This window comes from Tachypleus tridentatus, chromosome 13 (assembly GCF_004210375.1).
Source record: "Tachypleus tridentatus isolate NWPU-2018 chromosome 13, ASM421037v1, whole genome shotgun sequence".
NCBI classification, from domain to species: Eukaryota; Metazoa; Arthropoda; class Merostomata; order Xiphosura; family Limulidae; genus Tachypleus; species Tachypleus tridentatus.
This window is the reverse complement of record NC_134837.1, coordinates 95,496,442-95,568,530: the sequence shown is the minus strand read 5'-3', so window position 1 is coordinate 95,568,530 and position 72,089 is coordinate 95,496,442. Positions and strand designations below refer to the sequence as shown.

The following is a 72,089-nucleotide window of genomic DNA, read 5'->3' as shown; positions in this document are numbered from 1 at the left end:
TGATCCTGTAGCTTTTTTTGATGGCTTATTGGTATTCTGTCTAGCATTTTTGATACCTCAATAATCAGCAGTATGATTCTCTGCCTCTCAGTTAAGTCATCCATTGTTGCTACAGAAATAGGACTTTTATCTTTTTCTGTACTTTCATTTACTATTCTAGTATTTGTATTTGACTCGTACTGTCTATGCAAGTTATCACTAGTATTTCTGTAATTCCTATTTTCGGAATTAATTGAAACACTACCATAAGAATAAAATGGATCGATGAACATCATTTCATCATTTCTGTTGATTTTTGTTTCAGTATCATAACTTTGAATGTGTTCTATATTTTCAAGTGAATAATTATTTTTTTCACATAACTCTTCCTTATCACACAACTTAAAATTCTCTTTATTCACCTTAAGGTCTGGTTTTTCTAAACTTTCCTGAAATTTACTTGCATGTTTATTGATTGGGTTTTCTGATGAAATGCTCTCTGAGGTTTTGAAAAAGTCCTGGTGGAAACCCTTCTGTTTTCCTCGATTGACATGATCACTGTACTTGCTTTGTGAATCTTCTCTCAAAAAACTTTTCATGTCATCTTGATAGGTAATGTCTAGTTGCTCTGTCTGAGGAATTTCTGAAAAAGAAAATTGTTTATTGTCCCACGATCTAGATTCCTGCTGTTTTCTGATAGAACCATTTAAAGAAAGTTCTCTATGACTACTGTCATATGGATGTTGTTCTCTAGAAACATCATATTGAAAGTGTGTTTTATCATTCTGAGTAACATATGATGGATGCTGGCTACCTATTACATCAGACCTGATACTTTCTTGATTATCCAAGATAGGCAAAGCTTTGTTACCCACTTCTGGGACCTTAATTGCAAAGTTTTTCTCACTAATATTGACTGGAGTATTGGGCTGTGTTCTGTTTTGAAAATTGGGTAAAAGACTTGCTTCATTACTTTGGTTAATGATTTCTTGATATTCCTTACTAAGGAACTTGTGTGAAAAATCTGCTTGTTCACTATCCTCATGGATTTCTGTCTTATACCCCCTAGGAACATTTGTTTGGAACTTATGCCAAGCTTCCTGATTTGTTTTTTTATGTTTGCTATTAAACAAATCTAGTAGTAAATAATCCATGTAAGTCTCATCTTGAATATCTATTCTGCCAGAAGTGTTGGATAGTAAACCCTGATGACTGCTTTGAACTGCTTTATCTACTTTACTATTCTCATCTAGATGCTTCTGATTTAGAATATTGGAAATGTATTGTGTGGGACTCTCTTTGTCTTGAGATCCTGGATCTTCTGTGCTCAAAGATTTAAGGCTAGAACTTTTTCGACTGCTGTCTGCCATAGTTTGTTGATGGCTGCTGCTTGGCATTTTAGTTGAAAGACTATGCCCCTCTAAGTTTGTAGGTGGATTACTTTCATTATTATGTATATTTATAAATAAATGGTCATGGTTTTGGATTTTACTTAGAAAGTGTCTATTACTTTTATTGTGCTGATTATGTGAATGTGTATTATTTGGAACCTCGTGCATAAAATCTTCTTCATAAGCCTTATTTATACTGATGTGATCCATCATTTTAAAAGAATCGTTGAGAAAACCATCCTGCCTGTTTTGCTCTATAACACCTAAGTTATCCATTCTTGTAACACCTTGGAAAAAGTCACTCGAATTTCTCTGTTTATGGGGTTTTGTTTGCTCATTGCTTGGAAAATAACTTTCCTGCCTTTGGTCAAGTAAAATATCTGAATGGTGTGGTAGAGATTTTCTTTGGCTGCTCTGAATTGTAGAATGTAAATACTGTCTTCTTCTTCTAACTTCAGGTATAAATATTTTTTGATTATTTTGTTCTAATGTCTGGTAGTGCCCCTGAGAAGAAATGCCAAAGAGATGGCTCTCTTCAGTTGTGTCAAAATAAGTTTCATTTAAAACCTTAGGCAAGAGTTGTTGTTCTGTGTGAATTTTAACATCATAATTTCTGAAATTATCTGGGATTCTATCCCCAAATGATAGTGTTGGTTTAGAATAACCTTGATTTTCTGATACCACTCCACCAGTGCCATAATTCTTTTGATTCCTACTTCTTGTTCTTTTGTTTTCATTTGTAAATGAGCTTCTTATTTCTTGAATTAACTTTCTCTTTCTTGCCACTCGACGTCGAGTATTACCATTTCCATGGTTACGACGTCTGAGCATTAAACGGTTATTACTAGCTACTTGTGCTACATTATTTTGAAAATACACTAAAGGTGTCTTTCTAAGACTATCTTGAGTGAAGTTGTTTCCTCTCTTGATATCGTCTGTATTCTTAAAATGATTGGGCAGTCTTGCTTTCCATAATTTGGTTGTGTTATCATTGTTTAGCATGGACAGTTGTTCAAGTGAAATTCTTTCTTTTGGTTCTCTGAACCTCTGGATTCTAGTGTGCAAAGGATTTTCTTTATTTTTGCTAAATCCTTCATTTCTATTGTACAAAACTTTTTCTTCACCTAGATTTCTTCTGCTGTATGTTTGACTTCCTTTGTGTAAATGTCTATTTTCACTCAGGCTGAGTTCTGGTTTCTCATCGTAAGATGGTCTATCTTCATTTGAGTTGGCTATGGTAGATGTTGGACTTATAGTATACAATGACCTGTCTTCTTCTTCAGTAAACATTTTACTTCTTGAGTTCATAGGTCTTTCTTCTGTGGACTCCTGGTTCTTGTTGTATGAAATACTTTCTGAGACTTCTTTGGGTCCTTGATTCTTTACATTAGAATTTCTTTGTTTATCTGTTATGAACTTGTGCCTTTTCTCTGTATCTGTTGCAAGCTCTTGATTAGTGTTGTTAAGGTTTCTTTTTTCATTTTCATTACTTGTTTGATCAGTGGTGTTTAAATTTGTTTCTCTACCATTTGTGGCCCTCTGGTTCTTGTTTATGTTTTTTTCTGCATCTATTATGATCTCATGGTTACTGGTTTTCAAATACCTTTCTGTTGTTACTGTCATATTTTGATTTCTGATGTTTACTCTGTTTTTAACATTTTCTGTTGCCCCCTGAATCGAGGTGTTTAACTTTTTATCTGTATCTTCTGCAAAATGCTTGGTTTTGATTTTTAAATTTCTTTCTTTACCTAATATTATCTCCTGATTCCTAGTTGTTAATTCTATTTCTGCATCTCTCACAGAATCCTGATTTCTGGTGTTTGACTTTATTTCTTCATCTGGTACAAACTCGTGATCTCTAGGAGTTAATTTTTTTATCTCAGTAGGTATTGTGAGTCCTCCTTGATTTCGATTAGTTAACTGTAGGCTTTCAGTCATGGCTAGACGTGCCTCACCTTGACCGAAATCCCACTTCTTAATGTTTATGGGATCTCTTTCTTTGATCTCGACTTATGACTGTTAACAACTACTGTGCTTTCTTTATTTTCTTTAGATGGCTGGTACCACTTATTAAATATACTTCCACTGTTATTATTTTGTTGCAATGTAGTAGCAACATTTGGTGGATGTGTTTCACTGTGGTGTTTATGTGAATGTTGATAAAAAGATTTGTGTGTTATTTCATGAGAACATTCTTTGCACATTGAAGTATGTTTTGTTGCCATTTCTCCCGTTTGTATGTCTAGGGGTGAATAGGTGTGATTTTGGGTGTTTTCTACAAATTTTTCTGTAGTTACGGTTGACTTACACTGAATGTTTTCAATAATATCATACTCGCAGTTTGCAGTTAAAGTGTTAAAAAGGTAACCGTCAGGGCAGTATACTGTTGTTCTTTTTCCATATCTACATATAAAATACCGTTTGCAGTTCATGTCTGTATCAGGATAATAACCATCCACTCTGAAAATGCAGGAAAAGTCAGTCTGGTGTGTGTTTCTGTTATCTGTTTTTTTACATATGAAAGTTGTAGGGTCCTCACAAGATTTAAGGACTGGGTTATATGCCATATTAGAGGGGCACATGAACGAAAATGTCCTATCATTTGAACAAATATGAAACAACCCACAGTCTCTTTCTCCGAGTGCAAAAACCCCATTACGTTTACCATTACAGTCGAACCCAGCTTCTGCTACAGGAATAGCATTTATAACTCTAGGCAAGTTATTGGGTGATTGATAACTTTGTGCTACAACATAACCACAAGTAGTTTCACCAGAAGAATCACAGGCTCGAGAAATGGAATTGAATGTTTCACCAGCGGGACAGCTGTATGTAGCTCCTTTCTCACCCCAGCATTCGTGCCACCTTTTACAATTACTTTTTACATCAACATAAATTCCGTCAGAACCATGGTTACACAAGAAAGTACCCAATAACTTAGGTGCATAACAGTCCACTTCATCATCTTCACATTGACCTGTGACCTGACTAAATTTTTGTTGTCTTGGACATTTGGAAATATAACGTTGTCCATACGCACAAATATAAAACCTTCTACATCCTGAAAGAAAATCTGCATATAAACCTAACCGCCCATCACATCCATAATGAGATATATCCCAATGAAAACTAATGGTAGTGGGTGCAATGCTAAGAACTGCACACTCTGCAACTTTTGATGGCAAACACAACTCACTTGTGCTATCAAAGAGAGTAGAGAATGGACAGGTAGACTGAAGTATTATTTTCTGGTTGATACAGACGTAGAATGCAGAACACCTACTACCTTTTAAAGGATATGCACCATCTAAGCGACCATCGCAATCCAGATCTTTGAAGGAATTACAAACCACCTGCGAAGGTAGCTGACATGTTTCAGTAACTTGGTCAAACAGTTTACCATGTGTACAAAATCCTGACTGAATTAGATATCCATCCTTACATATAATAAATTCACGGCAGTCACGGTCGAACCTAGGATATATTCCATTTCCATTTTGTTTGCATAACGTTGAAAGGGGAAGCTCACAAACAAGCTCTTGTTTTGGATAAGCACAAGACAATGATTCTGGGCTGAACATCATTGGAGGAGGACAGAAGTATTTTCGAAGAATCCCATTCTCACACACTTGAAATGCCTGACAGTTTTTTTCATAAACCGGATAATATCCATCAGGAAGTTCGTGACAGTTCAACTCTTGAGCTCTACCACATTCCGTCTCCTGAGCATCTATACAAATGCGAAGGTTTTCATCGAATGCTTTACCTGCTGGGCATGAAAATTCTTGTATTTCTCCTCTTACACACAAGAAGTACCTCCGGCAAGCCTCTGTAAAGTCTGCATACACTCCATCGACCATTCCGTGGCAGTCTAGGCGCTTACAAGATACTTTTTCTGATAATCCACAAGAACCTTTTTTCCAATCAAAACGTCTTCCAGGCGGACAGCTGAACTCAACCTTTCTACCATCTGCAAACATAATGCATTGTGAATTAACTGAACTAGAATCATTTTGGCCATTTCATAAACTTATCTGTAGACCAGTGTAAAGACTAAATTTTATAAATTTGTGATTTTGGTTTTACTTGTAAAACCTGTAGCTGCCAGTGATATGACCGTACCGAAAGTTTATACATGTTGTATCTATTCCATAGCCGTATAAAAAAAAAAACTGAACAAATAAATAGGGAAAAATTTTTTACCGGAAAGTATGGATTTTTGGTTATTCATGTATTTGCTATAATAAGTGTCCAAAACAAAATGAATACTGCAATAAAAGATGTGTGTATGTTTTCTTATAGAAAAGCCACGTCAGATTATCTGCTGAGTCCATAGAGAAGAATCGAACCCCCTCATTTGAGGGTTGTAAATCTAGACTTACCTCTTTACTAGCGGGTAATACAATAAACGATGTACAAACAGATAGCATGATACTATTTGCATCATATCACTTTTTCTTTACTATATTTGTGTACTTTTTAGTGCAGCATTCATTTTGCTTTGGACACTTTGTACAGCAATTCTGTCAGTAACGAATGATCCCTGTTTTCAGTTTTTATTTATTTATGGGTTGAATCCTTATACTAGAATTATTATTTTAACAGCTAAAACTGGAATCTGATAAATAAACTTTAAAACTAAATATTTTAAAAAATTCGTTTAAAAGCTCGAGATTCTATCTTGGCATTACAAACTCCAATACACAACCATCTTTTAAAACTTAAAGTCCTTTACATTACTGTTTAATATTCTAACGAAATAAGGAACTGGTAGCTAGCGATAAACTGTGAGACTTGTGATTTGATCAGCATTTTTAACGTTATAAATAACAAAAAAAAAGTCATTCAATAATTATAATCTACCAGTGTTGAAAATTATTAGTACTCAACTAAAGACGTTTTGAATAGAGTAAGTACTTTTCTAAACAATACAAATTCATAAAATGTATCGTACTTTTTTTTTCTCAGAAATGACAGAATTTAATTACACCAGTAGTCAAATGTCTCACCTCGACAAAAATAAAACTTCCTACAGTCTGCGCTGTAGCTGGTATACACACCATCCTCCTGTTGTGAACAGTCTTCCACCAAAAAGTGTGAAACATTTTGTTTTGGAGCCACACAACGAACATAGCTGGAAGAGTCACACCCAGAAGAGGAATTAAATAGTGTTCCATTAGCACACCAAAACTCGTTTTTCTTCCCTGATTTACAAATGAAAAAACCTCTGCAGCCTTTTTGGTAATCGACATAGGCACCATCTTCAAGGTTGGTACAACTATACCCTGATCCGCCAACCACTACATTCTGAAAAGGCAAAATTTTTGTAATTTGAAAGAAAAAAAAATAAGTTGACACTACTACTTTTAAGAGCAAACAAACCCAGAAAAGATGTTCTTAGTTAACTTTCCGAGAGATAATTTTACTTGTCCCCAAAAATTACTCTATCAGGGAAAATAAAGTTCCATAAAATGTATTTTATGATTTCAATTTCGCGGAAAGCTACACGAAGGCTATCTGCGCCAGCCATCTCTAATTTAGCAGTGTAAGACCAGAGGGAAGGCAGCTAGTCATCACTACCCACCGCCAACTCTTGGGCTACTCTTTTACCAACAAATAGTGAGATTGACCATAAACATTATAACGCCCCAATGACTCAAAGGGAGAGCATGTTTGGTGTGACGGGGATTCGAACCCGCGAACCTCAGATTACGAGTCGAGTGCCTTAACTACCTGGTCATGCCGGACTGTATGTTATTATTCGGTTATTATTATACATTTAATATATACAGGTAAAGTTATGAACAAAGCGAACATTAATTAAGTTAGTGACTATCTTTACGTGCCACATAAACATTTACTTGTTTCTGTCTACAGTAAACTTTGAAAGTGGTGTCAGTATTTTAAAACGTCGCGAAATCATTTACATGAAATCATATCCACCATACAATAATTTGTATTTTGATGATGTATTTAAATAGAGAACACAATTTTTTCATATGTCGATTATCAGAAACTATATATTGAAGATAAATGTACGAATTTATCATTAATATCAAATATTTAGAAAAATAAAAAGACATATATTGGTACTAATCCCTTATTTTAGGGTATGGGCCCGGCATTGCCAAGCGTGTTAAGGCGTTCGACTCGTAATGCGAGGGTCGCGGGTTCGAATCCCGGTCGCGCCAAACATGACCGCCTCTTTCAGCCATGGGGGCATGTGATGGTCAATCTCACTATTAGTTGGTAAAAGAGTAGTCCAAGAGGTGGCGGTGGGTGATGATGACTAGCTGCCTTTCCTCTAGTCTTACACTGCTAAATTAGGGACGGCTAGCGCAGATAGTCCTGGAGTAGCTTTGCGCGAAATTAAAAAAAAAAAAAAAAAAATTTTTATGGTATACCGTCCAACTTGCAAATATCAAATATTTAAAGATTAAACAGGTTTTATGTTAATCGCCTTCCTGTAACAAAGACGAAACATTTAATTTAACATCTGTTTTTACTATTCGCACGACTATGCAGTAATGTATTGTTGGTTAGTCAGCCAGTAGATAGTAAAATGACGAGGGCCTGGCATGGCCAGGTGGGTTAAGGCGTTCGACTCGTAAACTGAGGGTTGCGGTTTCGAATCCCCATCTCACCAAACATACTCGCCTTTTCAGCCGTGGGGGCGTTATAATGTGACGGTCAATCCCACTATTCGTTGGTAAAACAGCAGCCCAAGAGTTGGTTATGTGTGGTAATGACTAACTGCCTTTCCTCTAGTTTCACACTGCAAAATTAGGGAGAGCTAGCGCAGATAGCCCTCATGTATCTTTGCGCGAAATTCGAAAACAAACAAACTAAAATCACTTCACATAAGGGACGCTTAATTTTGTAATTTGTACTCTCGTGACGTTAGTAAAATGTGCACGTGTTATAAATCACGAGAATAATTATGAATTTGGCCTGGCATGGCCAGGTGGGTTAAGGCGTTCGACTCGTAATCTGAGGGTCACGGGCTCACATCCCCTTCGCGCCAAACATGCTTGCCCTCTCAGCCGTGGGGGCGTTATAATGTGACGGTCAATCCCACTATTCGTTGGTAAAAGAGTAGCCCAAGAGTTGGCGGTGGGTGGTGATAACTAGCTGCCTTCCCTTTAGTCTTACACTGCTAAATTAGGGACGGCTAGCACAGATAGCCTTCGAGTAGCTTTGTGCGAAATTCAAAAACACACAAACAAACAATTATGAATTCTCTAGGCTACAACACAACATGACTTAAAATATTTAAAAATCAAAAAATATATTTATTACTCTTTCTTACTTTATTTACTCTTGAAACAGAACACTTTCGAGAACCCTGTGGAAATACATCTAGTGTTATTGAGGCATTAAAATAATTGTATTGTTGAAAAGGAAGAACTCCATAAGCAAAATAAGATTAAGTCCCATTAAATGTGTAATTCATTGGTCTTTAGATGATGTATGCAATATAAAAAACATATCTGACCCCTGGTAGTCTCAAGTAATATAATAATTTTAATAAATAATTGTTTCGTTCAGTAATATTTTTGTTTAAAACATAAACTACCTTACAAAATAGGTCTTGCAGGAAACCCTTACTGCAATTTCCAAACAAGAATTTAGTTGTTTATAACAGGCTAGAGATATTTCATATGTTCATCATCTGTAGGCCTATCTCATGACTCACAAATATTTGAGCCAAATATTTAAAACAAAAACACATATATCATAATCAAATACCCAATGAATCAAAAATATTCTTAAACAGTGATCTTTCTCTATTACACGTTTTTTTTTTTTATGAGCCATAATTTCTGTTCATTAGTGTGGTTAATCCTGTTTTTTTTTGTCCTTGAGTATAGAAAATTTCTTTTATATGTTGTTAAAAGTTAGTTCGAAGGGAGGTTGAATAAGTTATCTTCAGTTTCCATGACGAAAGCCAAATCGTGTGTTTATGATGAGCTCATTCTTCCCTTAAATTGCTAAAAATTAAGTTTCGATACCCACCATGGATAAAGTACAGATAACCCTCTGTATGCTTTCTGGTTACAAACTAATAAATAGAAAGTCTCAACCTTAGGCTTAGGTTCCTGGTATGGAATTAAATATATTAAATCCCCAACAGGAAAACGGAAGATAATTGATGAGGGGAATTTTTCTACTTCATTTTGTATGAAAATATACCGAGTAAGGGAAAACACTTCAAAGAATGCCCTTAAGTTATCACCACATACAATATAGTTTCAAGCCTTATAAAGGGAAAATAATCCCTTTGAATTGAAAGTTGTGTTATATTATCTTTGTAAAAATGATAAACAAAAAATCATTATTTGTTGTTAACTTCCAGATATTGTTTGAGATTACCATTGTAAAGTATTTTGTTTTAACCACTCACCGTTACCTAATAACATAACTATACTCTCTAATGTGGGTATATTTTTATACAAAGTAAATAGCGCTAAAAGTATTCTTCCACACATATGTTTAATGACACCAATACACTATAACATATACAAAGTATGCCCTTACCTGTTCACCCTCCACAAGTACTGTTAACCGACTGATTATAAACGACAGCTGGAACAGTCCTGTTTGTAAACATTTTAGTCATCATTCACATTGCAATTTCTACGGCAACTATTAGAGTTTTCTTATAAGATCTTCGATTACTTTTGACTAATTTTCACTGCACCGCCTTCTTAAACCATAGCTTATGTTTTCGACAGATTTATCACAACAAACTTTTATTATTTAACAAATAACTTTGATATACGAAAATTACTTCAATTACTTCGTTACTTTCAAATGCAACTTTTAATGGTGATATAGTACAATTCAGTATATCTGTTCGTTAGTAAAAAAAAATAACTCCAATAAAATTAAAGATCCATTATTTTCTATCGTTGCTTGGAGTTCAGTAAGAAAAAATGTTTGCGAACTTACACTGCCAGAAACCGGGTTTCGATACCTGTGGTTGGTAGAATACTGATGTCTCAGTGTACAGTTTTGTGTTTAACTTCAAACAACAACAGTTAGAAAAATACAAATTAAGCTATTTGATAAATTTCATACAAATAACTGTTGTTGATACTTTGTTCATTTTCAGATTCAGAAAGTGCGCACGTTTATTATTTTCAGTGCAAGATTTACACTGAAAAATAATAATAATGACACTAAATAATTAGTTTACGGGATTTGATTTCGTTTATTCAATAATTTAATGTGTGGTTTAGTGTATAATTAAAATAGAGTTGCCAGCTGTAACATATTCAAAGCTAAGTCACTCTGACTTCAATCAAATTACAAAAATAAAAAATAAATGTAATAATTTAATTTAAATCCTCTTCATTCTGATTTATTAACAATCTGACATTTTTTAAACAAATTGCATAAACAAAAAAAGAAGTCAGCTGCGTAATATTTAGTCTGTAGGAAAGTGAGGATAAAGTATATCCTATATCAATAAATAAAGTAAAAAATAGAAGCTTTAAGGCAAAATCAGGGCTTTGTACCCCCAAACAAACTGTCCCTCACAGAGCATTATTCTTACCAACCCAAATTATTATACAGTATATGGGACGGGAGAGAAAGACAAAAAGAGGGAGTACGTAAGTCACAGAGAAGAGTTTATTGATTTTGAAGAACGAGCTATTTATTCTCAATTGTTCAACCCCATACATGTGACAAAATAGCTTATCCTAACAAAAGACTCGATTGTCGTCTATGGTCAAAATAGACCGTACTTATGAGTATTTTCATTTTATCCGATTATTGTCCATTTAAATATATGTTTATTCCCACAAAGAGATTCTGAAATCTGGTGATGACGAACTTTCTCATTTGTGGCTGTTTAGCACTTGTTCACTCATAACTGTCCTCTGAGATTGCCTTTTATGGAATCCTTTGTTTGTTTGGCATTAGTGGAGTTGTTGAAGATCTGGAAGATCTTATTTGTAAAAGATAGTGGCCTGATGATGGCAAGTATGGTCTTTAGACTTTCAAAGATGGTTATAGGGTATATTTATTTCCTTGTTGGCCAAAGTACACCCAACTCAACCCCATACACCCAACTCAACCCCATTCTATTATTAGTAACAGATTACCGGCTTTTCGTCACTCATCAGCCTTGTTAAAGCAAACAGGGAAAGCAGTACGAGTTAACCCTATTGCTTACAGACAACGACACATCACAAAACAATGCTCAGGCGGGTGTCTGCAGGATATTTTGACTTTTCAGTAAAAAATGGAGAATAAAACAGGGAAACCGAGGCATAAACATCAGTTGATAAATGTAAAAAATCTGTACATTACACTCCGCCAGTTTTACATTGTGATAAGTTACTGCAATGTTAGAGAAGCAAATACTGCTTTGAGAATCTCTCTGAATTTTATGACACATACTTTTTCAAAAGACTAAACTTTCAAGACCATAAGGAATGGAACTCAATCTCTTTGACTTTAACTTCATATCATTTGCTGACCCAAAGGCTCGCTCGTATCGTGTAAAATCAACTTCATGAAAATGTAAATGATACTTATTGTTATTAGGCTGTGTGGGCCCAGTTAACCTGGACTGTGAATTAAATGATTCATGGTTTATACTCCGTTGCCTCAAACATTAACTCCACACTTTGGATGTATGGTTGCACTATAACAGTAATAGTCAAATCCCAATATTTGGTCAGTTAAGTATAGTATCAAGGATGGATTACATCTTTTGAGGTTGATGCCAAAGAGATTTGTGAACCATTCATTGTGGCGTATTTATTTTCCTTTTCATTCAGATACGATGAACATAGCCCATTTAGCAATTTTTTGAATAAGTAAAATCTAACAACTGTGGGAAGTTGACGAGTCAGAAGACGAGGAGCTCCTACTAGTCAGAGTGACTGAAACAGTCATTGAAGCTAATTAGTACTTTTTTCCATTTTTCAAAGTACAACAGATGCAAAAGTAAAAAAATATATATATACAAAGCTACTAATTCAGTTCTACAGTATAAAGGTATAAAATAATGACAAAATAAATTAGTATATAATTATTCTTAGTTTGTTTGCAAAAACTAAGTGCATCAGCTTGTTGCTCTTCCAAAGCAGGAATATCATTTCACATAAGACTTTGGGAGGAGAGGGACTATAAAGGATACTCACCCCCCATTGACCCTTCCAGTTAGTTAGAGGTGAAGCAGTAAGGTGCATTTTGTACACATGCGGTAATCCAGCCTTACTAGAAATGTCTCACAGAAACACCAGTACTAAATATTATAGTGCTGTAACCTCACTAAAACTTGTAAGATCTTGTATTTAAACTCAATTTCCATTTTTGTGAGTCTATATTAAATAAAAAAGTATATGCAGCACAAAGTATATCTAACTGTTTACGTTAGTGACAAATGAAAAACGTGTGATATCAAGACAAAATGCATAACTTAAGAAGCAAGGAAAAAGCAACAACTATATCTCTTATCTTCTCAGTATAAATAACTATAGAAGTGATCTTCGTTGCATCGAATAATAAGCCTTTTTAAAATGTGTACGTTGTAGACATAGAGTATGATTGTAAAATTTATTTTACTAAGTATTTAATGCAATATTCACATGTCTTAACAACCCGTATTGCATGTCAAAAAATATTTCACCACGTTAATACTCTAACACCTCTTCATGAGCCAAAAAATTCACATGGTGCCTGACGTGAGCTCCTGGAGGAAAGTGACAGTCTGTGCTGAATGATTTGAGAGGGCTCTACCAGTGAATGGACACGAGAGATCATAAACATTAAGGCTGTTCTCTGACACTTTGAGAGTGAGTTTATGAAAGACATTTAATTTTGGGTGTAAACTGAATACCTTGTTTTTACACACATTTTGGTTTTGAAGTGTCGGAACTTATTCCAATTTCAAGTGCTGAAACAGTACTCCAGCACGTTTTGGCAGCACTACATCTTTGCCTAGTAGCAGAGGACAATGCTGTTGTTGACTTTCATGCACAGTGTGCAATGTTACAGCCTATACACACGAGGAAAGCGGGTATAACATTAAAGAACAACAAAGGAACAAAGAAAGCTAAAACTAATCAACTTAGAGGTTTTCTGGACCACATATTATTTAAAAAATTATACATTCAGAATAAACAAAAATTTCGAAAAACTACATTTAAATAAGAGGACAGAAAATTCGTGGTATATCTTCATATCACAATATCACTGAATAGTGGAAAACAGAAGTGAAAAATATTTAGAAATTTAAATAATTAATTACCATTTGAGTCGCTCCCTGGTGGCACAGCGGTATGTCTGCGAACTCACACTGCTACAAACTGGGTTTCGATACCCGTGGTAGACAGAGCACAGATAGCACATTGCGTAGCTTTGTGTTTTAATTCCAAACAAATAAACAATTTGAGTTTTTGTCAGAACATGTAGTAAGTATATTTACAACAGAACTTGAAACTATGCTTTTTATAAACGGAAAATTATCGTTGTTTTATTGAAGATGAATAAAGATACCGGGCAACGCTGAACTCAGGAGTGATGCTATAAAAGGTGATTTCGATGAAAAGGTGCCTTCGCTACGAGCTGCATTAAAGATTACTTTCGATTAACGTCGACGTCACGTATTTTGCTACAATTCGTATGTTCAGTTAAGCCTTGTTTCATAGCAGTGAGACGGTAAAATTGAAATATGTCTGTCACACTCGAACCGATTATTCTATCGCTTATATATTAAAACCCTATATATCAAATATAGGAGTTTTCCAGAATTCTTCTACCAGATCTCACCCAAATTAGTTCAGTAATTTCTAACAAAACTTTTTTGTGACATCACATACACAGTCGGGCAGGTCTGTTTTTCATATGAGTAGATGTTTTATACGCAGAGCGGTGGAATAAAGAAAGCTACCTTAAAACGAAGAAACAGCGGGTTTTCCAAATAACTAAATTTACTCAGCGATATTCAGCACTTTCTGATAGTAAAAATAACAATGTCAATACCCACGATAAGACGAGATATCGGTGTGTCATCTTAATAATGTAAATTGTATACGTTCATTGTGTATAAGTACTTTCAACTGTGACTCTTGTGTGTATTTCGTAAAATTCGTTCAAGTAAATCTATTTCAAACCATTATTACTCACCTGATGAAATTATCAGCAGATAGTATACGTTATTGGTGTTTGTAATTAAGTACAAAGCTACACAAAGGTTTATCTGTGATCTGCCCACCACAAGTATCGAAGCTCGGTTCGTAGCGATGTGAGTCCGCAGACGTACCGCTGTGCCACTGGGGGGCGCAGATAGTGTGAGCTTCTGCGCTTTCTTCTTCCTTCTTCGAACAGGTGGTTAGAACGCTCAACTCGCAATCTGATGATCGTGGGTTCGAATCCCCGTCACGCTGAGCATGCACGCCCTTTCAGTCGTGTGGGGCGTTATAATGTGACTGTCAATCCCACTATCCATTAGTAAAAGAGTAGCCCAAGAGTTTGGGGTGGGTGGTGATGACTAGCTCGCTGCCTACCCTCTAGTCTTTCACTGTTCAATTATGGACAGCTAGTGCAGGTAGCCCTCCTGTAGCTTTACACGAAATTAAAAATAAACAAATTCTTCCTTCTATACAGTGTTCTATACAGACCAAGTGTTTTACGGCTTTAAAATCTACAGGATCGATCTAATTCAGAAACGATATATATTGTTTTAAATGTTAACAGTTAAGTACGGTTTTAGTGAATTAAGTTACAGATATTCTTTGGTCTGGTGAATTATTGAACCTTTGTTAGTTGCTCTACAATATTCGAATAAAATAAATACAGTTTTTACTTTTGTCAATTTTTGAAACAATAAACGCAGTAATATGTAACTTGTATAAAATCTTCACCAAGAGACTTAAATGTAACAAGAGATGGACAATTAGCCAAAAAGAAACAAGATAAATACACAGATATCACATAACTCTTTATTTACTGACGAGCCTTTATCATATAAAATGTATCCACATTCTCAAGGAGTGGTTGAAATTTCTGAAGAAAAAGGCTTAGTGCTATTTACTCGTGTTATCGTCTCTTATAAACATCGTCAGCTAACATAAAAGAAACGGTCAATTCAGTCGCAAAAAAAAATACAAAACACATAAAAAACAGTGTATGACATAATTCACTATAATTTATTACTTTAATTTCATAAGTTACTCATTTGATTTCTCTAAATCTAAATTCCAGAATTTATTTTGTCCATTATAACGTAACGTTAACAGTCTGTTTTAATTTAAGTACAAAGTTACACAATGAGCTATCTATGCTCTGCTCACTGCAGGTATTGAAACCCGGTTTTCGTATTTAAGTCTGGAAGCATACCACTGTGCCACTGTCGGACTAAAAGTTAATGTTTAGTATATTCTATGTATTTGGAGTTAAAAAAGTGACGAGAAAAAGACTAAAAATATAACCCGACGATAAAAAATCTATTCTCGAAACGAACCATTTCATTCTAAGACTAAGCCAACACGAAATTCTATCAAATTCCTCTTTTTATAACTTAGATTTGGAGCAATCGAGATGTTGTCGATTTTAATTGGATTCATGTGCTATCTAGCTTTAATCTTCAACTCTTCAGCCAAATTCTAAGTTCACAAAATAGTAAAAATACATCAAGGAAACTGGGGTTTAGCTCTTCATGCCAAACAGCGCAAGGATACTGATATTTTCGGCATTCAAAACACAAGAAATTAGTTAGCTAAAGCAAAATCACGAGTTCGAATCCTCCCCGATTTCAGTTTTCGTGTCTTCAAAAAAATTATTTTTTCAGAAGAATGTGCCACAATTTTTATAGTCAATAACACAGTATTGTTTCCTGAACATATGCAACTGGAGACAATGGTAAATAAATGCTAATCTATTAGGGAAAGCAAAAGAACAAACCAATGACGTGACAGAAATTGATTACACGTGACTATAAGGTAAATATGTACCTTTCCACACGTTGCACTTACATGTTGAGAGTGATAAATTGAACTATTGAGACAAATAAGTGAAAAGTTTAAACACCACATTTTAACCATGAATATTACCAGAATATGAACAATTTTAAATTAATAATTGTATCATTGGTAAATTTTATTTTTATCCATCTGTCTAATTATCCTATTTCATGCAACATGATATCCTTGCTATTTCACCCATTCCGTTCCTTAGCTAAGTCCACAATTATTCAACATTCATTCTTGAAATTTTAAATTCGCTCTCTCTTCTAAAAGACCCGGCATGGCCAGGTGGTTAAGGCACTCAACTCGCAAGCTGAGGGTTGCGGGTTCGAATCCCCGTCACATCAAAGCAGGCTCACCTTTACAGCTGTAGGGGCGTTAAAATGTACGATCAATCCCACTATTCGTTGGTAAAAGAGTTGGCGGTGGGTAGTGATGACTAGCTGCCTTCCCTCTAGCCTTACTCTGCTAAATTAGGGGCACCTATAGTAGATAACCCTCGTGCAACTTGCACGAAATTCAAACCAAACCTCTCTTCTTGTAATAATCACGAGCTATGTATCACATTCCACTAAGTTGTCTCGTGACTACTTTTCCTGGTGCTAACATATGCTAAACCAGAAGGTGAATCAAGGTCGTACTTTCAGTCGGAAATTCTTCAGTACTTTGGTTACATTTTGTAAAGCATGTTTAGAAATATTAGCGCTATGTTTGTGGTCATATCACGTATGTCTTCACAATTATTTCAACGTCGAAAATATTTAAGTTTTTCTTTTCTTTTTCAAACACGACTGTCTGAAGGATAACCTATCTGCATGATTCAGTTTAAAATGTACTCCTCCTTCGAAAATCTTGTTGAAGCGGCGCTAGCTGCCTTCGGGCACTTTTCTGGAAAAACTGGGCCAACTATATTTTCACTATAAGTGACCTTGTCCGGAATAAATAATACATTCATATAACTAAATAACAATGAACAAAGTGCCTTGACTTTCTCATGAAATATAACATACCAGTTGCGAGATACTGAAATGAAGACTGCTTAGGTTAGTTAGGTGGAAATTCCCACCATCGTCTTTAGCATAGGTAGTCTCTCAGCAAGAACGTGCACGTTTTTTACATCATTATTGACATTAGTCGAAAACAAACTGTTCTTATTCAAAATAAGTCACATATACAAGGAAAAGTTATTGCAAATACCTTTATACCATAATAACATAGTAAAATAATAGATTTAGTTTCTTTTGAATTTCACGCAAAGCTACACGAGGGCTATTTGCGTTAGCCATCTCTAATTTAGCAGCGAAAGACTAGAGGGAAGGCAACTAGTCATCACCACTCACCGTCAACCCTTGGGTTACTCTTTCACCAACGAAGAGTGGGATTGACCGTCACATTATAACGCCCCACGGCTGAAAGGGCGAGCATGTTTGGCGCGATGGGGATGCGAGCCCGCGACCTTCGGATTACGAGCCGAGTGCCTTAACTACCTGGCCATGCAGGGTAAAAAACAAAACAAAACAGAATTTGAAGTGAAAACAAAGAATATTAACCATAATAAGTAGATTTTTTTCAACTTCTGGTTAAAGCAAGCTACGTACATAGGTCATAATTGATTATCAAGCTGGTAACGTGTATAGCTAATTAAATATATGCACTGTTCTCACATTATTACTTTTACAGATTAAAATATATTATTTCATCAGATGGATATCATTCATGTTAGCTGTCATAATCCCAGTAATATCTCCCGAGAATCGGCCAACTCGAGAGATTTAAATAAGTTCTTAAAGCATATACATCAAAGTAACAATGAAAAATAACATTTATGATAAACACATGATGATAAGATAACATAATAACAACAGATATATAAACATTTTAGCCAATGCTATCAACAAAGGCAACATTAAATATGTAACAGAGCATCAGATAATTGATTCTCCTATTAAAGGCACTGTTCACCTTAGTCCTGTCTTTGCTATGATACTTTGTTTGTTTGTTGTTGTTTTTTTAATTTCGCACAAAGCTACTCGAGGGCTATCTGCGCTAGCCGTCCCTAATTTAGCAGTGTAAAACTAGAGGGAAGGGAGCTAGTCATCACCACCCACCGCCAACTCTTGGACTACTCTTTTAACAACAAATAGTGGGATTGACCGTCACATTATAACGCCCCCACGGCTGGGAGGGCGAGCATGTTTGGCGCGACGGGGATGCGAACCCGCGACCCTCAGATTACGAGTCGTACGCCCTAACACGCTTGGCCATGCCGGGCCTATGATAGTTTGTAATGTTTCGTTAAGGGAGTATCGTTTGGTGATTGTATGACTTTTTTTTTTTTTTTCATATTAGAGTATAAACCTGAAGCTCACGGTTATTTTTAACAAGATTTATATTTTATCATTCATTTTTGATTAGAGTATTTCATCACATCTAAAGGGTGTGTCTTCGAAGTTCCACTGAAACCTAAAATAATTACTAATGGCTAGAAAAGTCAATGTGTAAAACCTAGAGTACGAACTTAGAATTAAGGAACGTAATTTGAAATGTTTCTTTTCACTTTGCAGTTCAGATCTTCCATAGCTGGATCACTGTACATTTTATTTCTTACAAATGTATCGTGTTCTCTAGTAATTTTAATGACGATAGTTGATAAACGATACACGAGTAGGAAACAATGTACACATCAATCATCTAAGTATGGAAGCCCTGTGAAAAGGAATATTTCAAATTACATTATTATTGTATATTTGGTGTTTATTTGCTTGTCTATAGAAGTGAAATTTTGTCGATATTCGTTTAAAGCTGTACTAGTACCAGGACTTAAAGCTGTACTAGTACCAGGACTTAAAGCTGTACTAGTACCAGGACTTAAAGCTATACTAGTACCAGGACTTAAAGCTGTACTAGTACCAAGACTTAAAGTTGTACTATTACCAGAACTTAAAGCTGTACTAGTACCAGGATTTAAAGCTGTACTAGTACCAGAACTAAAGCCAGAACTTAAAGCTGTACTAGTACCAGGACTTAAAGCTAGTACCAGGACTAAAACTGTACTAGTACCAGGACTTAAAGCTGTGCTAGTACCAGGACTTAAAACTGTACTAGTACCAGGACTTAAAGTTGTACTATTACCAGAACGTAAAGTTGTACTAGTACCAGGACTTAAAGCTGTACTAGTACCAGAACTTAAAGCTGTGCTAATACCAGGACTTAAAGCTATACTAGTACCAGGACTTAAAGCTGTACTAGTACCAAGACTTAAAGTTGTACTATTACCAGAACGTAAAGTTGTACTAGTACCAGGACTTAAAGCTGTACTAGTACCAGAACTTAAAGCTGTGCTAGTACCAGGACTTAAAGCTGTACTAGTACCAGGACTTAAAGGACTTAAAGCTAGTACCACTAGTACCAGGACTTAAAGCTGTACTAGTACCAAGACTTAAAGTTGTACTATTACCAGAACGTAAAGCTGTACTAGTACCAGGACTTAAAGCTGTACTAGTACCAGGACTTAAAGATGTACTAGTACCAGGACTTATTTGATCTGCTTTGTCGTTCTCTTGGCTTTTACACGAAGACGTTTTTCTTTCAGAAACAGATTAACTTCATCCAGCTGAGTATCTCTATTCTTTCTTGTTTTAGAGAATTTCATTCCTGCTTGTGTAGAATATTTTCCCAAAGTTATGTAAAACCTTTAATGTATACAGGCGTCCCTAATTTTAAAATAATGAGCTAAAGAGAAGATAGACAATTAACAGCACCAGTCGTTGACTTTTTGTCTGTTCTCTTTTCACCGAATAGTGGGATTTGTCAATCACTTTATAATGCGCCCCACGGCTCCTAAGTTCAGAATGGCCCGGTATGGCTAGGTGGTTAAGGCAGTCGACTCCTAATCCGAGGGGCGCAGGTTCGAATCCCTGTCGCCCCAAACATACTCGCCCTTTCAGCTTTGGAGCGTTATAATGTTTCGATCAATCCCACTATTCATTGGTAAAAGAATAGCCCAAGAGTTGGCGGTGGTTAGTGATAACTAGCTGCCTTCCCTCTTGTCTTACGCTGCTAAATTAGGGACGGCTAGAGCAGATAGCCCTCGTGTAGCTTTGTGCGAAATTCAAAAACAAAGAAACAAGTTCAGAGCATGTTCTTGCAGCAACGAGACGCAAACCATGAACTCTCATATTCACAGTCCTGTCTTCTTGTTCATTTAGAAACAAAGTAAGTTTATTTTTCACCGTATAATGAAATATTTACTCGAGATTTTGCTCGAGAAAAGTTTAAAAGAATATAAGAGAAGGAAGAGACCAATACATACCTGATACAAGTTTCAAAAGTGCGGAACTTATCATCCCCATAGTTTCTACGCTGCAACGTCATCAAATATTATTTGTTATTGCTACTGTCCTGTGTATCATATACACTATATAAAGTAAGTTTAGATGAGCGGCTACAATTTTCACAGTGATATCTACCAAAAGTTCTCAAATATTTAACATTTTGCTCAGTTACATCCAGTAGCTGACTAAGATAATGGTCAGTATAAAGTATGACGATCTTTGGAATTCTACGAATAAAACTAGGTCGTGCATATCAAAACCTTCTATCTTCGGCAATCTCGTCTAAAACCCGATCTACCAGCGAGGTGAGGGAAGAGCTTTAGAGCTTTCCATTTCAGAAGGGTGTGGTGAAAGAGAGCAGTGGCTAAACGGCCGATTTTTTTCCTTAAAGTTGTTTCTGGAGGATGACCTTGGAATCAATGTCGCGTCTCTCGACGTTGTATTTTTCAAAAAAAAAAAAATACTAGACATCATAGTAAGCATCGCTGGTAAGTGCATAGATGCTGAATTGTATAGTTTCTAAAACATCTTTTTATACTACTGATTTAAAAAGGTATAGAACTGAACGTACATATATATACAAAGCCATGTAATTAACTCATTTCCGCACATGAAAACCCCTGGTGTCTCACAAGCAGTTCTACTAAGTTACAATGCTAAACATCGAGTTTTGACATTCTTAACAGGCAGAGTACAGACAGTCCTTTGCGTCGCTTTGTATTCAAAACAACCACTTCAGAGATTAAAATATTCGTTTGAATGTTATTGTTAATGATGCTATTTTCTTTGAATAGGGTAAGACACTGAAAATAGTTGTAGAATAAAATTTTAACAAAGTGAATCTAATGTAGTTCTCGATGGATGTAAACAAATTGGATTGCGAATTATAATAATAATAATTATATATATATATAAGTATTGCAATTAAATTACAACCTATAAAACTTCGCCAAATAAACCCGAAACGAACACACTTTATTTAAAAACTGTATTGTTATGCTATGAACCTTGAATTGTAATGAGATTGGATTGACAGACGACTCATAACCTTATTGGGAAATAAGACTGTATTTGTTTTTTGAAGTAGAGCACAAAGTTACACAATGGGCTGTCTTAGCTCTGTTCATCAGGGTTATTGAAATTCGGTTTCTAGCGTTGTAAGTTCACCGCATCTATATCTCTGTGCCATTTAGGAGGCGGGAAAATAAAAACTTGATTACTTATTGTGTATTTATTTCGGATATTCGTTTAAAGCTGTGTCTTTATCTCGTTAAACAACATAATATTAACGGATGCTTATAACTGTTCCACGTGACATAACTTTGGTACCAAACCAATAGTTTGATTTGTTAAATTTCACGCAAAGCTAGCCGAGGGCTATCTGCTCGAACCGCCCCTAATTTGAACTGATAGACTAGAGAGAAAGTGACTAGTCAGCAGTACCTGTCATCAGCTCTTTAGCTATTCCAATTGAATTATAGGATTTGATTGTTATTCTTATAACGAACCCACAACACCAAAGAGCGCAGCGTTTTTTTGTTGTTGTTGTTTTACATTCTGGAACGCAAACGACAAGGCGACTCCCTGCTCTGTTATATTGGAGAAATGCAAATAATTAAATTATAACAATTTTATTTTAGTTAAAGTTAATATTTCAACAGAACAACTTTATTAAAATTTGACTTTTTCCCATGGCGCGGATTGACCCTCTGATGACCTGGTGATTAGAGCGCTCGAATAGAAATTTGTAAGAATGAGAATTCGAATCTCCTCACAGAACATGCTCGCCCTATCATCTATGGGGTCGTTATAATATGATGTTGGTAAGAGATAAGCCTAAGAGTTAGCGGTAGGTGGTATCAGAGCTGACCATCTGGGTTTGATTTCTTGCAACACCACAAAATTAGTAGTCGCACTCGAAACTGTAGGTGTTTTGAAAGAATGTCAGCCAACTCTTTGACGTAGGTAGTAGAGAGAGATCAAAAGCTCAAAATTAAAGACCATTGCAGATAGCCACAGTAACTTTACCTGACTAGTTTGTTTGTTTTGAATTTCGCGCTATTGGAGTTAGCCGTCCCTAATTTAGTTAGTGTAAGACTAGAGGGAAGACAGCTAGTTGGGGCCTGGCATGGCCTAGCGCGTTAAGGCGTGCTCTTCGTAATCTGAGGGTTGCGGGTTCGCGCCCGAGTCGCGCCAAACATGCTCGCCCTTTCAGCCGTGGCGGCGTTATAATGTTACGATCAATCCCACTATTCATTGGTAAAAGAGTAGCCCAAGAGTTGGCGGTGGGTGGTGATGACTAGCTGCCTTCCCTCTAGTCTTACACTGCTAAATTAGGGACGGCTAGCACAGATAGCCCTCGAGTTGCTTTGTGCGAAATTCCAAAACAAACAAACAAACAAGACAGCTAGTCTTGAAAAATGTTTGTTGTGACGGGGATTCGAAACCGCGCCCCTCGGATTACGACTCGAGTACCTTAACCACCTGACCATGCCGGGCCTTGCCTGCATAAAAATACTCTTTTTTATTAATGAATTTTTCTACGATTGATATTCAATTAGTTTTATATTTGTATTTAATGTAACATAATATTTTGGTGCAATATGGGACCTATTTGTCCATCTCGGTTGTCCCATTCTCAAAACTGAAATACAATTATTAATAAATCGCTTAAAAGAAACAACTCAAAGCCAGACCTTATCAAGCTTTTTCTTAAACTCATTCAGATTTACTCTGCAACATCTTAAGGTAACCCGTTCCAAAGGCCAACTGCTCTGTTTTCACCTATTTAAAGTTTGAGAACAGGTTAAAGTCGTTTAGCCTCTAGTAATTTGAGATTGGAAAAGCACCATTTTTTATTGATCAAAATGTCAATGCTTTTTAATTTTTAGAAACTTTCATGACATCTAATGAATTATTTTCGCATGAGATTATATTTGTTTGTTTATTTTTGTTATTACTGAGCACAACGTTCACAACAGGCAATCTGTGCTGTGCCCACCACAAGTATCGAAACCCAGCTTTTATCTATTTGAGTCTTCAGACTTAATGCTGAACCACAGGGACCATTATTAGAGCAACGAGCATTACACATGTGAGATATAGATTGGTTAAATTCACTAGATAGTTGCGTAATCAAACATATAAATGTACTAAATATCAGTTATTCTTACCTTTTATTGAAAAAAGTCATTCTAACTTTCCTAAAAATAAATTGATACTAATAAATAGTTAGTAATCTATAGTAATGAAATGAAACGCTTGCATGAAGGTAAAATCTAAGCATGTTGATCACATATTATTTTTTCAGCTTTTATGAATAATAAGTTAATTTTGTATCATTTAATAAAAAGTGAAACTTCTATAAATACTATGACACTTCATATGTTTTAATAGTCATCTTATTTAAAAAACTAGATTAATTTTAGCTTTCTCATTTATTTGCCCCCTTAAAATTTTTTGCCGCCGAGTGAAAACCTTGGCTACGCCACTGACTAAAACGTGAACTGTGCAGAAATATTAGCTTATTCTACCCATCTACGTGATCTCAAACCAAAAAAAAACAAACATTCATAAGTGTAAGCTCAAATGTGTCTTGAAATATGGGGTTAAAATCACATGTAAAGTTCAGTGGGTTAAATTGGCTGCTTGGTAAGTGCTGTTAAACCTGAAAGTTCCAGGTATATGTATATGACTTCGGGTAGAGAGTACGTTATCTGAGCGAAATAATACCTTTGATTGAGCCTAAAGTTCTATAAACCCATGTAAGAAGTTAAATTACACGTAATATAAATTTGCTAAAATCTCTTTCTTTCTTTCTTTAAGTACTATATCTGGGCGTATCGTTAGCGATCATGACATCCACAGATTCTTATCCTTTGTTCTTTTCAACACTTCTGCTTCACTAGCTTTCAGTCATATAATAAGACTTATGATATAAGTTACTCTCTACCGACATCTTTTTTCTTTCCCGTCAAGTTTTTCCTGTCATCGTTAAATTTTCCAGCTTGTTTTTTCTTATTATGTGTCACAGGAACTGGAGGTTTTTTCTGATTGTTGATATTATATCTCTGTGTGTTCTTGCTCTTCTCAATACCTTCTAATTCATCATATGATCCGTCCACTGTATCCTCAACATCTTTCTGTAAAACTATACTTCGACTTGTTGCAGCATCCTTTCCAAAGTTGGTAAGATTATCCAATACTCACTTCTTTCTATATCTAAGCAACAGATATACACAACAATATAGTGTTACACTTTTATCTTAGTTTCTATGGATACCTTCTAATTTTTCAACATATTACTCATTTTCTGGAATGTATCCTTTACCATTTCAATCCTTTTCGTAATCTCTACATCAGATTTACCATCGAACGTTATTAAGGTAAAGTTTTCCATTTGTTTTATGATTTCATTACTTATGTTTAATTCATTTTGTTGTTTTGCTGCTAAACTTTAGGTCCACTTTTTTGTTTTCTTTTAATACATTATCTAATAATTCTTATAAACATTGTGTCGTTTTTGTAACGTAAATTAATTGTGTTTACTCTCCCAGTTACGAGTCCCTAATTACCAGTTTCTCTGGTATTATTTTCATTATATTAGCTTCAAACAAAGTCTGATAAAAACATGTAATATTGTTGAACTCTTCTCTTGATCTCTGGTTACCTCGTTTATCAAGTCTCGTATCCTTGTTCCTGCTGTCTGTTTCCGATAGAGATTTCCCATAATTCTAACATCTTTTCCATCTAGATCTAACTCTTGAAACATCAGTAATAGTTTTTAATGCTTAATTTTGTAGAAAGTTTTTGTGTAATCTGTAAAACATAACCCTCAGATTACGAGTCGAACGCCCAAACCATCTAGCCATGCCAAGTCATCCAGAGGAAGGGCGTCCTCACAGAAAACTTTGTGAATATTATAACTTTTATTTCGCATTAGATATTTTTAGTGGTATACGTGTTTTACTTGTTTACTTTTCAATTACTTCGTGCGATTTTTTTCAGCTAACATGTAGAATTATACATGAACTTTCCTCCACGTTAAAATATTTTTATTCGCAAATTCTACATAATATAGTTCAGATAGTTAACCAAGAGAAAGAAAGCAGTGTGGATTAAGAAAAAAATTATTGTTACATTATATTATTAGATATATTTTAATAGGCGCTTTTTTCACTGTAAGTCAGAAACACAGATAAAACAACGATATACCCAAAAAAATGTTAAATTACCTTTTAATTTCTTTGCAGAAATACAGAACAGATACACTAGTTCTTACAAGAAAAACAAGTATTTATCCATCAGCTGTTACCAGTTCATTTTAACTGCACAAATACTGTAATTAACAGTTTGCAACGCCTCCGGGGCCATAAATATTAGACCGGTACATTTATAGTTATTACCAAGATGTAATGCACAAGAACATTTGCTGCAAATGTAGAGAATATTATGAATAGTATTGTAATTATTTTTGCACTTATTCGTAAAAATGAGTGCCGACATGGCCAGGTGGTTAAGGTGCTCGACTTGCAATCTGAGGATCGTGAGTTCGAATCCCTGTCTTACCAAACATACTCGCCCATTCAGCTGTAGGTCATTATGATGTGACGGTCAATCCTACTGTTTGTTGGTAAAAGAGTAAGTAGCCCAAGAGTTAGCGGTGGGTGGTGATGACTAGCTGTCTTCCCTCTGGTCTTACACTGCTAAATTAGAGACGGCTAGCGCAGATAGCCCTCGAGTAGCTTTGCGCGAAATTCAAAAACAAACACACATTAAAATTAATAATCATTAAACAGTAGTTTGTTTACAGAATCTATCAGTTCTACTTTGGTAATTTTGTAGCCTAATGTATTAACTACTGCGGATAAGGCTTGATGTTAGTAAAAGAAAAGCTGTTAATTATCATAGAAATAACACAATCTATTCTGTTGAGAAATCAAATATTTTTGCGATTTGTATAACAATGTATTAATAAATGAAAACATCTATTTAAATTACAAATGAGTTCGTTGACATAATAATAAAAAGCAAACTTCATTTTACACAAACATTTTTCATTACCATTGTAAGCACATAATAGTTTAGAATAATGATCTGTATAAATCGCCTTATGTACAGGTAATGAGACTCTCATTTAATACAGTTGCATGCAACTACCAAAAAATTTCTATCATATTGTTATCAAGTAAGCAGTAATCAGAGGTATCGCTAGGCACTGGCACAGGGGGCCCGAGCCCTGAATATCCAGTTGGTGTCTAGAAAAATCAGAATAGAAAACCGTGACAAATATCCTACTGAAATGCCGACAATTCATGATACTGTGGGCTTGAACTCCGAATCTTTAAGCACTTAACGACGCCAAGAGCAAGTGATCATGTTTAGTAAAGTAGATAAATTGGTCTTACGTTAAATATAGTCTATCACACACCAGCTTTGATGGTGTTTGCTTGTCACACGTGTGTTATTAACAAAATCTGTTCTGTGAACAATGAAATCAATAAATTTAATTCAAACCTAAAATATACATTTATAAGTGGAAAGTCTTGGTCAACATGTTGCTGCACCCAAAGGCCGAACAATAACGCGTCTTGATCAAATTTCTACAGAAGAATAGCCATATAATAAAACAGCAGGATGAGTTCAGTGTGGGTGGGGTTAGGTGGCCGTGAATAATCTTACTCTTAATTTATCCCCCTTTGCCATAACCTGATATTCGTGAGCGCTATCTATGTATACAAATCAGTGTTTATTATCCATGATACACCTAAGATATACCCCGCACTTTAATAAGTTATAAATGCGTTATAAACGTAGCAGTCAAATCCCTTACTAGCTATTTTTTCTTTGGTCAGTAATTAAAAATTAGGGATAACGTCAGATAGCCTTAAGTGCTTTACCACAAATGCAGATAACAAATAAAAATACTTAGAGCTATTATTTTCAGGCATGTTGCTTAACCATGATTTTACAGATTTAGTCACTTATGTCCTTAACTCATTAATACTTAAATAATGCATAAAACATAACGTGATTTTGAGTAAGTTTACTTTACTATTTAAATTACGCTTTAAAATTTAAGACAAAATAACATTTGAAAAAGCACGTTGTATTGAGACTAATCCCCTCAATCGTTATCGAATTTCGTATTTTTAAAGACGTTATTCAAAATTAAGCAACTGAACACTGTGTTATCAATGTTGCAAAGGTGACACCTCATCTCAACGGTTCTAATTAAATAAATGAAGTTCAACCACGCGGAAAATCGTACCACAGTATTATGTGTCCGTGGTTTTATTTCACAGTGCCACGAGTTTAGAAATAAATCTATCTCTCATTGTGAATCTGTGGCTATGGTTCATGAGTGACAGTCAAATCTCACAAATCTATTAGAGTAGCCGAAGGGATGGTGATGGATGTTTCATTAGCTGCCTCTCCTCTAATCTGTCACTTCAAAAAATTAGGGACAACTAGTGCAGATAGTTAATAGAAGTTTAACACTAACGCATTATGCATTTATTAAACGATATTATTATATCGATGCGTCATTAAACAATATCTTTCTAAAGATAATTAATACCTCAAGACTTCGCACTGTATTCGTCTTTAGCTGGGTTTTACTAAAACTGACCTTTCAAATAAGTATTATTTGCGTTCAACTTATTCCAAAGAAAGAAATTAAAAGAATCATCCGAACAACAACTTTGTGAGGTTGTTAATAAGTATGTTACGAAAGTTCCTTAGCCATTCTACCACAGTACCAAAGTTTAATTGCTTATTTTTAATTACACACATATCTACGCAATGGGGCTATTTATGTTGTGCCCACAACAAATATCGAAACCCATTTTCAAACTTTATAAGCCCCCACACTTACTGCTGTGTCGGTGGTGGTGGGGAGCAATATCAAAGTTTTATTTCTTCAGAAGTTGTTCAATTTAATTATTTATCCTCAAAAACACAACATTAAAATGCATGTCGTGTTTCCATTAACACTGTCACTACTAAAAAATAATAAAAAGCAGTAGACATTATTAGGGTGGCCTGTTTTTTGGTTTTTTTTTCTATCTTGAGCTTCTTGCTCGTCAAGGAAACAAACAACCAGACTGGTTGATTTAAAACCTTGACACCAGATATGTAGATGTGGTGAAATTCACTTGTAATACTAAGTAGGATTATTCGAATCAAATCATCGCGTAAAATTATTTCCCTTTGATAAATATATTTTGCATTCTACAATTGCACATCATGACCCAAAACATAGTTTGAGGAAAACGTTGCTACATTATTTATTTTTTAAATATGTTTAACTTAAGAAATTGTTTACATAGCTGAATTTCAAGATGGTTGTTTCTTACACCATTCGGCTCGGCATGGCCAGGTGGTTAAGGAGCTCGACTCGTAATCCGAGGGTCGCGGGTTTGAATCCCCGTCACACCAAACATGTTAGCCCTTTCAGCCGTGGTGGGTTATAATATGAAGGTCAATCCCACTCATCGTTGGTAAAAAGTAGTCCAAGAGTTGGCGATGGGTGGTGATGACTAGCTGCCTTCTCTCTAGTCTTATACTGCTAAACTAGGGATGGCTAGCGCAGATAGCCCTCGTGTAGCTTTGCGCAAAATACAAAAACTCTATAGTACACTAACTATAACTAACTAATAATAATCTTCTTCTATTACTGCCTCTCGGATAACTGGTTTTATATGAATCACGCGAGTTTCTTGAAGTTTTAACTTTGTGTCAAAAATGAGCTAATGTTTTTGTGAAACAAATATTATTGATTCTTACTCTCAAGCATCTTCTAGAAATTAAGAGTACACACGGAACTTGCGCAATACACCTGCAACGATATAGATCACATGAATAAAAGAAAACTATACTGAAATATAGGTATTAAAATAAATGTATAACTGTAAATCTGTTCCAACTGTACACAACATCTCTGGCGAAAAAGAATAACACACTTTTTAACTGGTGTATACATATGGGTTATTTTGATTTTGTATTTTATGTTGTACCTCACGTTTGTTATTTTTCTTTAACTACGACAACCTAAGTAAATAACTAAACTAACAATACAGGGCCTCAATTTTTAACGTGTTTAATGCGAAAATTCAAGTAATTATTTTAGAAGTTCTTTTAAAGTGTGTGCTCAATTAAAAGAAAATTGTAATTAAGAAGTAATACAATATAAATAAATCTGCAAATAGAAATCGCAAACAAGAGAGCAAATAACTTACACAATAATGTTGTTAAGATAATTAAAACTTTGAACTATATTCGTCTTTATCTGGATTTTACTAAAACTGACCCTTCAAACAAATTTATCTATTTCAGGTCATCTAATATATAGATGCTCTGTTACGATATCGAACCACCATGTTCTCACAAATTACAAATCAAGATCCTTAGACAGGCCTGTGTGGCCTAATTTATTCGTAAAACACTGGAAAGAAATCTTATTGTTTTTGTAATTTACGGACCTCGAATTAAATATTTTTAAGCGAGGTGCAAATTTAGTATGTTTTGCTCCTAAGTCTTTTTTTCAGAAGAGCTCTGAAGAAACTCAAACGTCCAAATTAGAAACCAATGCAAAAACTTAGGGGTGCGGGTTTTAGGCAATCCCCCCACAACCTGTTATTTAAAGCCCAGATAATCTATCACTTTCATCTCTTGCGATTCAGCCTACGTCAAATAGCATAACAAAAATGAAGCCTTTTTATCTACTTAGCTAAGAAGCTAACCTAACAGATAATGCAAGTAAGCAGGATTTTGTTACTCAAGTTACAAGTGGACACAATAATTCTCCTTTTTTTCCAATCAGGACTCAAACGAACTCATTAAAATTGCGTGGATATGATACAATTGATTAGAACGTGGAAACTTCAATTAATAACAATCCTTTACAAATAACTGGCCCAGAATGGCCAGCTGGTTAAGGCAATCGACTCGTAATGCAAGGGTCGCAGGTTCGAATCCTAGTCCCACCAAACATGCTCGCCCTTTCAGCCGTGAGAGCGTTATATTGTGATGGTCAATCCCACTATTCGTTGGTAAAATAGTAGTCTAAGCGTTGGAGGTGGATTGTAATGACAAGCTGCCTTCCCTCTAGTCTTACACTCCTAAATCAGGGACGGCTAGCGCAGATAGCCTTCGTGTAGCTTTGCGGGAAATTCAAAACAAACTGTTTTAAATAACTAAAGGGTTAACTTACTTATTACTGTTACATAACACGTTTTTAATTATTCAGGCAGATGTCATTTGCGATAAGAAGCAATTTTAGATAGTCAGGCCATTGCCTTTTCTAGGGATCTTAAGACATGCCGCACGAAAGAGTTTTGAAAATTTAATGCTAAGAGATTTAATCTTAAGCCATTTTGTCTGCAAATGCTACACACATACAACGTAATGCACTCAGTTAAAAGAAACAAGTTTAAATACATACGTTGTAGCTATGCCTACCATGTAAAAGCAGTCAGCTTAACTGGCCTTATCGCTTCCTACTGCCCTGGACGTATTTGCACATAAAAACAATATAAAAAACTTACGTTAGCCTTCAAATGTATGATTCACTCTCTGTTTGGTCCACAAATTACGTCTCATCATATTGAATAATCTTATGTTTTGTCCAAGACAGAAGTCAGTGTCAAAAAATTAACAAAACAAAAATTTAGTGCAAATGTATTTAATTAGCTTATGAAATCACTTCATGTTTTTCAGTTACAACATATCACCTTTACACTCAACAACAACAAAACAGCAGTTTGCTACAACAAAGTACTATGTTCGACAATGTTGCCAAATTATGACGAAATATCCGTTTGGGATATATCACAATATAAAAGTTTAAACACAGAATATTTTATACAAGCGAATGATTCATTCCAGAAGATACCATGACAAATGCATTTACCCAACTTAAAAACTGCCTAATCAAATTTAAATACACAATGTATTTAAAAATCACCAAGTAGCCCATTTTAACCTGTGTATTTTAATCTCCTTTTAAATTTAAAGATCAAATTTAAAATGAAAAATTACCTTTAGTTAATTGTAACAGTGCAAGTAAATAATGTAATATATTTCAATTTGAAATTTTATTGTAGTCGAGTGAGTGTGTGTTTGAATTTCGCACAAAGCTACTCGGAGGCTATCTGTGCTAGCCGTCCCTAATTTAGCAGTGTAAGACTAAAGGGAAGGCAGCTAGTCATCACCACCCACCGCCAACTCTTGGGCTACTCTTTTACCAACGAATAGTGGGATTGACCGTCAAATTATAACGCCCCCACGGCTGAAAGGGCGAGCATGTTTGGCGCGACGGGGATGCGAACCCGCGACCCTTAGATTACGAGTCGCACGCCTTAACACGCCTGGCCATGCCGGGCCCTATTGTAGTCGAAGCTAGCCATAAAATCCTTTATTTTTTTTAGTTACTGTCTATAAATTGATAAAATTACTGTAATATTCATATAGAATAAAACACCCAAAATGTTGTTATGCAGTAAAACAAAGTAAAATGATATAATAAAAAAGTTCATAGTCTGATAATGGGTCTCAAAAGTTTTCTTCGAAGAAATAAAAATCTCTAGATGAAGGAGTTAAACGTCTCACGTGAAAACTATTGGAGTAGGCCAACAAAAAAACAGTATATAAGTTAAAGTAACCACGAGGTCTGATTGACATGTAAAATACTGACGTTCTATTGTAGTATATGAAGCGTACTATTTCTTCCTATTTTAGTTTTAAAAAGTGAAAGATTCCTTGTTCACCAATTTCTTCAAAATGTTTGATAAGTAAATGTATTACTGTGCTGTTAAACATATAGAACAGAGATCAGAAAATCGACTTTGAACTCCATTAACCAGATTTCTATATTAGTTTCAGATATTGGATATTTATGCCTCACTTGGTATTTTTTAATTTTCCCATGGAAGGTGTGTGTGTGTTTTTCGTATAGCAAAGCCACAAAGGGCTATCTGCTCAGCCCACCGAGGGGAATCAAACTCCTGATTTTGGCTTTGTAAATCCGGAGACATACCGCTGTACTAGCGGGGGCCCCATGGAAGGAGTCACTGGAGTTGTAAAATAGACCAGAATATTATATCTTTCCTATTTGTCTCAATGATACGATCAGGTAACATTGGTAATGAAAAGATTTCAAAAGGCGTTTTTTTTCTTCAGTATTTACCTGGTTAGATTAGGCTATAACCTTGTATAAATCCCTCTCAACAGTTATAAAAGAAAGTGTGACCACCTCTTATACAATACATTCTTCTACTACTTTAAATGCATTATTTGTAATATGTAACGTTTAATAAATAAACTATTTATGTTATGTTGTGCAGCCTATGTCAGTTTTATTAAGACCAGTGTTCACTTTAAGTGTGTAATACATTTTCTGTCAAAATCCCTTTTAGACTAGTTATTATTCATACATGTACTTAAGATTACATAGTAAGGTACTGAGGATGAACTTTTGTTTTAGAACAATAACAGGAGTTTGTATTTCCAATGTTTCTGTATTTATTACGTGTGTACTTTTTTGTGATATTTTTGAACTTTTGTGAAACTAAAGTCTAAACTTTGGTAAAACTTTGACATGGTATTTTTTTCAAATTAAGGAGATATGCACGAGGGAAGGAGTTAGATGCTCAAAGAAGACTACAGTCTGAAAATGTAGTACAATCTAGTAAAATTTTTCTCCTGGAGCAAACATAGTTTTCACTGCTTATTTCAAAGGTTATATCACCAGTCTTTATCTAGTTGCAAGTACACATAGAAGAACCACAATCTCGAACTGTTTAAACTACAGTTTCTGTTCTATCTCTGAAGCAATTTTTCAATAGAAAAGAATTATGAAAGACCATAGGTCATAATGATGACTTGAGGTCTAAAAGTCCTGAAACTGAATAAAGAAGTCTCTATATGACAACCATATTGTCACCATTTAGTAGAGTAGAGCCCCATTATTGACTATTTTCACCTGTGGATGAGCCAAAAGGTGTTACTGTTACTGGAAGACAAAGGCTGCCAACCAGAACTGTATCGTCATCAGAAAGACAATGAACTTTAGTAGAAGGAGACTGGATCCCATGAAATAGAACTGAAAGGAGAGGTGTACTGCCAGAACCATTAGAAGTTAAGGAGGATCTTTGAATCATACATAGTTGAGTAATAACATGTTTATTATCGTGAAACATTGATCTGTTCACTGAAAAAAGGGGAAGAACCATGCATTCCTAGGCATGGAACAATGCTCATGGTGATTTGAATATCTTAACCACTTTTTAATCAAGATGCCTCTGGAAATTACCTACTGATTCTGCCATGTATTACTGGTGGGTTGGAGAAACAGATAACTTCCAGATGTTTAAGGATACTGCAAATAATATCTGGTTTAATTGTTATTCATTTTAGAGAACAGATAATTGCATGTATAAGAAAACTCAGGAAAGGTGCTATGATGCTTGACGTTGAGCTTAAATCAGTAAACTAACTGACTCAATCAAGCATTTGGACGTAGTCACAAGGAATAACTGAGAAAAATTAGTGAGTATAGTAACTGGTGACAAACTATTAAGATGACACTTATCCTTTTCGTATTGAATATATTGTTAAGTTCTTTGTAGTTAAATAATACAGCTCTGACTCAATTGCACCAATGTTTCAGTCAGAGAACCAAGCAATTTATTGGGCCAAATTAAAACTCAAAAGACACACGAGAAACTTTGACCACTTTTGCAAACTATCTGTATTGCCCAAATTAGCAGGCATATCTTACCATGACAGCTGTCGATCACAAAGATGTTCTCATTGGTAAATTCACTGAGGATCTATGAAGCAAAATAATTCGCACAGCATGGATAATATGTATGTCTATATATTAACAGAAGCTGTTTCTGAGGGAATTGAGTTTAAAATAATCACTTCAAGCCTGTTACAAAAGAAATGAAGCACATAGTTCCCTAAGCCAGAATGATCCTTTTAGGTGTACATATCTCATAAAGCCAACCAAAGATTCCCAGTAGATACCCTCTGATATGTAAACACAACCACCGTGGATACCAGTATGAGTAGTCAAAGCTTCTTAAGACCCCATGACTTTTGTGTTTTATCTGCAGATACTTCCTTTCAGATAGAACTCTATACAGAAGAGACTGAATGTGTTGTGGGCTGATAAGATATTTTGAATGAAAGTGCTTATACTTGTTCATTCCAGACAAGATTGGACGAACGTACAGTCTTATTAAACTCCACAATAGATACAAGAGAAATGTATGCAATCCTTTGATTCGGCTTTACTAAACTAACAGATCTCAAGCTGGGTTTAATCACTGATCCATAAATGTAGTAATCATGTTTTGTCCTAAGATATGGTGGTCAATACAGTTCATAAATGGTTCGGCTGGGATTACTATGTAACGGTGAAGGTTCACAAATGTAATATCAAGTTCCTGGTTAGTGCAGGAGCCATCCAACACTAGTGAACCTGACATTGTACCAAACTCTCTGAATTTAACTAACGCTCTTTACAGTGGATATTAATTTCATTCTGGCTGTTGGTGACAAGATTAATATGGTTGCAGAGATATGCCTCCAGCTTTATCTTGATCATGCAACTTACAGAACAAAGGAAGTTATTTCTCTAGTTTTTGTACGGTTTGTACTTTATCCTACAGAAATGTACTTCTTAGGCCATAAAAAAAATTACAGTTAAGAGAGGAAGCAACTGAAATGGAATTGAGAACATAATCTAAAAAAAATGGCAGAAACCTTAAGAAGCCTTTTCCTGGATCAAACTTCTTCAACAGTCTGATAAAAATCTATGTCTTAATCTGTCCTCATGACCAAAGGCATGAAGGAAATCTAGAGGAAGTTTTTGCAGTTTGATTCATATTAGTTAACTTCTACATTTAAAAGTATAAGGGTTAAGAATGTGTGAAAATGGTTATAACCACTTTAGGCACCATAAAACTAAGCAAGTTGGTGCCTTGGGATTTCTAAAGTTCCCCTGTATAATCCAGGCATTGACAAACACTGGTAAAAGTTTCATGTGGCCAAAGAGAAAGGTGATATACGTATGGTGTATGAAGTTTGCCAGAAAGATTGCACACTGTAAGGTGCACTTCCGTTACTTCACTAAAATTATTCAGATAATTATAAAAATCAAGAGCTTTGAAGCTGGAAAGACACATTGACAATTTTCCGAAACCATGTTTTATGCCCAGGTTGTTGCTGAATGCAATGATGACATATATCTCTATGTGACATTACTTCAAGACGCCATGATCTTAAGGATTTATATGCCTTTTGACTTGAGAAAAATGAGTTGGACCTCCTTTGAGATCACCATTTTTTCAGCTGCACAACATTGGTGTAATGAAGTAGACCGTCCCACCAATGTATAGAGTTATGGTGAAGGAGGATATCGAGAATTTCCCTAAACGTTTAAGACAGGTTATCTCTTGCGACGGTTGAACTCAGTGACAATCAATGTTGCCAAGCTATAAAACTTTCAGCCCTCAATTTTATAGAATAATTGGATTGAATTTTTTTTTATTTCTGGGTTAATTATATAAAGAATCAAACAATTCATAAGACCGAATTCAAAGCTGGAGAGTGTAACTTTCAGATGTTGAGTGCATACTTACATATCAAACTTCAAAAGAAAGAAATACAACTTTAATTCTGTTTCATTAAGCGTTTGCACAAAAATATTTTACAATTGAAATTATAACATTTATTTACTATATTTTCAAATAAAAGATGATCCAACTTTCATTTTTGTTACCTATAAATAAAGCTTTTATCGATTTTTTAAATAAATTTTCTGCTTATCCGAAAAGTCAGGTTTACTAAAATACTTTCTTCCTATGAAATATAATAATCCATTCTTTGTTCTTCACGTGACTTTCATCTTCTTTCAGAGGTTTTATCACTTAGTGGCCAATCATTTATTGTGTCACAGCGTGTGCTTTGACCAATTACTAAAGAAACTCAGCTTTGTAGTTACCTAGAGCTAATGATTGAAAACTAGTTTTATATAAAAAGTTCTAATGTGCCTGCGTCAACACAGCAAATTGTGGTTTGCTAATATATTGGCTATCTGGAGATTTTGTAGAGGTGAACTTAGGATTCTAGTACAAATTTAAAGCACTAAGAACTAAACCACATAACTGCGAATTTTTTATCATTTATTTTGATGCTATTTTAATTTTTGTTAATATTTTAATATTGAATTGCATTTGTTTAAAGATACAAAACTATTCTCTATGATAATAAGTCACATAAGTTTGACTAGGTTTAGCGTGTATGATAAGTAATGACAAACTGCTCAGATAACATAAATCCTTTTATTAAATACATTTTATTACTTTCACCACTCAACTAACGCATACAAAAACCGATTATTTAACAGTCCCCCTTGCAAGCAAGTGGAGAACATTTTTGTTGAAAAAACAACTTAATCCGGTTTTTTTTATTTGAACTGAATTTTTTAGATACGTATATTGGCTATAAAGAGGGAATTTCCTGCACTATTTTAGTGTTGGAGCTGTAAAAAGTGACTTGAAGTGGTTAGATGACTGAAAAACGTCAGTGCATCACGAGCTTAACGGCCAAGCACAAGAAGTATAGGAGTCTCCAAATAACACACAAAAGTATTCAGGTAATATTTAGAACCATCTCGATAGATATTGTGTAGCAAGTTGAGTGCAATATTTTGCTTGTAGCTACTTACAAAATGATTCTTTCTGCTCATCCCACTGTTGACTATTATGAAACTTCGACCTTCTATACAGAATCACAAGTGAAACAGTTCGTATCTTAGTTGAATGCGAAACTTAAAAAGAGTATAACAGAAGCATAGAAGATTGGCAATTATTTAACTAATGATGTTGAGAATGTATCTTCATTGATACTAGCCGATTACCTGAAGCGCCAGTGCATTAGATTTGCGTGTGACGTCATACTTGCACCTGAGAATGGAGACAAATAAAGTTCTCCGTGGCAGAAAACGAAAGCAAAACGGGAACATCGCGAAATAAAAAGTTGTTCCAGAATCATACATATAAGCAAGAGTTCCATTATAGTATGACGTGTGACGTATTCATAACGTCATATCTACACACTGAGAATAGAGACAAATAAAGTTCTCGATGACGGGAAACGAAAACGAAACAGGAAACTCGTGACCACTACTGCAAATCTACATGCACACAGTATAAACATTTCGTTAAATTGGGGGTTACACATCGCGTAATAAAAAAGTTTTTCTAGGCTCATATGAGCAGGAGATTCACTATAGTATGATGCACTGAATTTACTCCTTAGTGCTAGATAAGATAAGTGCTAGAGAATGCCGTATTTCACTTAAAAAGTTATCAATTACTAATCGAAAACTTGTCTTGGAGTTGTCTCGAAAAGATGCGTCCAAAAACATCTTTTTGAGAGTTTCCGGAGTAAACTTACTTTTAATATTCAATAAATTGTAGTATAAAGACACCCCTTACCTCCCGAGGAACGTTAATAAAGAAACATATTCTCAATATACAAACTGATTTCTAATACATGATACAACTAATACCATGAAAATATCAATGCCACAAAATAGTTCTAGTTTGTATATTAACTACTCTTCTATATAAAACTGTACATACACATATATAATTCACTGACCACAAATTTCGTAAACTTTTAGTTTTGAGACAATGCTATTAGTAGTGGTGATCTGTTGGTGTGATTTAGAGCGTCTAATGATTCACTCGTTACAAGTTAGATTTGTTGTTTTTTGTACTAGTACTCGACTGACTTTACGTTATTTCGTTTTATATCGAAAATAGAATTGTAGAAATTTTATCTTAAAAAGTTTCTTTGGGTTAGCAGTAACTTTTGAGAAATACTTTGAATCTTAATCATACCAAATTGTAAGGTATTTGTACTGTTAAACAAATCACATGCTTACGTTTGATTTCAGTATTGGTAGTAGTTCTAATGGCTTCGCATGCGGTTACAGAACAAGTAGCACCATGTGTTTAATCGTTATGTATTTTAGTATACAGTGGTACCTCGGTTCTCGAACGACTCCCTTCTCGAACAATTCCGTTTTCGAACATATTGTTTGAGAAAAAAATGTCTCGGTTGTCGAACATAAACTAAGTTCCCGAATCAAGCTATCGTGGCCCGAACCCCCGAAATAACCCGCCTGATAACCCGAACGACCCTTCGACAATTTTCGGCCTACGCCAAGCTTGCCCAAAACATTTTACCTGCACCTGTCACTCAGTCCACACCCCATTAAAATCTGCTGTGAACGTTCTCGTTTTTCTTTTTGTTTTGTTTTTTTCAAATATTCTTATTAAATGAGCCACCATTGGGTCAAAGAAGGATAATGAAAGCAGCAAACCAAAAAGAAAAGTTGTTAGAGCCACAATAGAAGTGAAAAAAGATCTCATAGCGATGTATGAGAGTGGTGTTCGCGTGTCTGACCTTGCTACACAATTTGGTATGGCAAAGTCTACAGTCTGCACCATACTGAAAAATAAAGAGGTTATCGAAGGAGCTGATGTTTCAAAAGGAGTGACAGTGCTTACGAAACAAAGTTTTTTATTTTATTTTTGAATTTCGCACAAAGCTACTCGAGGGCTATCTGTGCTAGCCGTCCCTAATTTAGCAGTGTAAGACTAGAGAGAAGGCAGCTAGTCATCACCACCCACCGCCAACTCTTGGGCTACTCTTTTACCAACGAATAGTGGGATTATAATAGTCACATTATAACGTCCCCACGGCTGAAAGGGCGAGCATGTTTGGCGCGATGGGGATGCGAGCCCGCGACCCTCAGATTACGAGTCGCACGCCTTAACACGCTTGGCCATGCCGGGCCAACGAAACAAAGATCACAAACATTGGAAGAGGTAGAAAAACTGTTGTTGATTTGGGTAAACGAAAAACGGTTAGCTGGTGATAGCATTTCTAAGACCATCATTTGTCAGAAAGCAAAGCAGTTGCATGCTGACCTCCTGAAAAATACCCCTGGAACGAGTGCTGATACAAGTGATGCCTTTAAGGCTAGTAGGGGGTGGTTTGAAAAATTTAGGAAGAGAAGTGGCATACATAGTGTGGTGAGACATGGGGAGGGTGCCAGTTCTAACTAAGACGCTGCTGATAAATTGGGTAGGGAATTTAAGGACTATGTAGAAGCTGAGGGTTTTACTCCCCAACAAGTGTTCAACTGTGATGAGACAGGCCTCTTTGGCATTTTCTTAAAAACCCTTGGGTTCTCAGAAAATAATGTCCTGAAAAGTAAACTAAATGTCATGTGGAGGTCTAATAGTAAAGCATGGGTAACCAGGCAATTTTTTATGGAGTTGGTCCATGAAGTGTTTTCCCCAAGTGTAAATAATTACCTCACGGAAAAACAGTTGCCACTCAAGGCCCTTCTTGTGATGGACAATGCACCTGCTCACCCACCAGGCTTGGAGGACGGGTTGGTGGAGGAGAACAGTTTCATTACAGTGAAGCTCTTGTCCTCTAACAAGACTCCTTTCATTCAGCCCATGGACCAGCAGGTCATATCGAACTTTAAGAAACACTACACAAAAGCAATGCTTCAAAGGTGCTTTGAAGTGACCTCTGGCACAGAGTTAATCCTCACAGAGTTCTGGAAAAATCACTTTAATATGCTCCATTGCTTCAGGATCATAGACAAAGCCTGGAGGGAAGTTTTTTGAGGACCATGAACTCAGCCTAGAAGAAATTGTGACCAGACTCAGTAATAGATAGAGACTTTGAAAGCTTTGAAGCTGAGCCTGTTGTCGAGGATATTGTCTCACTAGGCAAGTGTATGGGCTTGAATGTGAGTGGTGATGATATGGAGGAGTTAGTGGAAGACCACAACACTGAGCTCACCACGGAAGAACTCCAAGACTTTCAGAATTAGCTGCAACAGAAGGCGACTGAGGAAGTGTCTTCAGATGAGGAGGAGGGAAGGGAGGATGTTTCTAGTTCACTAATCAAGGAAATGTGTAGAAAATGGGGAGAGTTACAAAGTTTTTTGGAAAAATTTTATCCTGACAAAGCTGTAGCAAACCGCAGTATAAAACTTTTAAAGACAATGCCATGTCTTACTTCAGAAACATTTAAAAATGCAGGCTGAAACAAACCTCATTAGATAAGTTTTTAGAGAGAAATAGGTCCAGTGAGTCTCAAGCAGGTTGTAGTGGTGCAAAGGGCCAGAAAAGAGAAAGAACCCCAAAAGGAGAGTTACCTGACGTTTTTATTGAAGGTGACTCCCCTTCCAAACAATAATAACCCTCCTACTCTCTACGTTCCTCACCACCTTTTACTTACGCCATCAGCTCTCCTCAGCACAGGTAGAGTGCAATTAAATTTTCATTTATTGTTTTTTTTTTTATCGTGTTTATAGTTTTTGTGGTTGACTTTATGCATGTAAGTATTATTATAAAGGTATAAAAAAGCAATATTTTTACTTAAAATGCTTCATAATGCGTAATTTTTGGAGGGCTGAAACGGATTAATTTAATTTACAGCATTTCTTATGGGAAAATTTGATTCGGTTTTCGAACAGCCTTCTGGAACGGATTAAGTTCGAGAACCGAGGTATTACTGTAATTTCAAAAGTTACAATGTTTTGGAACATTATACAATATAATTTATATGACAATTTACAGTGTTAATGTTCAACGCTTATAATATTTTTATCTAGAAAAAAATACTAAAAACAAGTGTTTCACTGAACAAAAACTTATAACTTATCTAATCGTGATAAATTTAAGCATTATATAGAAATTTGTTCCATACAATACTCTCTAATATTGTATATGAATATGAAATACTAGTATTTACACGAACTGTTCGATTACTTTTCATAAATGTATTAACAGTGCTTCTCTTTTTCTGTTTTTCATTCGGTAGGGTTATTCGGGTACGTTGTTACGTCGGGATTTACTTGTATTTGAAGTGTGGTGTCGTGGTACAGTAAAAATAAAAAAAGTTGTATCGTTTAGTTATAAGCTAAAGTTAAATATGATAGGTTAAAGCATAGAATTCAAGAAAAACTTGCAGTTTTTAAAATAACAAAGCTTTGTTATTAAATGCTGCGCTATTACATATTGCAATGCAAGGTATTTCGACACAAGCCAAGGTTTTTCACATCTGTGCTAATTTGCTCAATCTTACTCATCTTAGGTTTTCCTGAATGTTATTGTTAATGTTGGTGTAAATTTCAGTAATAATTAATAAAACCACAGATGACATTAGGTAGTAATAGGCTTGCAAATTAAAATCCTAATAATTTTAATACGTTAAATTGAAACCCCGAGACAAAAGTTGATAACATTAACTCCGAAGCTGCCTTGTCACTGTGTGTCAGTGACAGTCAAGATTTGTAGTAACGAACTTCCCAGAAAGAAGACTGTAAAGAATCTACCACTATTCGGTCGTATTCTTCAAATACACTTGGGTATAGTTTATCGCCAGTGTATAATTTTACAGTAAGAGCGCTAAGTTAGTAATACTAATATCAATTGTAGTAGAAGTACTAGTACTAGAAAATAATTTAGGCTCTTAATTTTTATTAAAAATTACTGTTTGCTAGTTCCATTTACAATTTTCAGGTGATAATGGTATCAGATTACGCATGTGACTAATAATATTAACTATTTTAATAGCAATTACAGTAGTAGTAATAGTAATGTCCGATGTAGTGACTAGATAATAGTAAATTGGAAAACAATGACTTATAAGCATAGTAACACTTACGCAGTGAACATACTTCCTTAAGATTATGTTTCAGCGAACGTTAATGTCTTCTTCAAGTATGATATACTTGAAAAACATACTTGATATACCTAAATTATACCATTGTTCTATTCAAACAGTATTTTCTCTACATAAAGAGAAAAACTCTTCCATTATTGTGTATTGATTTGATATTGTATTAGCATAATGTGCTTCTTTACACACATAATGTTGGATTAACAAAACAGGGTGACTTGTTTATTACAAAAGATTTGAAGAACGTTTCTAATGACTACTGTTTAAGGGTTAATGGAAAATTTTAGTCTATACACTGTTTTCACGTGAACTATGTGGAAAAATTATTTCTTACGTTATTTATTAATAATAGAAAAATTATTATCAGAGTTTTAAAAATAATCATTTAATTTACTCTGTTTCATTGTTTAAATTTTGTTTCAGGTTGTAAAGGTAATATATTGTTTTTGTATTGTTATGCATGTCATCCATTCTTCAATTAGAATTATGTCAAATAAATAGTTAATTTTACATTCTTCAGTTTAAAATAAAGTGTAATGAGTATTATTTTATCCATATCCTTAGGTTTATTCAAAAAATTATATTTTTTATTATTTTTTGGTGTTTTCTAATAAGTCTGTATATTCTTGATAAGATTTATTTCATGGTGTTCTGTGTTAACCAATAAGCCTATTTAGAACTACATCCAATTGATTTAAAAAGGACTAACTTATAATGCCACTGACTTTTGTTAATGGTTTTTTTTTTTCAGTTTATGAGGTTTTATTAGAATCATGGTTTAATGTCATTATTGTAATAAAAAAATGTCAAGAAAACTTAAATTAATTTCTTTAATTTTCATACATTGTGCAAGTACATGTACTTATTAAACAGTTCATGATATTTACCTCAGTAAAATAGCATGTACTGTAGATTTTTATATGTGCAATACATTTACAGTAAATCTTTTAGGGTGCAATCCATACATATGTTGGTGCATAAAATAATACTGTAGGCTTAATATATTATAAAATCATTGAAAGCTCTTCTAAGTTCATTATATTCAAGTCTTTGAAGTAAGTGTGTTATATGTGTAACACTTCCAGTTTTAAGTTATATTGCTTACAGACGTATCTGTAGTACATAATTTGAGTGTTATTTTTATGACATTATTCTGTTGGTTACAGATTTTTAAGGCTTGCTACAAAAAGGTATGGCAGGTGGTCGTAGCCATTCTTTCAAAGTGGTACTGCTGGGAGAAGGATGTGTTGGCAAAACGTCATTAGTTTTGCAGTATGTGGAAAACAAGTTCAGTGATAAACATTTCAGTACACTTCAGGTACATCATTTTCTAAATTAATTGTAAGTTCTTATGTTACTGTGATCAACAAGTGATTTTAAGATTGAAGTAAGGAACTATTCATATATTATAAACAGTTTGAATTCTAAGTTTTTATTTTACTTACATTTAGAGAATTTGTTAATTGTAATATAACAAAATCAGTGTATTTCTTTAATACATCAAACATACAAATCCAGTGCGAGTAAGATTGTATTTTTGAATACACCTTTGTAATGATTAATTTCAAAAGTAAACATTTATAAAGTAACTGTAATAATTTATTTCTTATAGATAGTTTCTTTTATATTATGTAAAAAAGATTTATATAGAATGGTATGTATATGAGATATAAGTTAATGGAAGATAATGTATTTTTGAAGAAGGAAGAAAGAAAACCTAAATTTGATGAAATATTTTACTCTTTTTGGAAATTTTCTATACAATAGATATAATGATATATGTATATATATTGTCAGAATATTAAAATGTAATTAACCTTGGGTATTCTAATTGAACTGTATGAGACAACTAAATCTTCAGTTGAATTTAAAATGTACTTATTACGTGACTTTAAGGAAATACAAAAATCTGATAATTTTATATAATATAGCATTTGTCATTCACTTGTGACCATTAGAAATTAGTGTTATCTTAAAATAGTATTACAGTTGCATTTCAGCAAGGTCATGAGAAGCACTTAAAGTGCTGTATTACAGTGTAGCTGTAGTTTGAGTAAAGGTGTATTAAAATATTAATTCGCTAGCAAGGAATTTGAAGGTGTTCTAAACATTGAAGGTTCATAAGACCAAATGTTATCAGATTTTGTTTTTCTGTTCTTAATAAAACTGTTTGGCACCATTTGAATAGTAATCTAATGTTATATATCACTCGTGGAAAATTCTACGTCTTAGTATGAAAAATGCCCATTACCTAAATAAAAGATTTATTGTAAAACCACCTGCATATACTACCAAAACAGTATATGTAGTAGCACCTTTTATGTGTTGGAGCAGACCATTATAATAAAGCATTCAGGGGGTGGGGAACATTTAGCTGTATTTCTTCAATAAAATGTATTGAAGACCTTTGTTTATTTAATCAACAATGTAACAAAATGTAACATAATAATGCGAACTCTCGTTTTTTGTTTTTTTTTTTACAACTGAAAGTTTGTATTTTTCTAATCAAAATGTTTGTTTCTTTTTTACATGTTGCTGTGTGTTCATTAATTTTATCTGGTGAGCATAGTTTTATGGCTGTGTTTATTTGGTTTCTTAGTATGTTGAGTTTTTATTTTGTTTCATGTGCTGAGTTCCAAGGAATGTATAGTCCAGTATGGGTTATTTTTCGGTGGATTTCTGCTTTAAATTGTGTGTCGGTTCTTGTAATTAGACAAAATAAAACAATACTTCATCAACATTAATAAGTTTCCTCCACAAACTGTAGAAAACATTATACATACACACCTAGACAGAAAGCAAAATATATCTCACGAATCAAAAAAATCACGAAACCATATACTGCTGCATACCATATATTCCCGACATCAGCAGACAAATAACCAACATTTGACAAAAACTAGTAACAAAATATGACATTCCAGTTAATATCAAATGTATTCAAAAACCAGGCACAAAAATGAGGTCTATACTGTGTAAAAAACTACACTGACAAACACCACACCAACATTATTTATAAAATACAATGTGATAACTGCCATGACTTCTATATTGGAGAAACAAGTAGGAAAATGGAAACCAGATTCAAAGAACATAAAAAGTCACCTTCACACGTTTTCGAACACTGCAAGTCAAATAAACGCAACATAACCATAGAAAACACTCAAATACTAAATAAAGAAACAAACATATACAAACGCAAAATTAAAGAAGCCTTACTTATACAACTTAAACCCAAAATAAACCAATATAAAGGAACGCCTTTATACCTATATTAATATAATAAAATAAATAAAATTATATATTCAAACATCTAATACCGCCTTCTACATTTCGACACACAGTTACACAACCCCTTTCAAACATGTGGTCAGCTTCCGATCAGTTACCTCTTTCTTTCCTTGTGAACCTGATGATGACCAAAGAAGGTCGAAATGTTGTTCGCTCTTCTACGTAAAATATTTTCTCAACCCAAACGAGCCATTTTTGCATATATATTTCTCTACAAGTGGGTTTTCTTGACATCACTGATGATACACATTCACCACCACTGTCAGATCCTGTACCTTGATGTTTGATCTTTCATTCTTTATATGATAAATCCTTAAGGCAAATGTCTCCCTTTTTTTTATTCAGAAGAGATTAGAAGAGCTTGCTGGTTATCTCAAGTCCATCAAGAAGCTACATTCTGGGAACATCTATCCCAAACCACAATGAAATCCTGAATTCTAAGGCCATTGGGGAGATACTCATTGATGATACTTCCTATGCTACTCTGAAATCCTTGTAAGGAGTGTTTATCGAGAGAGATTTTAAGAACATTCCTGAATTGGAGATTCTTGCTGGTTTCTGCTGTGTGCTATATCTCCAGTCACAAGAATGGAATTATGCTCCCTGTCGAGATAGTTCATATGAATTGCAAGGTATGGCCATATATTCCTAACCCTCTCAGATGTTTTCATTGCCAACAGTTTGACATTTAAAGGCATCATTTTGTGGTCTTTGACATGTTCTCGTTATGGTGGCAAAGACAGTGATGCCTACAAGTGCAAACTGAAACTAAACTGCATTAATTGCAGTGGTTCCCAACCCTCTTACTTTCATTCTTTCCCTAAATGGATAGGTGAATTAACAAGTCAGCATTTACTCCTGTCTTTGTCTTGACCATTTCTTCCAGTGACTGCCTGGATCTGCCTTCTTTAGTTTGAGACATAGACAATTATTTGTTCATGTCCTCAATCACTGTAATCTCTGTCTACTGACAGAGACCTGCTCACTTGATCCAGGGCATAATCCATGAAGGTCAACAGACCTCCTTCTAATAAAGAAAAACTACATATTCATAAATTGAAGGGTCCTTCTCCACCTAAACAAAAATGGCCATTTTGATACTCAATGACATTAAGACCTTGATTGATTCCGATCATCCTATGTGTCTTTACTTATGGGATATAGTTACCTTTCAGTAGTTTTCTTTATACCAGAATGACAGGTTGTATGATGGTTGAGAGCATGGAGATGTGGCACTGTTGGTTGACCAGATTGTGCCTGTCCTGTCTTTGGAGTGTGGTACATCTTTGGAGGTTGTTGCAGTCCATGTTTTCTTTGTTTGTACCATTACTGTTTGTTCTTTCTACCTGTCTTCTGGAGAAACTTGTGATCAATCAGACTTTGATGCACTCATTTAACAATTTCTATTTTTCATTCTGGGAGATTTTTATGAGTACAATCACCTCTAGGGTGGTGCAATATTGATGGGAGAGGTCATTCCATAGAGCATGTGCTTTCAGATCACAACCTTTCTCTCTGCAGTACTGATTCTTATACTTACTTTCATGCACCTAGTCAGTCTCTTATTGCTATTGATCTTTCTGTTTGCTCTCCTTCACCTTTCTTTTTTTTTTTTTAGGGTTGACAATGACTTGTGGGGCAATGATCATTTTCTTAATGTTTTAAGAGAGATTTGTCATAGTTAGTGCCACCCAACTTGTGTGCCTCTGTAGAAATTGGATTGAGCCAATTGGCCTTCTTTCACCATTCTCTGAGAACTTGATCTTGCCATCAACAGGCTACATGATATTGATGACTTTCTGTATTGTACAGGCAGCTGCTCATTCTATTCATAAGACATCGAAACGTTTTCCATGGAATCCTGCCTGCCTCCAAATCATAAGCTTGTATCTCCTTGCTGTATTAACTATATATAATATAGCATAAAGAAACCAGAGACTTTAATCATAATTATTTGAAACACTACTTATTGTTACTCAACATGAGACTTGAATAATGAAGCATGGAAAAGAGAAGCTGAAATGGTTTAATATTTGACAAGAAATATCCTATCTTAAACATGCTATATAACATTAAGGAATAAAACCAAAACATGTATTCTAAAACAGTTGTAAGCATGGGTTTGGTCAATATCAACCCTCATTGGTTGAGATATGTCTTTAATGTATCACCTATAGAATCAGATAAACTCACCTAGTTATGACTTATTTTTACTCTGTGAAAGTGTTTTGAGGCATTCCAACATACATTTGGTTCAACTGATATTCGTTGCCACTATTCATTGCAGAGATTTATTGATTTTGAACAGATTTTACTGTGAATGCCATATATGCATTTAAACTGTGGTGATGATGTTTGTTTGTGTGCAAAAATCACCATGACCAAAATATATATGGTGTTCCTTTAACATTTTTAATGTGCAAAACAATTTTAACCAAATTAATGCATGTAAAAGTTATCTTAATATAATAGACATTCAAAATTACATACAACATGGTTTAATATTATTAATAATGTCTCTTAATTGCATAAAACAGATTTTGAGGCTTGTTATTAGTAAAACTATATTTAAGGGTTTAAAAAATTAAGATGAACAAGACATTGAAAATTTAGCTACTATTATTGTTTTGAACACCATGATAAAATTGGTAAGGATTGAGCTTGTGTTTTAAGGTTTATAAGTTTATAAAAAGTATTTAAAATTGATTGTTTTTTTATTTTCATGTTAAATATACATATATATATATATATATATATATATATATATATATGGTTGAAGTCATTAATTTCAGCTTAGAATTGGGTATTAGTTTTCTTTTCATTCCAATTTATCATTATATTTCTTTCTCTAACTGATCAAAAAAATTATATACCCTGTATCAAGAAGCTCTTGCTAACAGGCATATTGTTATGACAGTATATAGAGTTCAGTATTATCTTTCTTGTCATCATATTATGTTTGCACAAGTTATAGTTTTTGTTTTTTCTAAATGTTTAACAACCCAAGTGTTAACTTAATTAGAAATTACCACCTTTTCAGGTCTCTGGTGTTTTTCTGGCTTTAACATGTATGATATGATTAATATTACAGTAGAGATCTTGTATAGTTAATGAAGAACATAAATGAAACTGTTTTATACTTGCACTCATAAATCTTTTTCTTTACAACATTGTTAACTGTACAGAACCATTTTATTGTTTGTAATACTGAAGTACAAATCATTTTATTTTGACAGGCATCATTCTTGAATAAGAAAGTCAACATTGAAGGGAAGAGAGTTAATCTAGCTATTTGGGTAAGAATAGTATCTTGTAAGCTATATGTAAATTTGTTTAAAATGTTAACAAAAAGTAGAAACTATACTTTAAGGTAGGATTGCAACAAACAAATATTCAAATACTTTGTATTCATGCCACTTAAGAAGTTGTTTGAATGTTAGTATTACATTCCTTCAGTTAATTGATTCGAAACAAATGAAGTGTTAAAAATTGTATAAAACTTCTTGAAAATTAACACTATGCTTCTAGTTTTATAGTTAAAAAAAGGGGGAGTTGTATGTGCATTTGGGGAAAGACCTGTAAATTTAAGTGAGAATTTTTAAATATAATTCCTAGCTGGTGAATTGTTAAACTAGGCATTTTGATTTTCCTTCTTTACCTTTTATTTTTCTTTCTATTCTGATTGTTTTATCAATAACTGTTTTGCATGAACATTGTCCTTGAATAAATGCATAGTTCAAGATCTTGTATTCAGAATACATCATCATGAAGGTTCATAACTACATGTATGGCATTACTGCCTCCAATATAATAGTAACAGATCATGTATAGCTACTTGAGTAACCATTATCCATTTTTAGCAAATCATAGTATCATAATTTTCGAAATATGACATGCATTTTTGCCAATTTCCCCAAGCTTGCATATAGAAGTTTGGGTACATACATGGTACAAGATTAAAAAAAATTTTTTACAGCTAGTCTAAACTGCCTTTTCTTGCATATGTTATGAATGGTAATGCATAATTACTAGAAATGTTGTATCTTGTTGGTATGTCTTGTTAATTTTTTTCCCATTTCTAAGACATAAATAAGAATTATCTCCTGTTTTCATTCATTTTCAATATTGTTAAACATTTTTGAAATGATATGATAAGGAAGCTAAGTCTTGTAATTTTTATGACTTATTTACTTGCACACTTAGCTTTGGAAATGAAAAAATAGTTATCACTACATTATGTTTGTGTTTAAAAGTAAAATCTCTTTTCAATAAAACTTTCAAATTCTGTGTCCAAATCAGTGTCCTTGAATAGTTGGTGCAACTTCTCTAATAGCAAGCTCTAAGGCAAACTTGCTTTTAGTGATTTTGTGAATACTCTAACATTTTGATAATGTTTATTTACAAAGACAGCAACCACTACTGGAAGCTTGCTATCAGAGATTGTATGTATACATAACATTCTTGTCATCAGAAAGTTACTTTGCCCACAGTATCATAGAAGTCTAAATTAGTATTGTTTATGGTAATATGACAAATGTATATCATTGTTGATGAAGATTAGAGTGCATATTATAATTATTAGTGTATTATATTTGGAAAATTATGGTTTATACCTGACCATTTAATAATGCTGTGCTTTCATAGAAAAACTTATGGCTAGAGGAGAATAGTACAGCTCTCTCTCAGAAAAAGTGTTAGTATAGTGAGATTGTTAAATAATGTGGAGCCAAAGGACACAACGTCTTGAAGAATGGAGCTTTTAATGTTGTTCATGAAAACAGTAAAACCTTTAAAGGCTCTTAGGATAGTAATGTCTGAAATCACATCAAAGCTAGTCTGTAAAGGCTATGTTTAAGAAAAAGATCTCTCTCACTTAAAAAGCCATTGCAGTAAACCTGAGCATATATCCTACTGTTAATAATATAATTAAAATGGATTTGAAGTTAACACAGGTTCAGAAGCTTCCAGCCATCTCTTAAAATCTTTCAGGAGAAAGTGAAATTACATTAAACCTGTTTGACTGCATGTGAAACTGTGTGTTGCAACTCCAGTGGACTTTACACATTTGCTCTGACATTCACATTCAGTGAAATATCTGTTATAAGATTTGGTTTATTGATTTCGTTGTCTTTTGTAGAAGTCAAGTCTGATTGAATGGAAGCTGCAATGGTGGACAATAATCATTTTCATTTTATTAAGTATGATCGGTGAAGAGAAAAGTAGTTCTTAGCGTATGTAGCATGGACCATTATTCTTATAATGTGGTTACCTCACAGTAGTTGTGTCCCCCACTAGTACAGCAGCAAGTCTATGGATTTACAATGCTAAAATTGGGTTTGATTCTCCTCGATGGGGCACATTTGATTGATCAGCATGTGCCCACCCTGTCTTTGTCACTCAACACACCCTTGGAGGCGGTAGCCATCCGTGTTTCCTTGGGTCATACCATCACTGTTTGTTCTCTCTACCTGTCACCTGGAGAGACATATGATCAATCAGACCTTGATGCTCTCGTTGAACAGTTGCCGTCTCCCTTTCTACTCCTGGGGGACTTTAATTGACATCATCCCATCTGGGGAAGTGCTGTTGTTGATGGGAGGGGTTGCTCTGTAGAACGTATGCTCTCTGATCACAACCTTTCTCTTTTCAATACTGGTTTTTATACTTATTTTCATGCACCTAGTCAGTCCTTTACTGCTATGGATCTCTCAGTTTGCTCCCCTTCATTATTCTCCCATTTTTCATGGAGGGTTGACAATTATCCACTAGGCAGTGATCATTTTCCTATACTTTTGAGAGAGACTGGCCATGGTTGATGCCACCCTACCTGCGTGCCCCATTGGAAGCTGGATCAGGCAGACTGGTCCACTTTCACTGCTCTCGCAGAACTTGATCCTGCCATCGTGAATCAGCCATCAATAGACGACTGTGTGGCAGCGGTAACTGGCTGTATTATACAAGCAGCTGCTCAGTGTATTCTTAAAACCTCAACACGTTTTCCACGATATCCTCATCCGTGGTGGAATCCTGTTTGCCACTTAGCACGGCAGGCTCAAAAACGGGCCTGGGATACTTTTCATAGATATCCCACACTTTCGAACCACGTCGCTTTCCAAGGTGCCCGTGCACATGCTAGGTGGGTAAGACGTCAAAGCCAGAAGGAATCTTGGATTAAGTTCACAACTATCATATCTTCTACCACCGGTTCCAAGGTCATATGGGACAGGATTCCGAAACGTCAGTGGGCACTACAATTCTGTCCCCCTCTCCATCTTACTTTCTGATTGTCAGGAGGTGGCTGATGTTCGGAGCATCGCTGATACTCTAGGTGAAAGCTTTTGCCGGGTATCTAGCATTTCTGCTTGTTCCTCCACCTTCTTGGCCATCAAGACTCGGGCAGGGCGTTCACCTCTTTCCTTTCGAACTGACTGTCTCTTTGACTATAATTGTCCCTTTACACTGGTGGAACTGAAAATGGCCCTTCATCGGTCTGGCAGTACATCTGTTGGACCTGATGATGTACACTATGACATGCTGCACCATCTATCTCCTGCTTCTCTTGATGTCCTTCTAATTGTCTTTAATCGGATCTGGCAGGAGAATGTTTTTCCTGATGCCTGGTGCCAGGCTATTATTTTACCTTTCTCTAAGCCACGGAAAGATCCCAAGATTCCTTCAAACTACCATCCAGTTGCTTTGACGAGCTGTCTCTGTAAGACCTTAGAAAGGATGGTTAATGCTCGTCTTGTTTGGTTCCTTGAATCAAACAACCTCCTCTCGCCCACCCAGTGTGTGTTCTGACGACAGCACTCCACCACAGACCACCTAATTTCACTTGAAACATCAATCAGAGAAGCCTTTCTCAAACACCAACATCTTGTATCAATATTCTTTGACATTGAGAAGGCTTATGACACAACATGGAGGCATGGCGTTTTGCGGATCCTCCATACACATGGGTTACGTGGCCATTTACCCATGTTCATTAAAAATTTTTTAATGGACAGGAGATTCCAAGTTCGTGTGGGTTCAACACTTTCCCGTTCTTTTGTACAGGAACTTGGAGTCCCTCAGGGCTGTGTTTTGAGTGTCACACTTTTCAGTATAAAGATAAATGCAATCACTGAACAACTCCCTCTCACTATTGCGAATGGGCTGTATCTCAACGACTTTCACATCTCATGTCAGTTGTCGAACATGAGATATATTGAGCGGCAACTACAAACTGCCCTCAATCGTGTACAGAAGTGGACTATGGCGAACGGCTTTAATTTCTCTCTCTCTAAAACCGTTTGCATGCACTTTTGCCACCAACGGGGGTATCCACCCTGATCCTGAACTTTATATCAGTGAAGTTTTGCTGCCAGTGGTCCCTGAGACCAAGTTCTTGGGGCTTATCTTTGACTGTAAGCTGACCTTTATACCACACTTAAAGCAGCTACGGGTCAAATGCACAAGAGCACTGAACATCCTCCGTGTCGTCTCTACTAACAGTTGGGGAGCAGATCGTTGTTCTGTGTTAAAGGTATATCGTGCTCTTATTCGATCAAAACTCGATTATGGATCAATGGTCTATGGCTCTGCCAGACCATCGTCCTTAAAGATGCTAGACTTTATTCATCACCAAGGACTTTGACTCTGCACTGGGGCTTTCCGCACCTCTCCAGTTCAAAGCTTATACGTTGAATCTCATGAACCTTCTCTGCACCTTTGCCGTTTGCAACTATCTTTACTATATTCTTCGAAACTTCGTTCCTTACCAAAGCATCCCACCTGGGGATGTGTTTTCCTTCCTCAGTGGGCCGTACTTTTTCAGAACAGATGATCTACCATTGCTCCATTTGGCCTTCGCATCCAGGCGCAATTGGATGACTTGGGTCTGTCCTTGAATAACATTGCAGATTCCACAGGTCAGCCCATCCCACCATGGCTTATTACAGCCCCCAAATGTGACCTTTCTTTCAGTCATCTTAAAAAGGCAGATACTCCAGATTGGAAGTACCGTCATTTATTTAATGAACATCTTTCAAACAATCATTCCGTTCCATTTATACAGATGGTTCCAAATCAGGTAATTCAGTGGGCTCTGCTATGGTTTGCTGCGGTTTGGTGGTTGCGCGCAGAATCCCCTCTACAGCTTCTTTGTTCACTGCTGAACTGTATGCCATATCTCTTGCCCTGGATCATATTGAAGCTGAGCAGTACTCCAACTGCACTATTTATACTGACTCGCTTAGTTTTATACTGGCCCTGGAATTGCTACATGTTGGCTCACACCTGGTTCTCACTGATATTCAAAACCGACTGGCCCATTTCTCATTAACTGCTACTTCTGTCCAGTTTTTCTGGATACCAGGCCATGTTGGTATTTGCGGGAACGAGCTTGCAGACATGGCAGCTAAATCTATCTGCTTCGGCACTATCACCACTGTGTCTATTCCGTACATGTACTATGGTCTTGTATTTAAGGCTCAGCTCCGTGCCAGCTGGCAGTCCACTTGTAGTGAGCAACGCGACAACAAGCTTTTTCAAATAAAACCCTATATTGGGCTTTGGCCATCTAGCTTCCATAAGGTTCGGAAGGAGGAAGTTGTTCTAACTAGATTATGCATTGGTCACAGTTTTTTAACTCATCGTTTTCTTTTATCTGGAACTGACGCACCAGTGTGTAGTTTGTGTAACACTCAAATCACTATCAGCCACATTTTACTTTCTTGCCATCGTTACGATTCTCAACGACAGCACTATTTTCAACATGTTTTTTCCCAGGGTTTATCTGTAACATTGGACAATGTTATTGGTGATGATGACACTGTCCACCTTGATAAAGTTTTTAATTTTTTAATGGCCATTAATTTTTTAATCTCATTTAAGTGTTTGATATTTATTCATTACACCTTTTTAATTGTGGTTCCCTTTTATGAGTCTCAATCTCTCTAGTTCAATTTGAAATTGAAAAATGGCCAGAACATTAAATAACTCGACACCAGGACTGGAAAGGCCAACTTCAGGTGACTAACGCTGCTGTTTGAACTACCCGTTAGTTGTCCTGTCAAGTTGTTCCAATTTTGCTGCATGTCTTTTAAACTTTTATTACTTTACCCTTTGGTACTGGCCATAATGACACATAACCCAGAACCAGGACTGGAAAGACCAACTTCAGGTGACTGACGGTGGTTCTGGTACTTGCATGTTAGTCTTCCTGGTGGGTTATGATCATCACCATTCTGCTACGGAAGTTCTTTACAACTTTATAGATTGGATGTCAACATCGGTTTTATGCAATTTTCTGTTTTCAATTGCTGTTTTGTTTTTACCTTCATTTACTTTTACAAATTTTACTACATTTACTTTAATTTTACCTTTTTACTGGACATTTGGCTGCTCATTATTACGATTTTGCTATATGTCTTTTAAAACTTCTATTATTTTACATTTTGATCATGGCTGCTATGACATATAACCCGGAACCAGGACTGGAAAGGCCAACTTCAGGTTACTGACGGTGGTTCTTGAACTTACCTGTTAGTCTTCCTAGCAGGTTATGATCATTACCATTTTGCTAGAGTCAGTACTTTACAACTTCTTTCACTCTGCTTTCTCTCTTATCATTGTAGACTAGGTATCAACGTTGGTTTTATGCTTTTTCTGTTTTTCAATGATGTTTTGTTTTACCTTCATTTCCTTTTCTGTATTTTACTATATTTAAATTATTTTTACTGGAAGTTTGGTGCTGATAGCCTAGCTGCTTTATGCCATAAAATACTAAATCAATCAATATATCTTCTCTGTGGACTCATCAAATAGCCCAATGTGACTTTGCTGTAAGAAAAACACACACAGTTTACACATAGAACAAAAACCATTAACAAGATATGTCACAGTACAATCTTTATTTACTTTTTTTATGTCAAGAAAATAGATTTTTCTCAGATCTTTGTTTTTACAAAATAAATGTCTTTACTTACTATATTTACAAGTATTCCACATTTTGGGGTTACTTTCTTATATCTCAGACTGTAAAATAATTTTGGAATTGTTTCATCCTAACTATACTCTTCAAAAAAAGAAACGCTAAAGGCAAAATATGAGACAAATTGTTAACAAGTTTATTCCAGGTAATTCTGTATGACATGTGTTAAACTTTGCACATTCACTGCTGAACATCCAAGGTCTGCAAAGGCGAAGTCCACGCTCACTAGGTGAAGTTTAACGTCAATAATGAGTATGCCCCCCGTGAGCATCAATACCTGCTTGGCATCTCCTGCCCATGGAAGCGATGAGATGACGAATCACATCCTGTGGAATGGCTGTCCACTCAGCCTGTAAAGCTGCTGCAAGCTGAGGTAGAGTCTGCGGTTGAGGTTGTCGCCGTCGCAGATGTCGGTCCAACTCGTCCTATAGATGTTCGATGGGGTTTAAATCTGGTGATCTGGAGGGCCAGGGAAGAACGTTGATGTTGTGGTGTCTCAAGAAGACAGTGGTGAGGACGGGCGTTGTCATGTTGAAAAACGTCATTGATGTTCACCATGATGGGTTGCACATGGGGCCTAAGAATCTCGTCGACATATTGTTGAGCCGTAAGATTCCCTCGAATGTGCAAAAGGTGTGTTTTGGCATTGTAGGTGATGGCAACCCACATCATGACACTGCCACCACCATATCTGTCAACATCCTGCACACAGTTTGCTGCAAAATGTTCACCTCAGCGATGGTAAACACGGGTCCTTCCATCCTGCCTCCAAATCATAAAACGTGATTCATCGCTGGACCAAACATGCCTCCATCATCAATGAGGCCATACCTGATGTGCCCGAGTCCACTGCAGCCATGCTTGACGATGTTGCTAGGTGAGGATGACGCCTCTGACTGGACATTGAGGTCGGATTCCTGCATCTCGTAGACGGTTGCATACGGTCTGATCGGAAATCCTATGCAGCCCTGGTATGGTTGAGGCAGTAGATGTTGCAGTGGTGGTCCTATCCCGAAGGTGATGTAACCGGATGCAGTGATCTTGTGCGGGTGTGGTCACACGAGGTCTGCCAGATCGTGGACGGTCACTAGTTAATCCATGTTGTTGGTGACGATTCCATAGCCTTGTGATGGTGCTTGGGTGGACATTCACAGCTTTGGCAACATCTGATCGAGATTCGCCTGCTTCCAAGCAACCAATGGCGTTGTTGCATTGTGCTTCAGTCAGTCTTGGCGTAACTGTATTGCGTGTCGGTGGCTTAACACTGAGCTATGGAAACCGAGAACCCGTCACATGTTGCACTTGCAGAACATGCAGATCTCTCAAACAAATTTATTGGGCACGCATGCGTTTTGGCAAAAAAATCCGATGTTTTCCTCCATTTTCAAAGTGCACAACTTTTATTGTCATTTTGGTCTGACAATCAGTGCCTTAACACATGTAACATCACATACTCTGAGCTTGTAACGTTATTACATATATTTCTCTTTAAAATAATAAAAATATCCCTTTTGCATTTCTTGTTTTGAAGAGTATATTTGATGTGTTTAATAAATAAGACCTTGTGTTTATTTGAATATTTCTTTGGAAAGGTATAAAAATAATATCAAGAAATGACAGAAATAAAAATACAGCACAAATTAGCATGTATGTTAATTTTTGTATATAATATAGGTAATAATGCATTTTATTCTCCAGGACACAGCTGGTCAGGAGAGGTTTCATGCCCTTGGTCCTATTTATTACAGAGACAGTAATGGTGCAGTATTAGTTTATGATATAACTGATGAGGATTCATTCCAAAAGGTAAATTTTATTAATGCTATATATTTATGCAATGACTCAGGCACTTGTATCAAGCTTAAGAATGTATTCCATTATTAACAGTGGGGTATTGGAAATAATATTGATGTGTAGCAACACTGTTATAGTTTTTTGAATAAATTGTCAGAAAAGGAAATATTCTCTTATTTGTGAATGTTTTGTAGTATAATGAAAGAGAAATGTTGGTCAATTCATGTAGGAACAAAACTCTTTAATTTGTGGTTTTGGTCTGATGTTTGTTGTTTTGAACAAAACAGTTGTATAATATGAAAAGTAAGGATATATGTTAAAAAACCTATGCTTATGTAAATAATTAGGTTGGTAATAATAATACTTAGAATGGATCCAGAAATTCAGTAACTTATCCAGTCATAAACAACCTAAAGATAGATATGTGATTATCAAAGTTTAAATGTTTTTGTAAGTTGTGTTGTTGTACAATAGTTAGTAATTAAACATTCTTATGCAAAAGAAATAGGACTACTTAAAAATATACTTATTTGCATCATGTTTTGGATAAGATGCACTTCATGTTCACAAAATCTGTAGAATAACAAATATACACCAATATGATTAATATAAGAATATAGGGTTGAGAAAAGTATAAGTACATGATATAGTATTTGAAAATGAAAATGAAAGATAATATAAAGTGATGACATTATACTAAAAAAATTAAAAAACAAAAATAAAATAATGTTAATGAAAATATAAGTTAATCTTTAACACTAGTATAATTAAGCTGTAAGTGCATTAGAGTAACAGTACCAGGCATAATAGCAGCAATACATAATGAGATTGTTTTAGCACATTGATATTCTGTTGATTAAAACAAAATTAGTTGGTGTGGCTTAAGCCTAAATATATGTGCATGTGACAGTGAAGAGAGTTGCACTAAGATCACCATTGGATTTGATTTTACCATTTCTATTTCAGTGCAAAAAAATGTCTGTGCACTGTGAATTATACTAACAATTGTTCTAACTTGAATTTATAAGTTTAAACCTTGCATAATGTTGAGTTTAAACTTAAGCATTCTTGCTTTTCCTACATAGAATTGATCATCAAAAGTATAAAAATTTTTCACTGTAATAATTGTAAATATATTAGAGTGTATAGTGTCTGGATTAGGTGCATGATTAATGACTAATGTTATGTCATGTAAACAAGGGTCGAATAAGCTGCATGGTTTGTAGGAGTGTGTTATTTGTGATGTAACTTTAAATAGTTATTAATTATATACTCTCCGAAAGTAATAGTTTTTTAGTTTTCAGTCAGATCTATTATTAGCTTGTTCTTCATATGAAAATTGGACAAGTTATGTGTTTAAAGTAAACTTTTGTAAAAATAATAGGTCAAAATGTGGGTAAAAGAACTCCGTAAGATGCTAGGCAGTGATGTATGCCTTTGTATTGCTGGTAATAAAACAGATCTTGAAAAGGATAGAGCAGTTTCTTTGGAGGAAGCAAATGTGTAAGCTACAATTGTTTTATTTTAAATATAAGTGTTTCATAGTTTTATTATTTCTCTCATCATGTTAGATGTAGGAAATTCACTATTTGTCCATGCATTTTTACAGATGAGCTGAGGAAATTTTATTTAAAGCTGATTATTTAACTTAGGTAATGTTATGTAATTCTACTTCTAGGTCCTGAAAATGTAAATTATTTTGCATCATATTTATAGTATTGTCAAATAACTGAAAATTTGAATGGAGCAGATAATTAATTTTTGTCATAAAATTAAAATGTAATGAATTTTGTGATACTGCATCAGTATTTGTTGATTCCATCAGGTATTTCTACAGGACACAATTCATTAAGAACAGGTAAAATTACACACAAACTTAAAAACTGGTTTTATTGGTTCGTTTTTCTGAATTCAATTTTCAGTCACCTCTTTTGAGCTTGTGTCAATATACAAGATTATTTTTAAATGAATTTGTTGAAATTTATGCTTATTGTTTCTGCAGAAAAAAATAAGAAGATTAGAGATTCAAATTTGTTTATATGTATGTATATAATAATGATAAACTATTTTTCTATTTGCTCTTACTATTCTATTCACTTTACGTGCCAGTATTATAACATATTTGCTCAACATACATGATGACTCCTACATTATGGGATTTTCTTGTACCCAAAAAAATTTTTTATGTATTTGTTTATAGTACTGCCAAACAACTGAAAAATTTATACATACAAACCTTATTTTACAGTATTTCTGTTCCTTAGTTTTTATTTTCCTATTTTTGTAGTTATACTAACAACAGTAGCAAGTAGTATTACTTTTCTTTACCCTTTGAGTCATTTGTTTTTGTTGGGTAAGAGAATAATGCATAGGAGAGTAGATTTATTAAGTATGTTAATTTTATAAGCTTTGTGTGAACATTCTGGTTTTGGTTAGCTTTTTTTTTCAACATTTCAATGATTAAAATCAACTGGTAGTTAAGAAAAAGGGAGAAATTCAACATAACACTGTCACACACACACACATACATACACACCTGATTTTTCAATATCGTTTACAAATGTTTTAGGCATTAATGTAAAAAGAAACAGAAGTTTTTAAGACATCTTTTGCACCACATGCCCAGAAAATATCCTAAGTAATAAATTTATTGTATTTCCTCTGTGTTTGATGGGGGACAGCTACATATACAGTTTAAAACATTTTGGTGCAACTAGATGACTATAAACAATGTTTTTAGTTTGAGAGTTTAGTAAAAGTGTTAACTGGTAGATAAATTTTCAGTTTTAAGTATAAAACATTTGTACATTTTAATATTTTCTCTTATTATTGTTATTAACCTCATTTGATTATATTAACTTTATGTATTTCAAAATAAATTTTTTGATTAAATTTCAGATACTCTGCTTCTGTTGGAGCCAAGCATTTTCTAACATCTGCAAAGTTGAATCGAGGCATTGAAGAATTATTTGTTGATCTAACAAAAAGTAAATAAATTACTGTTTGATTTATAATTTTTTTTGTAATGATAAACCTATATTGGGTATATTTGTATAAAATTACTTAAATACAATGCATGCTTATTTCAGAGATGCCAACCATTACAATTTGAGCATAATCATTACAATTTTGGTGTATACATTACGACTATACGCTCATACAGACAAATATTATGACTTGTTGCAACTCCCAAATTATTATATATTATATAGGCCTATACAATAGTGATAAATTGTTCCCCCAGAGCTTGAAATGGGTGAAAAGAAAATTTCTAGTGAGATACAAATAAATTTTGATAATAAATAAAAGACATAGTTCAAATGGCTACTTGCAATAATCATGTTTGTGCTTAAAATAATAAATATTTGTATGTCTGACGTCTACCAATAGTTTGAGTGCAGTGCTTCTCCATACTGGGTATGTGGGGGAATCCATAGTTACGTCATCAGTGCTTGTCAGCCAATCAGCGCTTGCGTAGATGGATATTTCTTGTTTTCGATGCAGCATAGAAACACCAATGCGATGGTTCACAAGATGGAAAAAAAGAGGCCTTGTTCATCAGATTGTCTTGTTTCTGGCAAATCTAAAAGGACTAAAACTGTGAATCAAAAATTTAGGAAAGAGTATAGTGCAAAATATCAGGTCATTGCATCAAAAGTCAGTGACAGTCATGCGTTTTGTTCAGTTTGTCACATCGATTTTTCTGTGGCACATGGCGGGATAAACGATTGTTCCAGACATACAGAATCAGCATCTCACCAACAAAAGGCTGAGGCGAAGACAAAAATGATGCAGATAACAACATTTATGAATAAGAATTCAGAATATGAAACCATAAATGCAGAAGTGATGTTCACGCAATTCGTCATTGCTCATAATTTACTCCTAGCTACAGCCGATCATGCAGGACATCTATTCAGAAAAATGTTCCCAGACTTTGATATAGCAAAAAAATATGACTGTGCTAGAACCAAAACTACAGCCATTGTACAAATGTTGGGTTGAGAAGATGACAAAATAATTTCAAGCATACTTACTAACAGTGTTTACAGTTTAGTCACAGATGGATCCACAGATATGGATGATTCAAAACTATATCCAGTGGCTGTACAATATCTGTACGGGCTCTGTCTACAATCATTGCACTCAGTCATTTGAAATAGTTGGCATCTCTGTTATTTTACAATGATGCAATGGAATGTTGCTTCAGTTTAAAGTTATGATATGCAACTTATAACATAGTTAGTACTTGTGTTTTTGATTTACAGTGAATTTTCATCAATGTAATGCTACCATAGGTATGTTTAAGGTTAATTTCTGTCACACCCCTTTTATAAAGAAGAATATTCATGCAGTAGCATGGTTAAACAAAATAAATAAGAGGCACAAAACACAGAATTTAAAAAAAGAAAACTTTCAGTATTCTTTATGGAGCAAATCTACAAAGTTAATACAATGGTTATGAAAGAGAACCTTCTGACCCAAAAACCTGTTGTATTTGTTGAACTTTTGTCTTTTATGTAACCCAGAAACACAGGTTTAAAGTTACACAGATAAAAAAATGCATATAAGAATTTTTAAAGGAAAAAAATAAACTTACAAGGATGCTAGTAAAATTTTATGAACATATAGGAAACAAATGTCAAATTTAGATCAGCACTAGATGGTGGTGTCAGTGATGCGTTTGGTGGGGCATGTGCTGGTGAGTGTATATACGAATGTCATCAGACCACTGTAATGGGTATTTACTTTTATAGCATTTTCTAAAATTATGTTTATGCTGCTTTGTGTACCTTTTTTTTCATATATTAAATTTTAATATATTTAACACTATTAATTTTGCATTACAGTATGTAAAACTAAAATAACATTGTGGTATTTCTTGTGAACAATGATTAGAATTCTGTTGTAGTATCTGGTGACAATAATTAGCATATCAGTGTTTGTTCTGCTTTTTAATCAGTTTGTCACTGCTTTACATAATCAGAAGTTTGTCTTAGCTTCTGTAGAAATTGTAATCCTGAACTTTGAGTAATTTCAACACACTTAGTAATATTGATGTGTAACTGTGAAAAATGTATGTGTATGTAGGAATTTGTGTCTATTGGAATACATATGATTGTTTTAAAAATAGAAAATGCTTAATATTGTAAATGTAGTATTTCTTTAATTACACATGACTTCAGTATTTCTTATATGGTAAAATTAGCTAATTTTTAACACTGTTTATCTGTTGGTGTTGAAATGGAAAAATTATAAAAGCTAACAAATCATTTGTCTATATACATGAAATTTCAATGTTATTTATGCATACATGTTGTGCTTTTAGTAGTGGTTTATGCTAAAGAGGAAACTTTTTGAAATGTGATTAACAGAATGTGTGCTAAGTGAGTTGTGTTTAACTTGCACTTTGAAATGCAATTACCTTTCTTAGTTGATGGAAAATAAATTGTACTCAAAAAAATTTTGACAGGTGTAGTTCATCTGGAAAATATAAATTTCTATGGTTCAGTATTGTTGCTTCAAGTTATTGGCAGGAAATACTGTAATGTTATATAGCTTGTTATTGTTAAGTTATTTTGTGTATTTAGATAATCTCAACAGTCTGGTACTTAAACCTGCCATAATTTAACAGATTTACTTAAGTTTTGCTAAACCAAATTGCTGTTTCAGTGTACTATAAGAAAAATAACCTCAAAGAGAAACATGGATTGTTTGTACATAAATATCAAAAATGTGTCTGTCTGTATGTCTATCTGTATATACACATGCTTGTATTTTTAGGAATGATTGAAGTTGCTGAAAGTACAGATGAACATCGAACCAACAGCTTTGGTCATACTAGTAATCTCAGAAGGAACGTTGTCATTATTGAAGACGAATCTCAGGAACAAAGGACAGGATGCTGTGGAGGATAAAAACGGAGAAAGTTTGAATATATTCTGAAGTGTCTGATATATTTTCCAATTTGTAAAATATATATATATAAGGAAAATGTGAAAACATTTTAAACAGCTATCTTGCTGAGTTTGGTCACTGTTTATTACCTTAAGTAGAAATTATAGACTATGAAGAGTTGGGTATCTGTGAGATTTCAAATATTTATAACATAAATTACACCCACACCTGTTAGGTTGAGTAAAATACCACATTCACAATGACTTGTGTTTAAGTAATTCTAACAAACAGAATTTATTAACATTCACAAGTTAGGTGTAACTTATAACTGATTTACTTTATGAAACTAATTAGATTCAGCATTACTAAATTATTAGAATTATGAATAAAAGTAGAAGTTGAGTAATTATAGCAACATTAATATTATGTTGCTATTGCAAAGTGATTTATAAATGCCAGAAACTTTAAATATCAACAAAAACATGAGAGGATTTGAAGGAAAATGCCTTGGTTTCTTTAGCTGCAAGTTTTTGTTTTGCCTAAAACAAGTCAGATATTATTTTTGTTAATTTTGAATAAATGGCTATTTAAAACTGTAAGCTCCTAATTGGACTCTGAGAAACTGTCTTAGAGTAGCCTTGGTACATGTAAAAATATTCTATTTAGTACTTTTCTGACACTGGATTATGTAATGTATTTATTAAGAATTTTCTTTATCATGTTAAATGAGTATACAATGGTATTTATGCTTGAGCTTTTTCTTTCATAAATATTAAATTGCAATGAAAACAAGTAACATATTCCAGAGTGGCTATTATTTTAAATATCTATGAAATCATTAAATGTGAATCGTCAGCTATAGTGCCCAAGGTCTACAGGGGATGTGGGGGAGGGTTTAAGCTAAAAAATATAGGAACCCCTGTTTTAGAACATTAGTAATATTTTTAATCAATTTTTGAAATGGTATTGTATAAGTACAAGAAACTTTCCATGCTTCAAATAAAAGCATTGTGTTATTATTTTTAGCTTAACATGCTTATTTTTTTTATAATATTTATAACTAAAGAATGTTTTCAGTATTTAGACATTAAAGATGTTTTATTTTCTAAAATCCATGGTTAACTATCCTTTTTCAGTACCATAGTTTTTTGTTGTTTTGCTATTGTTCTTAATACTACAAAAATTTAAAGCGGGGAATTGTTTAACAGTTTTGTGGAAGCATGTATAAAACTTATTTCAAAGTATTCAATGTATTTTGAAATTCTGATTTCACATTGCAAATGTTTATTTTATTGTTGATGTCACTTGACTCACCATCACAGAGTTAGGAAGTTAGAGATTTTCTTTTTATTATTTTGCTTAATATACACATTTGTATTTTGCTAAAGTGTATCATAGTCTCTGAATGATTTTTCTATATAGCAGAAGTGTTCCACATCTACATTCTGAAAACAACCTATTGTTCCTGATACTTAAGGACAGCCAATTCAAACATGAAACTATGAATTTTCTCATATTCTTCAAATATTTATAAAATATCTTTGTGTTTATGAGGTTAAGAATGTACAGAAATTTGTACACACAATGGATTATACACAGAAGTAAGCCATCAAAATGGTAGCACATCACCTACACCAGAAGGAGCTTTCAACAGTGATTAAGTGTAAGTGCTTCATATATTTGTATTTTGACAACTACATGCAATTTGAAAAGTATTTCTGTTTGGTTTAACATATTTCTATACAAGGAACAAGACTGTTGAAACTTTTATTTTATATTTCAGTTTCACTTTTTAAATTTAATTATTTGTTTTTTTCCCTCCACATATCTCAAAGTGATTGACTGAAATTTAATACAGCAACCATCAATCTAATTAGTTTGGTAATAATGCATATTTTTGCATTTACATTGAACTTAGTAGAGTATTACATAATTACCAAATCTTTATTTATTACTAGTTACTGTAAACCAAAAGAAAAAAGTTTTAGTTACACTTTTTTTTAAAAGATTTCAAGTATTAAGTGGAGAGTTAATTCTGAGGTTCTAAAATTATAGATGAAAAACATTTGTATGTGTGTGTGCATATTTACACAAGCTGAAATACCCATCAGCTGATGAAGAATGTTTAAACATAATTAAAACAATGTATGGTATAACAACAATAATATATTTTAACATAATAACTTGAACATAAACTTTATCTCAGAATTTTAAAATATAATAAAGTTTCTTCATAAACAACATTTGTAGTTTATTTACCATCTACTATTAAATACAAATTTTGAGATGATTCCACCCTTAAACACCCTATATATTATTGATCATGAGAAAAGCATGGTTGTTTGAAAAACAATCCAACAACTCTCATACTTTTACTTTGAAACTCTTTAGAATATTCAACATTGTCTGAAGCATCAACTTGCCAAGATTGTTTAAGATTAACTCAATAGGCTTGGAGTAATTGAGTGAGAGGCTTTACACAAGAGAAGTAAGATTAAGTTTAATTTTTACCCACTTAAGACATTCCCCATCATTCATGTCAACACAGTTTGTTTGAGAATGGCCCAGTAGGCTTGGAGGATTGAGGGTGAAAATAAAGACACGTCTTTATACACGTACACACACAGTAACCTCATTATTTTGTTGTTGAAGCATGTATTTGTATTTATAGACCTAACCTTAAATATCCTTATTTGGACACGGAAGGGCATTTTTCTGTCTTCAGTTTGGATTTCTATCACAGGAGAAATAGTATATTTAACCTATTTTTCATTAAAAAGTAAGATATTTATTTTGTTGAATTTTATGTACATAATCTGTTTATTGAGTTATGAAAACTGATGAATGCCATGCAAAGTAAAATTTAGCAAATTTGTAAAAATGTCTTGGGAAGGGTCACATTTTGAGGGGTGCAATCACATCCAAGAGTGAGATTTGTTCTATTATATTCTTTGTAGTTTAGAAAGCTGTCCACAAGCAGTGCACTTCAGAATGGATGACCAATCCCTAAGTCAGATTAGAATTGTTACACTGTGACTTGTACGATATTATTTTGTGTTTTTTTTTTTTTAATGTGTGTATTACGGTAAGATGATTGTGCTCTTCTCATTCTTCATTGTACTGATGAAACAAATGTCAGAAGTTAATAAAGCAGGAATGTCTTGTAATTCATTAAACAGCTTTTGGGTATCATTTTGTAAATATATATATATATATATATATAGTCAATGAAGTAGTTTTATAAATTTTCAAAACAACATTTAAAAACGTGTTTAGAAACAGAGTTATATTGCAGTATTTAGTATTGTTTAAGCACTAGTTTCACCATTTGTTGCATTTAGATATCAAAATGGTATGGTAAAAAAAGTGTAAAACACCAGAAGGATAAGATAGGTCTCCAATAGGGGTAGTTAAAGGATATGTTATCAGAATATTTGTCATACTTTGATAAAATGAAAAATGTCAGTGCAGTTTATTTCTTGACTATATATATATATTTCTTTTTATCATTGTGCAAAAGAATATTTATTAATTAAAAAGTTGTACATGGATGCCTAGTTTTTATAATGTTTTGCCTCCTAGATCATGCTGTTAATTAGAAAAGTTTGATAACATCAATCAAGTTAGAAAAAGAAATTATAAGACAGTATCTTATAATGTGTGCTGTTGATGGGAGGGAAGCAAAACTCATATCATGAATGCCCAGTTTATATAATAGTGTAAAGGGACAAATTACAAAATTTAGGTTAAGTTTATTAGTTTAAGAAATGTATTTACTATAAAATCTTTACTAATGTAATGTTAGGAAGCACATTTTTAGTTAAAACATAGAATAATAATAATATTTTGATTCATTGATGTATATTATGCTGAACTTTTTCTCTAGAGTTTGAACAATTTGTGTAGAGAAAGCTTTTAATTATTAGATTTAAGATTGATCTGTTCAATGTCTTTAATTAAAAGCTCATAAGAGTATTTGAACTTTTTTGTGTATGTTTTAAAAATAAATGCTATGTTTAAATTAATAACACAAATTTTAATTACATGAAATAACTTTTATAAACCACTTATTTGTGGGTATGAGGTTTATCTGTAATATTTTTCAATGTAGTGTAAACTGTTTAAAATTAGCACTTTGCAATTAATTGGATAACTGTGATGTATACAGAAAATACTTGTTTTTCTGTGATATAATTGTTTATATAACTGTGATGGTGGATTTGTTTTTTACTATCTAATTATTGGATAAAAATTGTGAAGTTATATGAGCAACTTTATATTAAAAACTAGGTAAGTACTTTAAATAAGGTAGTCCTGATTGAAAGTGGAATGTATGTTAAATGGTACTAAGAATTCACCTACAAATAAAAATGGATAAATTACAAAACTTGATAACCTAAAACTTTCAAGAATATTTTAGAGGGAGAAGTGGAAATGTAATGTGGAAAATAATGTGCATTTTATTCTTGTGGGGGTGTTGAGATTTTGTTTTTTATGCAATGGACAAGATTTTCAATATATAAGCATTCAAGATGTTCAGTTATTCTGAATAAATAGGCTAGTACAAATAAGTTCTTTACATTGTTACGAGGTGATGTCATTTTATTTTGCTTACAAAAAGAAAAGTTTAATACAAAAGGTTTTTTTTTATCAGAATTATACTTGCAGTACATTTGTTAAAACAAATTCAGTGATATCTGGAGTTATCAGATGTCTTGTGGTAAAGAATATTAAGTTATGTAGAATTTTGCTCCTGGTAAAAAATATCTTGTTTTATTTCTGTTCAGATTTTCTTTTGAATAAAACCTAACTAGTTAAAAAGCTGTTCAATTTGGTTTTCATTTTTGGGCTCGGCATGGACAAGCGTGTTAAGGCTTACGACTTGTAATCTGAGGGTCGCGGGTTTGCATCCCCGTTGCACCAAACATGCTCACCCTTTCAGCCATGGGGGCGTTATAATGTGACGGTCAATCCTACTATTCGTTGATAAAACAGTAGCTCAAGAGTTGGCAGTGGGTGGTGATGACTAGCTGCCTTCCCTTTAGTCTTACACTGCTAAATTAGGGACGGCTAACACAGATAGCCCTCAAGTAGCTTTGTGCAAAATTCAAAAACAAACATAACAAATGGTTTTCATTTTACAATAATCAAAACTTAAGACAGGAATAGCTATATCCTTTGTTTACTCACTAACAATGAATGAACCTTCAATCGTATCTAATGAATCTATTTTTCTTAAAAATTCCCTTACATCATTCTTTATTATGACATTGACTTGTCTATAATTTTGAAGTGATGATAATCTGTAGCTTTTAAGTCAATGCAAAAAGCAGAATGTGCCAGTAAACACAATCATATTTTATGGTGACTTCATGGAAACTAATACGTTCAAAATGTAACACTTAAAAGTTGATAGGAAAGGTTTATTAAATATTGATCCATGTTGAAGACCCAATTTGTCTGTTATTGGAACCCTAAATACAAAAGTGCAAGATTATGCATTTTTCACAATCATTTTTTTTTTTCTTATTTTAACTCTACATTTAAATTGATTGACTTAAATTATCTGGGTTTTCATCAGTTTGTAAACAAAACTGATCAGTACAGTGCCTTTTTCTCAATGGTCTGATTCATACTTGTACTAGTGATCCATAAATTTTTTACCCAATTTAATATTCGTATAATTTATTCTTCATGTTATAAGAGTCATAAAAGTGTACTTGTTCAAAACAAATATGAAACTGACTAAAACAACTTGAATACAACAGGTTTCACATGGTTTACAGATATTATTTAGTTCTTGCAGAAATATTTAATGCCATGGACTTTGTTTTCACTGTTACCCTTATTAGTGCATATCCATGTTGTTTGAAGAAATAATAAAGCAGGCTTGGTTCATAGCTAATTAAATTGGAAAGCTAATCTTTCATATTTTACTGTTTTCTAACTGCAATATTTTTAATAATATAATTCATGATACTGCAAAAGATCTGGAATGATGTTCAGCCATCATTGGTGTTCTATTAATTAAAAATATACTATCACACATGTTTAGTTAATATGGTTATTGTAGATTTACACATCTTCAAAAACAAAAGTATAAAATTTATTTGCTATCAATAAAGAGTTCTGTAAAGTATTGGTTCTCTTGCTATAAGGTGCTAAGGATTAAGGTTATTTTTATTAGTTCTTCGTGATGTCATAGCATTTAATATTAAGTAAATTACCAAATTCTTAAAAGATGTTTCACCCAAAGAAGAATTACTTTTGTTTGTGTTAATTTCCTGTAATGATTCAGTCATAACACTTTAATTCAATATCTCTTTTCATTTTATAATTTTTGTTTCATTCTTTTCAGACAAGTATGCTAGAGAATAGAAAATTAACGTTTGTGATTTGAATACACAGAACATAATATTATTTGAACTTAACTGAAGCATATAGTAAGAATACTTCAGTGTCGTTTTCTTGCAGTGTCTTCATTAGAAATAAGTGGAGTTAAGAAACAGAAGTTATAAAAAAACAACAAAAATATAGGAGCTTACTGTAAGTCAGAAACACAGATAACAATGATATACCAAAAAAAAGTTAAATTTCTATTAAATTTCTTTGCAGAAATACAGAACAGATACACTAGTTCTTACAAAAACAAACAAACAAGTATTAATTCATCAGCTGTTACCAGTTCATTTTAACTGCACAAGTACTATAATTAACAGTTTGCAACGCCTCCGGGGCCATAAATAATAGACAACACGGTACAATTATAGTTATTACCAAGATGTAATGCACAAGAACATTTGCTGCAAACGTAGAGAATATTATGAATAGTATTGTAATTACTTTTGCACTTATTCATAAAAATTAGAGCCGACATGGCCAGGTGGTTAAGGTGCTCGACTTGCACTCTGAGGGCCGTGAGTTCGAATCCCCGTCCTACCAAATATGCTCGCCCTTTCAGCCGTAGGGCATTATGATGTGACGGTCAATCCCTCTATTCGTTGGTGAAAGAGTTGGCGGTGGGTGGTGATGACTAGCTGCCTTCCTTCTAATCTTACACTGCTAAATTAGGAACAGATAGCCCTCGAGTAGCTTTGTGCGAAATTCAAAAAACAATGTGACTTATTGATAGCATTTTGGTTAAGTGATGTCTTAGAGGTAAGTTACGAAGATCCATAACGCACAGCAAGTTCATTATATAGAGAGAGAATATGATGAACATAATCAACGATATAAGAAGACTCAAGCATACAGGTTAACATAAATAAAAACAGTCTTTATAACTATTAAAACAGCGAAAAGAATATTTGGGCTTGACCAAGCTTGCAAACTCGTGTTTCCATTATGCTACTTTATATCTGCACAAAAGAATTACAAAACGAATAAGCTAATCACATGGTACTTTTAACTCAGAACAAGACCCTTATGTGGTATCTCACAATTTTAGATGACTTGTTTCAACAATCATTCCTTTTATTTATTTTCGTACAATCTGTGCGGTACCTTTGGAACAGAATATGATTTAGCCTCTGAGGCAATGGTAAAGAAACGGAGCCAAACAAGTATAATGTTTTATAAAATTACTATTGTGACATCTAATCTTTATGTAACAGTCTTTCATAGTCTAAGAGGATAACAACTGGCAAAATACAAAGCACACGCACAAAGGAAGTATGGCTCTGTGCCTCATTATACGTAAATAAAGATATATCCCTTAATAATTATGGAAGAGTTGTTTGCTTTTAGAGCAAAGCAGCATTGGACTATCTGCTGTGTACACCGCAGGGAATCTAATACCGAACTTTAGCGTTGTACGTCCATAGATTTGCCATTTTCTTATCGGAAGACAATTATGTAAAGACAAAATATAGTAATTATTTTATAGTGATAATTTCCTGTTTTCTTATTTCAAGGCTTTTCTAAGCCCAAACCTTAAATTTAGATGCTAAATGTCATACTGTTTTATTGAATAATTATGGACACAATATCCGAAAATATATTTCTTATCAATACGCCCCTGCTTGGGAAAGTGGTAAGTCTAGAGATTTAAAACGCTAGCATCAGGAGTTCAATTCCTCTCGGTGTGCAGAGTAGAAAGCCTGACATGACTTTGCTGTAAGAAACATACACGCAGATACTCTGTTAGTACGTTTTCACGATGCCATACCACTTACACTATATGTTCATGAACAACAACAACAAACTTCCTTAACAAAGAAGCCTTCAATTCTCAATTAAAATCCAAATAAACAAAATTAGATATTACAATTACAATCTCATGAAATTAAGGTTAACTAAAGAATTTTTAAATAACATCAAATGTACCATGTACAAAAGGTTCGGCATGACCAAGCGTGTTAAGGCGTGCGACTCATAATCTGATGTCGCGGGTTCGCATCCACTTTGCGCCAAACATGCTCGCCCTTTCAGCCGTGGGGACGTTATAATGTTACGATCAATCCCACTATTCGTTAGTAAAAGAGTAGCCCAAGAGTTGGCGGTGGGTGGTGATGGCTAGCTGCCTTCCCTCTGCTCTTACACTGCTAAATTAGGAACGGCTAGCACAGATAGCCCTCGAGTAGCTTTGTGCGAAATTCAAAACAAACAAACCATGTACAAAAATAAAATTGCTAAATAATGAAGCTGAACATAA

General features: G+C 34.2%; 3 protein-coding genes across 10 annotated transcripts in view; 1 reads left to right on the top strand and 2 right to left on the bottom strand.

The window, feature by feature from the left end:
* LOC143240125 (uncharacterized) overlaps positions 1-3,308 on the bottom strand; it is a 5,120-nt gene extending 1,812 nt beyond the window's left edge. The window contains exon 1 of the mRNA XM_076482056.1: positions 1-3,308. This exon is cut by the window's left edge and continues 1,812 nt beyond it. Within this exon, the coding sequence (XP_076338171.1) occupies positions 1-3,308 (3,308 nt within the window).
* LOC143240126 (zonadhesin-like) lies at positions 3,136-21,036 on the bottom strand. The gene is made up of 4 exons (XM_076482057.1): positions 20,667-21,036; positions 9,909-9,967; positions 6,380-6,677; positions 3,136-5,340 (listed from the first exon to the last, which is right to left on the bottom strand). Exons 1-4 carry the CDS (start codon positions 20,704-20,706, stop codon positions 3,353-3,355), a joined length of 2,385 nt encoding a protein of 794 aa, XP_076338172.1. The 5' UTR covers positions 20,707-21,036; the 3' UTR covers positions 3,136-3,352.
* Positions 21,037-41,627: 20,591 nt separating this feature from the next.
* On the top strand, positions 41,628-68,257 carry LOC143237027 (ras-related protein Rab-21-like). Of its 8 annotated transcripts, none has more exons than XR_013019838.1 (8): positions 41,628-42,166; positions 43,647-43,798; positions 49,008-49,067; positions 57,443-57,550; positions 58,923-59,041; positions 60,437-60,525; positions 63,323-65,099; positions 66,394-68,257. XR_013019838.1 is itself a non-coding variant. In XM_076475852.1 (7 exons), exons 2-7 carry the CDS (start codon positions 43,673-43,675, stop codon positions 63,454-63,456), a joined length of 636 nt encoding a protein of 211 aa, XP_076331967.1. In that variant the 5' UTR covers positions 41,628-42,166; positions 43,647-43,672; the 3' UTR covers positions 63,457-68,257. The 8 variants fall into 8 exon arrangements, 6 of the variants coding, with proteins under 6 accessions (XP_076331967.1, XP_076331968.1, XP_076331969.1 ...); XR_013019839.1 differs by having other exon boundaries at positions 41,640-42,210; XM_076475852.1 differs by having other exon boundaries at positions 63,323-68,257.
* The last annotated feature ends 3,832 nt before the right edge of the window (positions 68,258-72,089 follow it).

Bases quoted from the DNA above. Each gene is read 5' to 3' on its own strand.
- LOC143240126 (XM_076482057.1), bottom strand. From the start codon at position 20,706: ATGGGGATGATAAGTTCCGCACTTTTGAAACTTGTATCAG. The intron at 9,968-20,666 runs GTATGTATTGGT...GTTTACAAACAG, and splicing joins ACTTTTGAAACTTGTATCAG to GACTGTTCCAGCTGTCGTTT. The intron at 5,341-6,379 runs GTGAGACATTTG...TTATGTTTGCAG, and splicing joins GAAGTTTTATTTTTGTCGAG to ATGGTAGAAAGGTTGAGTTC.
- LOC143237027 (XM_076475852.1), top strand. From the start codon at position 43,673: ATGGCAGGTGGTCGTAGCCATTCTTTCAAAGTGGTACTGCTGGGAGAA. The intron at 49,068-57,442 runs GTAAGAATAGTA...TTTATTCTCCAG, and splicing joins GAGTTAATCTAGCTATTTGG to GACACAGCTGGTCAGGAGAG. The intron at 60,526-63,322 runs GTAAATAAATTA...TTGTATTTTTAG, and splicing joins ATTTGTTGATCTAACAAAAA to GAATGATTGAAGTTGCTGAA.